Source organism: Nicotiana sylvestris, chromosome 5 (genome assembly GCF_000393655.2).
Source record: "Nicotiana sylvestris chromosome 5, ASM39365v2, whole genome shotgun sequence".
NCBI classification, from domain to species: domain Eukaryota; kingdom Viridiplantae; phylum Streptophyta; class Magnoliopsida; order Solanales; family Solanaceae; genus Nicotiana; species Nicotiana sylvestris.
In genome coordinates this window covers 72,668,582-72,740,670 of record NC_091061.1, presented here as the reverse complement: position 1 = coordinate 72,740,670, position 72,089 = coordinate 72,668,582, and the positions used below count along the sequence as shown (strand labels likewise).

Sequence of the window (72,089 nt, the reverse complement as noted above, 5' to 3'; positions counted from 1 at the left end):
GCTATATTGAGGTGAGGCACACGCTCGATAACGAGTGTGCGGTCGTGCACTATTGAGGATTGTGACTTGGTCCGTCCCAATTGATGATTTTACCGCGTATTTGATTGAAAACTATTTGCTATCATTATTATTTGGGCTGAATGTCATATTTGGGCCTAGTGCCAACTATTTGAACCCTTTGGGGCTTTTTATTGATCTCTCCTCACTGTTTTGACTTTATACTTGAACTCAGTCATGTTATTTTCAATGTTTTCATACTCAACCATGTTTATTCAGTTTTTAAGACTTAAATGATATTTTAAATGATGTTTGGGCTGAGAAACACTGTTTTACTATTACCCGAGGGGCTTGTGAGGATTTTGAATGAGTAAGGACGAGGGCCTATGTGGTGAGGATTTGATACTGATTATGAGGCCAAGGGTCTGAGATATGTATGCCACGAGGTGGCTTGATTGATATGAGGCAAAGGGCCTAGTTTTGATGCCACGAGATGGCTTGTTATTGCGCTTGGGCCGTAAGGGGCCCTCCAGGAGTCTGCACACTCCTAGTGAGCGCGGGTACCCATTGTGATGTGAGATTGAGCTAGAGGGGCGGATCCGTTGATATTGTGCCCAAGGGGTGAACTTCTATTTGTTTACTTTACCTTAACTACCTGTCAATTACTTGTTTACTTGTTGAAAGAGGATTTTACTTTACTTTTCACTGGTTTACTCTTTTTAAATGATTTTACTGCTTCATTATTGAATTCTTTGTGCCTTACATGTTTTCTTACTTTCAATCGTTATTTACATTTGTTACTCATTGAGTTGGAGTACTCACTTTACTCCCTGCACCTTGTGTGCAGATTCAGGTGTAGCTGGTCCAGCTCCCGAGTGTTTGATCCATTCCAGCTTCAGGCGGATCTTCTAGGAGTCTTTAGGTAGTTGTTGGCATTCGCAGCCCGGAGCTCCCCCCTATCTCTTTCCTTTATGTCCTTAGTTCAGTATTTAAACTCTGTAGTTACATTTGAGGACTTAGTGTTGTTAGATGCTCGTGACTTGTGACACCCCGATTAGGGCTGTGTTGGGTTGTACTTACGCACTTTATTAATATTATCCGCTACTTAGTATTGCTAAATCATGTTTTAGACTGCTTTTATGTTGTTTAACTGTTTAAAAAGTGAATTAGGTTTAATTGGCTGGCCTTGTCTTCACGAGAGGCACCATCACGACCGGGTCCGGGTTTAGGGTCGTGACAACCCGCTAATTCGGGTTTGTGCAATATGCTCCGAAGGGGGTATGTCGTTAGAACACAAATATGATGGCACTGAAAATAGGGTTTCAATTTTTGCGATGCACTTATTAATGCGAGAGCCAATTTTTTCAAGGTGTGGATACCTAGTTTCAGCATCCCCTAGGGTCCGTCTTACATAATAAGTAGGGAATTGCGTACCTTGCTCTTCTCGAACTAGCACGATGCTTACCGCTATCTCGGATACGGCCGGGTATAGATATAGTGTTTCATCCACCTTTGGTGTGTGGATCAGAGGTGGGCTAGTCAGATATCGCTTCAGCTCTTCTAAGGCGCGTTGGCACTCTGGAGTCCATTCGAAGTTGTTCTTTTTTTTAAGTAAGGAGAAGAAATGATGGCTCATGTCAGATGACCTGGATATGAATCTGCCCAAAGCCGTTATCCGACCTGTTAGCCATTGCACGGCCTTTACATTATTTACCATTGTGATTTCTTCGATGGCCTTGATTTTAACGGGGTTAATCTCGATCCCCCTGTTTGATACCATGAATCCTAAGAATTTGCCCGAACCTACTCCGAAGGCACATTTCTCGGGGTTGAGCTTCATGTTGTAACTTCTGAGGATGTTTCCTACAAATGAGTTAAATGGTCCTCTACGTGCAGGGACTTAACTAGCATGTCATCAATATAAACTTCCATGGATTTTTTTCCTATTTGACTCTCAAACATTTTATTAACTAGACGATGGTATGTAGCCCCTCTGTTTTTCAGTCCGAAAGGCATTACATTGTAACAGTAAGTACCATACTTTGTGATGAACGAGGTCTTCTCCCTGTCTTCGGGGTTTATCTAAATTTGATTGTACCCCGAATAGACATCGAGAAAGGTGAGGGTCTCGTGGCCGACCATAGCATCGATCAGACGATCGATGTTAGGAAACGGGAACGAATCCGTGGGACACGCCTTATTTAAGTCTTTATAGTCTACGCACATTCTTAACTTATTTCCCTTTTTGGGTACCACTACTACGTTGGCCAGCCACTCGGGGTGCTTTACCTCCCTAATGGGCCCTATTTTAAGGAGTTTCGTTACCTCATCCTTGATGAATGCATGTTTTATCTCGGGCTGGGGTCTTCTTTTTTGCTTCACCGGTTTAAACCTGGGGTCGACACTCAGTCGGTGGGAGGTTATTTCTGGTGGGATACATATAAGTCTAAGTGGGACCATGTGAAATAGTCGATATTATCGATAAGAAATTGAATAAAAATTTTCCTAAGTTCGGGGGTAAATCCCATTCCTAGATATACCTTACGATCGGGGAGGTGCTCGATCAAAATAGCTTGCTCCAGATCTTCGATTATCGATTTCGTTGCATCCGACTCTTCGGGGGAAACGAAAGTTCGAGGAGTGAGGAAATCTTCTTCGCCATCCTCGGGGGTCTGTATGTTCCCAGACACGTCCGAGGTCGGGAGTACGGGGGTCAACTCCTCCTGGTAAACCGCGAAGATCTCTTTCGCTGCATGTTGTTCTCCGTATATGGTTGTTATGTCGTCCTTTGTCGGAAATTTAATCATCTGGTACAGGGTTGACGGTACTGCCCTCATGCTGTGTATCCATGGCCTGCTAAGCAATACATTATACCTTATGTCTCCATTGATGACTTGAAACTTTGTGTTCTGAACTGTGCCTGACGTGTCGACTGGGAGGGTGATCTCTCCTTTTGTTACTTCGCTGGTCATGTTGAAGCCTTGGAGGACCCGGGAGGCAGGTATGATCTGGTTGAGTAACCTAAGATGCTCTACTACCCCTGACATGATCATGTTGGCCGAGCTGCCTGGATCCACGAGCACACATTTAACTCAAACGTTGTTTAAAAGAAATGAGATTACTAGTGTGTCGTTGTGTGGTTCTGTCAAGGTCTCGGTTCTTTGCTAAATGTGAGGGTGTCTTCGGCCACGCAGTCTTGAATTGGCCCTTCTATTGCGGCGGATATTTTTGTTTGCTTGATCATGGGCCCTTGGGGAATGTTGGTCCCTCAATAAATCATATGAACGACATGCTGAGGGATCTCTTTTTTTGCCCAAGCTGGAACAGCCACAACACTTTCTCCCCGGTCTTCCACGTAGTTGTTTTCACCTCTATCTGATGAGTTAGGCATTTCAACCTGAACTTTAAAGATCTTGGACAATAACAGGTGTGAAAGATAACTTGCGTTGTGTGACGAAACCAGCAAGAAAATAATCACAATTATTTTTAGCCCCATGGTGGGCGCTAAACTGTTTACAGTGAAAATGGTAATAACAATTAAATTTGTTGATGGGACTCTAAAAATACGTAATCTATTTTTATCTAGTTTGTTAAGCATTTGATGTTAAGTATATGATATTTAGTGACGAAATAAAGTTAAGAAAAGAGCTATAATCAAACCGATAGGCTAGTTACTCGGGGCCTCAGGCTTGTCGATTCTGGGCCTCGAGATCGATCTCGGAGCTCGATTATGAGCTATCGAAGGCAGTAGCTATGTGACTAACGGTTATAATAAAATCATGGAGGCTCTTTTTGGCCAATGATAAGCAATAAATGAAGAACAAGTATGAAGACAATAAATGGAAGCAATAATATTGAAGTAATAATATTGAGAGAATGTGCTAGAAAGGAAAGAGAATGTTCTTATATATTTCGTGTGGAGTAGCTAAAGCAACAGTGTGCCATAAAACGATTGGGGTCCCTTTTATATAGGAGGGGAATCCCAACATAGTACAAAATACATTAATGATAAAGGAGTAGGGATGGAACAGCTCGACATGATGTCCTGACGCCCTGAGTTGGGTTTAGAATAGTCTGCTAGGCTCTGTCAGTCTTAGTCAAGCGCTTTGGGAACACCCCTCATCTCTAATATAGTCATTGGTCTACAATGCCCCGAGGTTGGGCCCCGACGGCCCTCGATAGCAAACCTCAACCTCGGTCTCGAACTTTGAGAAGCATGTTCCCGGGGCATCATAATGACGGGGAAATTGGACCCCCCTGATTTTACCGTACACATTACTTACCTCCGCAATCTCATGCTCGTATGGTTGCTTTTGAACTGAAATATTGATTATCTCCCTAGTGGCACTCTCTTTTATCTCTGTAACACCTATACGGTACCTTTAACTACCCCAACTCCCATCTGAATATTTCTCAAGGATCACAATGTCATATATGCGAGATTGAATTCCCTCTATTGGGTTCACTATGTTTATCTTGCATGCTCTGTTGATTTATCTATATCCTCTTGTCTAGCCATAACTATGATCTTCATGAATCAACTACCAACTACTCATTGATCCATTCTCATATCTATATTGTGCATAATGTCTCTTGGGATATATCATTTTTCTTAACTTACCTCTCATACTAGATCCTGATATATCAAGTGTCCATTCTCACTTATTTATCAATAACATCCTATCCGGGAACTCTTAATGCCACTCCCCGATGTTGTGCTTGCAAAATGTTCTAGAGTCGCGACATTTTTGTAGGATATGAATAAAATTCAACCTCATCCCTTTTTCCTTTTTACCACATTCTTCCTTTACCATTCCATAGTTACTTGAATCACTTAACTCTGACTTAATACCACATCACACCATCTTCCCCTTTTTAGGGGAGTACTAAGATTTAGTGCTACGACGATCTACCTGTAGATATTTTACCTCATCATCTTTGGTGTCTTTTCACATCATCAATAAACCTTACTCACCTTAGGTAACCCTTTTGTAGCATGGATAACCGAATTCCTTATGCACAAGGGTAACACCTGGTGTAACTGGCACGCTTAGTCCTTTAGGTTTAACTCTGCTCACAGTGTTTGCTTAGGAAAGCGTCTTCTTGAAAGAACTTTAAAAGGTTATTCTTTTGTTGTCCATTCTATTATTGCCGGAACGCTATCTCTAAAATTCTCATAATGCCGACTATTATCAAATCTTCTGATCCCTAATTCATGTTCAGTTTATCTTATTCGCTAGCCGATACTGATGTTTATTACTTCGGGGGTCTAACTTAGACTTCTAGTAATCACGTTTGAGTCACCAACTCATTTCTCGAAATGAGGGTATGACTTTATGGCTTATACAGTTTTATTGTCTTAAGGACTGTCACCTCTTGTCTTTTCCTTCACTTGACTATAGACTTTATCATTCTGTTATATTTTGATTTACTGTTATCACCCATTTATTATATCTTACTCATAATACTTTATTTACTCTTTTCTTGTTCTCTTGCTAATATTTTCGTCTTTTACCTTATTCTAAAAACTTCAACAAAACATTCTTTTGCTTTTAGCTCTCCTTGCTCCATCCACTGGCTCTTCGGGTCGCCTAACATTCTCTCTTTACTAGGGATGTGAGCCATACTAAGGAAAATATTTATCCCTTCTAGGATTCCACTATCTATCTTCTGAAACTTCTAAACATTCTAGTATTCATATATGACTGTACTATTCTAAAGTACACCATCTAGGTGTCTCACAAAGAGATCTATTACCACGTTTGCACTGTCCTTAGAAAATTTTAGCTAATGATAAAAATTCATTCACCATTTTTGGTTACTCTAGCCCCAGATGGATCCTGATATCTCATTCTTCTCTTAAACTATATCTGTTAGCTCCCATAGGGCATAACTGAGATGGGTGTGGCCAATTTTATTTATCTCTATTACTGTTGAAAGTAACTCAGAATGCTTATATTTCTTTGACTGAATTGTAAATACTGATATTCTTCACTAATTGGGTACCTCATACCCTTCTTCACCTTGCTTCTTTTATTGTTGAAACTTGTATCTACCTTCTGATTCTCTCGTTGCTTTTTAAACCTTATGGGTGGATAGATATTCATGCCTTATGGCTCCTTATTAAGAAGCTTACATGTCTTAGCACACACATAATATACTGAAGACCTTACATTTACTCATCATAAGCGTGATACAAAATCGAGTTCCTTTTACTCAACTCTTTCACAGTCACATTCAATCTCTTACCAACTGTCTTTATGGATGTAGATATCGTTGTATTACGAATAAAGTAGAATTTAGGAGTTTGAATTTGTATAACTGAGCTCTACCACATGATTTAGAGTAAGAAGAAAGAGAAACAGTCTTAAATGCCCTGTAGCCTCCTGCTTATAAGTGTGGTGCACAACACACCCATAAACAAGACTATACTAGATACGGCTTGTAGACTCCCTAGGACAGAATTGCTCTGATACCACTTTTGTTACGACCCAAACTGATAGGTCACAACGAGCACCTAGTGCCTTACTCAACTCAGTACCTACATAACATATCTTGCTTATCATACTATCATGGGTAAATGATCTGGAAAGGTCGTCATGAGATAACCAGGATAAAGCCTAAGAGAATAATTGACATAGGACAACCCAACATATAACACAAACTTATACATGTGACATACTGGCCTATAGGATCAAAATGATCACTTGTACACTCAAAATATAGGCCGACAAGGCCATACAATCATCCATATATATAATATATGTCTACAAACCTCTAAGAGTACATAAATGTCATAAAGGTCGGGATAGGGCCCTGCCATACCAATCTATACATGTCCAAAGCATACTGACCAAATAGGCAACTCCAGAGCAAGTGAAGTACACTAACTTATTCCGCTGAGCTGATAGCCTACTAGGAGGACCGTCAACCTATCTACCGGGACCTGTGGACATGAAACGTAGAGTCCCCAAGCAAAAGGGTCCTCAGTACAAATAAAGTACCGAGTCTATAAGGCATGAAAAGCAGTATATAAAAGACATGAAAGAAACATGGAGTAAAGAACTCAACATGTAAGTCTGAATAGCTCTATGAATCATGAAACATTTTGTAATGTCATTCATATGTATATAAATGTCATATCAAGCATAGGTATATGCGTACATAACATCATCAAGCCTCTGAGGCATCCCATCATATCATGTAGGCCTCTATGGACAAAATCATCAACGTATACCAACTAATGAGGTGGTGGTGTATATATAACGTCATAACCTTTCCCCTCATACCCAATGTACATATAATATACACGTATATAACATCATTTGATCATGGGTCAATGTACATGTATAAATGAATGCAATACATAATGAAGTAAGTCAATAACTCTGAATGTCATAAGATCAATATGCCTGCAGTTAATTTCATGAAATAAACTTTATCAACTTACATATTTTCTGAGACCCATGAACATACGATATAATAATAGGACACATGGGGAATCAAGAACATAGGAAACCCTAGTACTTCTAAGAATAGAGTCATTTGTAAAAATTCCGCGTTTGATTGCTTTGTTTGTATCATATAGATCATGCAAAAAGGAAAGAAGGGATAGCCTTAACATACCTTTTCAATCTTCTCTCTAATCACCAACAAAGCTCAAATGATTTTCTTACGTCTACAATGAGTAAACTGACTTCATCGTCACCATATAAGCGTTGTAACTCTCATATTTTAAAACCAATATTCTTACAAGAAAACGGACAGCACCTCCCCTGTTTTTACTACATCTCATAAGTTACTAAAAGTCACCAAATATCCCAAACAACAATAATATATTTCACAATAAAATCTCTTATTACTTCAACAACTATTTTTAGCGGCAAGCTCGATTTACAATTAACAAAATGTAATTTAATCTAATTCCTTTTCCATGAATCTTCCTAAAATATCTATAACATCATACTTATGCTTACTATATCATTTTCAGCCCAAAACATCATAAGAATAATCTTCAAAAATATTCCACACTCCTAGCACTTTAACCTTTATCATTAACTTCTTGTTTTTCATGTTATCTTCTTAATTAGCCTAATTAGCACATAGATTAATCTTAAAAACAGCATCCATAACATAAACAAACTACTTATAACAATTCTAGCAACAACAAACTATATATGTAGCCTCAACACAGCCCATAAAAAGAGAAAATGATTATGTACACGGCTAAAATCGGAGAGTCCGATTTTGTGATCATTATGACATTCCATAGCCCGTCTCTAGAAGACTTGAGGTGCAGCTCGGGGTTCGACCCTGAGGGTTCTCTATGCTCAATCATGGGGCAGAGCAAATTGGTGGCTATTATGGACAAGCGGGAAATTCACAAAGCACGTGATCAAAGCTGACAACGCCTGCAAGAATAGTACAAGTCCATACCGGACCATTAAGTAGTTGTACCATCTATGTTTCTTTGTAATAATTATACATGTACCATGTTGGGATTCCTCCTCTTATATAAAGGGGACCCTTGTTATTTCTTGCACAGATGATATTCAATACAAGAACATTCCCTGCTCTCTAATTTGAATATTCTTCATTGTCTTTCCTTTGATTTATTGCTTACATTTATTGTGTTTCATTGACTTTTCCTCATTTATTATTCATCATTGTTCATAAAAAGCCATTATTGAGGCCCTTGTAACTGTTAGTCCTTCATCGATCATCCCCAGTCAAGCTCATTAGCTCAACTTCGAGACCCGGCTTAGGCTAGTTCGAGACCCCGATTTGCAGCCGTTCGGTTTGAATAACAACACTGCCTCTCACTCTTACTTTACTTTCCTAGCTCACACTTAGCATCTATTGCCTAATAACTAGTATTAAAATAATAACGTATTTTTAGAACCACACAATCAAATTTAATTATAATTACCATTTTTAAGATAAATAGTTTGGTCCCCACCATGGGGCTAAAAATAATAGTAACTGTTTTGGTGCTGGTTTACTGAAAACACAAGTTATTCTTCACACTTTTCTTGTTAAGGAATCTTTGATTTCAGGTCAAAATGTCTAACTCAGTGAATGCACCTGAAAACAATGGTCCTGAGGACCATGGAGAGAATGGTGTAGTTGTTCCAGGCGCCGGTGTACCACTGCGAAACCTTGAGTACGCACCAGAGCAAATCCCCATGGATGTAGGCTCATGCAACGCTCAACACATCGATATAAGCTCTCACACTAACGGGAGTATACGCTAAAAAACCCACAAGAAGCTCGGAAAACTCCAGCCCAGAAGGAAAGGGAGGCAGACAGGAGGAGTGGAACGGGAAAACCTCAGCACATCGTTCATATGATCATCGGGGAGACCGACATTCCTCAAGGACCCGTGATCAAGTGGACAAAAGTTTCCGCTGCAACAGAAGGGCAAATTCGGGGCCGCATGCCCGAGGACATCCTTGCATTCAGTGAAGACGACTTCAAGACCTTGTCTCATCCACATAACGATGCGCTGGTAATTTCATTTCTCTTGAATAACATTCAAATGAAACGTTTACTCGTGGATCCAGGTAGCTCGTCCAACGTAATCAGGTCGAAGGTGGTAGAACAGCTCAGATTGTTCGATCAAATCATACCTACCTCCCGAGTCCTCAACGGCTTCAACATGGTCGGCGAAGCAACGAAGGGGGAGATCACCCTCTCGGTCAACATGTCCGGTACAGTTCGAAATACCAAATTTCATGTCATCGAAGGTGACATGAGGTACAATGCATTGCTTGGAAGGGCATGGATACACAATATGAGGCAGTGCCGTCTACGCTTCATTAGATGATGAAGTTTCCAACAAAAGACGATATAAAAATGTTATATGGAGAATAGCATGCGGCGAAGGAAATGTTCGCGGTTCATAGGGAGACACCAACTTCCACACCCTCCATCGAAGAAACCGGAGGGCAAACAGACCCCCTAGGATGATGAAGAAGACTTCCTCGCTCCCCGAACCTTTGTTTCCCCCGAAGAATCGGATTCAACAAAATCAACAATTAAAGAACTGGAGCAAGTTGTTTTGATCGAGAATCTCCCAGATCGGAAGGTATACTTGGGAACGGGATTAACCTCCAAACTCAGGAAAAAACTCATTCAATTTCTTATTAATAACATCGACTGCTTTGCTTGGTCCCATTTAGATAAGATAGGGATCCCATCGGAAATAACCACCCATCGACTAAGTGTCGACCCCAGGTTCAAACCGGTGAAGCAAAAAAGAAGACCTCAGTCTGAGGTAAAACACGCGTTCATCAAGGATGAGGTAACAAAACTCCTCAAAATAAGGTCTATCGGGGAGGTAAAATATCCCAAATGGTTGTCCAATATGGTGGTAGTTCCCAAAAAGGGGAATAAGTTAAGAATGTGCGTAGATTATAAAGACTTAAATAGAGTGTGCCCCAAAGATTCATTCCCGTTGCCCAACATCGACCGCTTGACTGATGCCACGACCGACCACGAGACCCTCACCTTTCTCGACGCCTAATCAGGGTATAATCAAATTCAGATGAGCCCCGAGGATAGGGAAAAAACTTTGTTTATCACGAAGTACGGTACGTACTGCTACAATGTGATGCTCTTCAGGCTAAAAAACGCAGGAGCCACATACCAATGCCTAGTTAATAAGATGTTTGAACACCAAATAGGAAAATCCATGTAAGTTTACATTGATGATATGCTAGTTAAGTCCCCTCGCACAGAAGACCATTCGACTCATTTGCAGGAGACATTTGGCATCCTCAGAAGCTATAACATGAAACTCAATCTCGAGAAATGAGCCTTCGGAGTTAGTTCGGGCAAATTCTTAAGCTTCATGGTGTCAAACATGGGGATTGAGATCAACGCCGACAAAATCAAGGCCATCGAAGAAATCACGGTGGTAATCAATGTGAAGGCCGTGCAACGGCTTACCGGGCGGATAGCGGCCTTGGGGAAATTCATATCGAGGTCATCAGACAGGAGTCACCATTCTTCTCCTTACTCAAAAATAAAAATAGCTTCGAATGCACTCTGGAATACCAACGTGCCTTAGAGGAGTTGAAGCGATATCTGACAAGCCCACCTTTACTCCACACCCCAAAGGAGGATGAAATGTTGTATTTGTACCTGGCCGTATCCGAGGTAGCAGTAAGCGGTGTGCTGGTTCGAGAAGAACAAGGTACGCAATTCCCTATTTATTATGTTAGTTGGACCCTGGGAGATGCCGAAACCAGGTATCCGCGCCTAGAAAAATTAGCTCTTGCATTGATAAGCGCATCTCAAAAATTGAAGCCTTATTTTCAATGCCACCGTATTTGTGTTTTAATGACATATCCTCTTCGAAGCATATTACATAAGCCCGAATTATCGGGCCGACTAGCCAAATAGGGCATCAAACTCGGGGTATAATATCGAGTATCAACCCGGAACGGCTATCAAGTCCCAAATTCTGGCAGATTTTGTGGCCGACTTTACACCCGCCCTCATGCCCGAGGTGGAGAAAGAACTTCTATTAAAAATTGGCACATCTTCAGGGGTATGGACCTTGATCATCGATGGTGCCTCGAACGTGAGGGTCCAAGCTCGGCATAGTTCTGAAGCCACCTACGGGCGTCATGATTAGGCAATCTATAAAAACTACAAAGTTGACTAACAACAAAGCCGAGTATGAGGCTATGATTGCAGGTCTGGAATTGGCCAAAGGCCTACGAGCGGAAGTCATCGAAGCAAAATATGATTCCCTTATGGTGGTAAATCAGGCAAATGGGAACTTCGAGGTTCGAGAAGACAGGATGCAAAGATACTTAGACAAAATTCAAGTAACAATGCACCGCTTCAAAGAATGGACTCTAGTCCACATACCTTGAGAGAAGAATAGCGAGGCTGATGCCCTCGCAAACCTGGGATCATCTGTCGAGAGAGATGACATATTCCCTGGGGCTGTTGTTCAACTATCCAAATAAGTGATCGAAGAAGGCCATGCTGAGATCAACTCCACTAGCCTAACATGGGATTGGAGAAATAAATGTATCGATTATTTGGAAAGTGGGAAGCTACCCGAGGACCCAAAAGAGTCGAGGTCCCTGCGAACTAAAGCAGCTCGATTCTCACTCGACGAAAATGGAACTCTATATAGAAGAACCTTTGCTGGGCCCCTAGCAGTATGCCTGGGACCGGGGGACACTGATTACGTGCTCCGAGAAATACATGAGGGCACCTGCAAAAATCACTCCGGTGCTGATTCCTTAATCCGAAAGGTGATCAGAGCAGGCTACTATTTGGACATCATGGAGAAGGACACTAAAGAATTTGTCCAAAAATGCGACAAATGCCAGAGATTTGCACCAATGATCCACCAACCCGGTGATTAGCTACATTCAGTCTTGTCACCATGGTCGTTTATGAAGTGGGGGATGGACATCGTCGGACCCCTACCAACGGCACCAGGTAAAGCTAGATTTATTTTATTTATGACTGACTACTTCTCAAAATGGGTGGAAGCGCAGGCCTTCGAGAAGATAAGAGAAAAAGAAGTCATTAACTTCATCTAGGACCATATCATGTGTCAATTTGGGATTCCCTCCGAGATAACATGTGATAACGGGAAGCAGTTCGTCGGAAGCAAAGTAACAAAGTTCCTCGAGGACCATAAAATCAAAAGGATCCTATCGACGTGCAAACGGTCATGCCGAGTCCACAAACAAGAACATCATTCAAAACATGAAAAAGAAGTTAGAAAATGCGAAAGGAAAATGGAGAGAAATGTTGCCCGAGCTATTATGGGCATATCGAACAACTCCAAAATCGAGCATAGGAGAGATGCCTTTCTCTCTAGCATATGGCTCTGAGGCTTTAATACTGGTTGAGATCGGAGAGCCAAGTGCCAGATTTTGACATGCCACCGAGAGCTCAAAAAATGAGGACATGACTGCAGCCCTCAAACAATTAGATGAAAAGCGAGAAGCTTCACTGGTCCGATGGCCGCCCAAAAACAAAGAATCGAAAGGTACTATAACAGGAGAACAAATCTCCGACATTTCGAAATCGGGGACTTAGTCCTAAGGAAGTCACCTAAACACTCAAAACCCTAATGAAGGGCAGCTAGGCCCAAGCTGGGAAGGACCGTACCACGACCTCGGAGTTGTCGGCAAATGGTCATACAAGCTTGGTACCATGGAAGGTGAACAATTTCCAAGCAATTAGAACATATCAATGCTCAAACGCTATTACTGCTAAGGTGTCCGATGGAAGACACCGAAACATCCTCCGACTCAAGGACCTTGGGTTTTAAAGCATGCATTGCACTCTTTTCCTTCGATCAGATTTTAGCCCAAAAAGGGTTTTACCGGTAAGGTTTTTAACGAGGCTACATCTATATGCTACCTAAGGAGGACTCAACAAGTATTCAAGGCTTCTCTCCAACCACCCTCGAATACTGGGGGCATTCCCCGGATATCACCTCATCGGAGAGATCAAAATAAGTCAAAGAGGGTCTCGATAGGAAGATGATGTATCAGGCCAAACGGTCAAATGTACCGTGTCCGCATAGAATAATCAAACCCTTGACAGCGAAAACTATGTATACTTGTACCAAGTAATTAAGGAATATTTTTTCCATCAAAACATTTTGCGCTTCAAAGAAGTTTGCTATTTTCACAAGAAACGGCCCTAGGGCCAGAAATTTCGAGAACATTCGGAAACTAACACCAAAAACTCAAATCCATAAGACCTCTGGGCCGGAAACTTCGAGCTCATAAGCCCTCAATGAGGCAACATCAAGTTTACAAGGAACGACTCTAGAGCCAACAAATTTTTGATATCTCGGGAACTGTCGCCGACTGTCACGCTATCGCGCTATCAAAAGCCCGAGGCCATAAGACCCCAAGCGGGCAACCTCGAGCTCAAAAGCCCTCCATGTGGCAATGCTATAAAATGTAAGACCTCCATGAGGCATTATCAACAGTGTAAGACCTCCATAAGGCAATCTCGAGCTCATAAGACCTCCATAAGGCATTACCAAATCTGTAAGACCTCAAGCAAGGCATGAGTTATGCTTTTGCCAAGTAACCTATCTGTAAGACCTAAAGTAAGGCATGTTCACATTTATAAGACCTTACAAAAGGCATAATCTCGTTCTTAAAGTCAAAGCTAATATTCGAACTTGTAAGACCCCTAAAAAGGCATACCCTCGATATAGACACCGAGGCTACCTCACTCAGGGACTAAACAGCTAAGGCCAAATACAATGACTATGGTCATAAGGCTCTGGCCAAAGTAACACGACTTGGGGATGCCCAACCATCGCCATAAAATCACAGGTCTTCAATTACTTCGAAAATACTTTGAAAAGAACTGGCTAATCAGTCTACCCTCGACATAAGCAAAAGAGCTTTGATCATGTCAGTTCCAACAAATGAAAAGGCTTCGAAACAATTCAGTCATCGAGCAAAACCTCTCGAGGAGATCATTTATCATTACATAACGACTCACAATCGAGGTTCTTATCGAACCCTCGAAGAGTCAAACAAACACAAAAACTTCAAAAAGTCTTTAACAAGGGAAAAATAAAGTCTATGTTAGAGGTCGTACCGACCCTACGCGTAAGAGCCTAAGCGCTAGCCTATGTTAGAGGTCGTACCGACCTAAAGCGTGAGAGACTAAGCCCCAACCTATGTTAGAGGTCGTACCGACCCAACGCGTGAGACCCTAAGCACCAACCTATGTTAGAGGTCGTACCGACCTAACGCATGAGAGCCTAAGAGCCAGCCTATGTTAGAGGTCGTACCGACCCAATGTGTGAGAGCCTAAGTGCTAGCCTATGTTAGAGGTCGTACCGACCCAACGCGTAAGAGCCTAAGCGCCAGCCTATGTTAGAGGTCATACCGACCCAATACGTAAGAGCCTAAGCGCCAACCTATATTAGAGGTCGTACCGACCCAACGCGTGTGAGCCTAAGGGCCAGCTTAAAAGAGCTTCAGGGCTAATTAGAGGTCGCAACGACCCCACGCATAAGAGTCTAAGGGCAGGCTCAAATAGCCTTAGGGCCGATTTTAGACCTAAAGGTCGATGAACTCAAGTAGAAACTTGACTCGGGGACTGAGCCTCAAACAGTCAACTTGTGACCGTTACAAATCGCTCAACAGTAGCAAGAACCTAAGGGTTTAATTTGAGATCCAAAATTTCTGACCAATTGTCAAAAGGCGTCACAGTTTATTCCTAAAAAAGCAAAGGAAAAGCAATGAATGATAAAAAACGAAAGGCTTTTTTTATATATTGAAAGTTCACAAGGGTGAATTTACAAGGCCTATGCCTAAAGCCCTTACAATGGAGAGAGCAAGTAAAACCCTAATCTACCATCGGGGTTGTGCCTTCGACGGCTCCCTCGGAGATTGTGCCTTCAATAGCTCCGGCCACGGCCCCCAGGTTTTCAACGGCCTCTTCCCTTTCGGGGATTTCGCCTTCATCTTCATCATCTTCTGAGCCACTGCTCGACTCACCTTTAGAAGCAAGCAGGGCCGCAGCCTCCTCTTCTAGGGTCTTCACCCTCTCGATCTCGGCAGACAAATCTATGCCCCCTGCATGTATATCCTCGAGAGCCTGCCTTCGAGATTCTAATCGGGCATGTTCCATGGCTCGGGTCAATTACAGCTCGGCCTCATCGGACACTTTCTTGGCCTGAGCATTTGCAGCAATAACATCCTCTTTGTGTGAGGATACGAGCGCCTCAACTTCAACCCTGATCTCGGATAGCGCAGCAACTAACTCAGTATGAAGATCTTTATAATTATTACTCTCCGCCCTTGCATCATGAAGTTGATGCTCGACTGAGACTACCTTCCCCTGGAGGGTATCTCTCTCAGAGGCTATCTCATTCACGTACCGTTTGAGTTCGAGAATTTCAGAGTCTCTGGCTCGGAGCTCTTCCCTCATTAGGACATCTTTCTTCTCAAGCTGCATAAATCAGCCCAAAGGTGTTAAAACACTAAAGTCGGGTAAACATGTAGACAAAAACAAACGGAAACTACATAACCTGCTTAGTGAGATGAGTCCTCTCTCGGGACGCCGCCTCCAAACAATCCTGAAAGCCACGGAGTTCCTCTTCCTTCTTGGTAAAAAGAGCTCTAAGCTCATCAACTTCCAAGGTGAGCTTCCTGCACTCACCCTCGAAGTGAGTCAAATCGGCTTGAAACCTGGCAACGGTCTGATTATAAAAGCACCTTGGCCTAGAACCGTGAAAGAAACAAAGTTAGAAAAACGAAGATCAGGACACCGAGCAAAATTTATAGAAAATTACCTGCTCATAGAGCCTATTGATCTTACTAAAAATAAGTGAGGTGTCGAGCTCAGGGTTTTCCTCGGGTGCAGCAAAAAGCTTTTCAAATGCATATCTATCTTCGACGGGCGCCCCCACATCGGAAGATTCTTTATTTTGGGCATCCTGCACCTCCCTCAGAGGTAAGGTCAGTCTCAAAGAGGAATCGCTCACTTCAATAACCCCAACTGGAGCAATTAGGGCCATCTCTTATTTTTGGAGAGCTTCAGAACTAGGCTCCTCCGGACCGCCTGCCAAATGCACCTCAGCTCAAGAAATATTTTGGTTGTCAATCGGCTCGGGGACATTACCCGATACACCCTCGAAGGCCCCTTCAGCCCGAGGTAGGACAACAACGGCATCAAGTTCCAATTTAAAAGCCACTAGCTTAGTAATGTATGGAATGGTCGGGTTTTCTCCTCCCTCGGGTGCTACCGAGGAATCATCTTTCTCTTCACCTTCAGCTCAGGGACTCCCCGATACTTCTGGAGTTAAAGCTGCTGAATCAGCCTTAGGTTCTTCCACTTTGGCCTTCTTGGATTTCGAAGGCTCAGTTGCGGTTTCCTTCATTTTTTCCTTTCTTTGTCAGGTTTTGGGGTATCCGCTTCCCCAGGCGGTGCTTCTCTCATCAAGGAGTCCTCTCCTAGACCTGCACAAATACAAAATATAAACACAGGGAATGACAGCGCAATCGGTGATGGTTCTTCTAAGAGATTCAATTGCAGCAGAAGTGAGGGCTCACTGTGGTTCTTGGCCTCCCATTGAGCCCTAGACAGGTCGAGCCATACGCGCTCAACATATGGTCAAGTTGAATCTAGCCGGCTAACCCATCCCGGGAGATCCCTAAACGCGCCAGGATACACTGTGTCAGCTACATCAGCGGAGGAAGTTAGTTCATGGGGAAATTGATCCAAAAGGAAAAGAAAATACCTAATCAGCGTATCCACTTATGTTTCATGTTCCACCTCTCGGGGAACGGCATCTTCTCCACTGGAATCAGGTCCAAGGTCCTAACTCGGACAAAATGTCTCATCCACCCTCCGTCCCTAACCTCGTCAATACAAGCAAAAAAGGTTTTCGAAGCCCGATATTGAAGCTTAATTAGGCCCCTGTGTAAGAGTCGGGGACTGTACATTCTAATCAAATGGTCGAGGGTGAAGGGAATCCCCTTAATCATGTTCACAAAATATCTGATCATGTAAACAATACACCAAAACGATGGGTAAATTTGGCCGAGAGTCACTCGATATCATTTGCAAAAGTCGAGGATCACGAGTCTATTGAAGGCGAGGATGGCTCCACTGGCCCAAGAGTAAATGGATAGGTGTACACACTAAGGAAGCCGGCCTTGTACGTCGTTATATCCTCTCCCCAAGAAGGAATCTCCACCAGCACTGCATCCCCCCAGCGACAGTCAGTCTTCACCTTCTCGGCATCTGCTACTAAACTAATATATCGGGACATGGGTTCACATCGTCCCGGCTTCGAAGAAGGCTTGCCGACCTTGAAATCGGAGGTCATTTCGCAGGGTCCTGGGATGCATTCCTCAAGATGAGGAGGTACTGTTGTCTTGCCCTTAGACGAGCATAAAGAGGAGGAGGGAACATCTTCCTTAGGGACAGAGGTGGAATTCTTCGCCATTCTTGTTAAAAGATTTCAGAGGAGAGAAGATATTGTAATCAGAAAAAGAACACAAGAGAGAAGTAAGAAGAACTCTTTTGAAGGATTGATGATACAGTGGAAAATAAGGGGCGGGGGAAGAAGTACTTATAGAGGCCAATCATGCACGTTGAAGCAGGCCAAACGGTGGCCAACCGTTGTAATCAATTCAAAGGCTTTTCAAGGGTTGTAGGGATGAGACCTTTAGACACCCTTTTGTCACATCAATCACTTGATATAGCGCAACTGACGTCATGATGGAAGTATCGAAGAGGCAAGAATTCAAGACCATTTCTTATCATTTTCACTCTAACAAACCCGGGGACTATCTGTACACGACTAAAATTGGAGAGTCTAATTTTATGATCATTATGACATTCCGTAGCACATCTCCAGAAGACTCGAGGTGCAGCTTGGGGTTCGACCCTGAGGGTTCCCTATGATCGATCTCGGGGAAGAGCAAATCAGTGGCTATCATGGACAAGCGGGAAATTCCCAAGGCACGTGATCAAAGCTGACAATGCTTGCAAGAATAGTACAAGACTGTAACGGACCATTAAGTAGTTGTACCAGCTACGTTTCTTTGTAATAATTATACATGTACCATGTTGGGATTCCCCCTCTTATATAAAGGGGTCCCTTGTTATTTCTTGTACAGATGATATTCAATACAAGAACAAGAACATTCCCTGCTCTCTAATTTGAACATTCTTCATTGTCTTTCCTTTGATTTATTGCTTACATTTATTGTACTTCATTGACAGTTCCTCATTTATTATTCGTCATTGATCATAAAAAGCCATTAATGAGGCACTTGGGACTGTTAGTCCTTCATCGATCATCCCCAGTCAAGCTCATTAGCTCAACTTCGAGACCTAGCTTAAGCTAGCCCGAGACCCCGATTTGCAGCCGTTCGGTTTGAATAACAACACTGCCTCTCACTCTTACTTTACTTTCCTAGATCACACTTAGCATCTATTGCCTAACAACTAGCATTAAAATAAATCATGTATTTTTAGAACAACACAAATAAATTTAATTATAACTACCATTTTCAAGGTAAATAGATTCCTTATGCCATGTCAATTACTATCTTGTAGATTTCCTCTCAAACAACTCAACCAACACATAATTAACCTTAAGCACAACTAGGAACACGATTTACTTACCTTAGGATGTAGATATAACTTGAAATGCACAGCTGGTTTAGCTCACAACAACCTTCAATTACACTACAACACTATAGGAGTTGTATTCTCTTTTGAATCAACTTTTGTGCTCAAGTTGGTGTGTAAACACTTGTATTTCTCCTTAAAACGCTAATATATATGAGGGAGGAACTGATTATTATCTTAATAAACAAGAAAAAAATGAAATTTGAGGTTACTTCACTTGAAGAATCCTCCAAAACTTCCACAAGATAAAGGACTACGATCTAGCAAGCACCACGGGATCTCTAGCATTGGATTCATGTTTTTCTCTCTAGTTCACTCTAGAATCATGGAGACTGATTTGAGAGTGTTTTTTGGAGAGTATAGGGTCTGGTCGGGTCGATAAATGACCCCAAATTATACTTGACCCGATCTTTAAAGGTTGGAGAATCACCCACCACCTAAGTGGGTCCCATGGGAGCTGTTTGTGCAGTCTCACGACAATGCAAATATCTCTCTACTTCGATATAGTATCGATGAATGGTTTAATGAGTTAGAAACTAGACTTGTAGACCTTAATTCGGTATGTGTGTCAACCCTTACTTCCAAGTATATTGGGAGAAAAGCTCAGCTATATTTGACCTAATTTTCAGCACTTTATGAATGTAACTTGTGATGACTTTTGCCAAGTTTGTTTCATGACTTGCTTGACTTCAAACTGTAACACACGACTATCTTACAACTAAAATAACTCATAACATAACCTTATTACCACGTTAAGTACCCTAGTCTCACCCCAAAATTATATGTTATAACTTTCTCCGCTTGTCGACTTTCGAAAAAACTTAATTTTTTTCAATTCATTTAGCTTCTAAGCCTTCCAACACTTTTGGCACTTGTTATTCATGATCGTAAATATTTATAACATTCAAGATAACACAATTAACTTACTTTATACTTTCAAAGACAATCTCATTTCTGAGCTTATCACTTGACTTATGACATACTCTCACGTACGAAAATATAGGGTATTAGAAGACTTTGAATCATCTCTTACCATTATATAAAATAAAATAAAAAAAAAATGTTTTCAAGCGGAAAGCCGCATGGACCTCTTATCCATTAAGTTCCAAACCGACGGGTAATTTTACGTACTTCATAGGTTTCATATTTAATTTTCTACAATTATCATATATCTACAATTGTAGTTGGCCGTAATCATGTCAAAAACTTATCTTCTTTATTTCTTTTATTGCTCCTTATTTACGTCATTCTCCTAACATGGTTTGCTTTTGCTTTCTTCTTATTCCTTTATGTATTCTTAATTAATGTTGATTTCCCAAATTTTAATTTGTTTGTTTCTATTTGTAGTCTGATCAGCCTGATGAACTCAAGAAGCTGGTGGTCATGTGTTATCTATTTGAATGGCTCAAGAGTTGTTGCAGTTTTGCATGTGTCTTGAGCAATTGGTAAGTCATATTACTCAATCTTTTAATCTAAACTCTCCTAAAGTGTTAAATTTGGTACCATTAGTTTCATATTAATTCTGACACGGCAATTTACTCTATCAAGTATTACATCACAAGAAAAAGTGGTTGTACATGAAACAGTATTCAAACAAAAATATTTTTCTTCAGATGGATAAATAGGAGACACTCGAACGCATCCATACTATAACAAACTCTGCTTTCTCAAGTATTACGCCTACAAGGTGTAATTTCTGTCAAATATGCTGGAGAATGATGGAAAAGAAAAGTTGGACGAGGTAGTTGTAGCCTTGTAGAGCATATGTGTAATAAAGTGCCTGATAAAAACTGCTAAATAATCGGTTGAGTTTGACTACGATATCTGAAACTATATATGGTTAGCCAATGAACATAACAAGATGATGGTGCAATCCCCATGGTATGCTTTAATCTTTTGCTCTAGAAACATATTTTTCTCTTATTCATTAATGGGAGTCTTTGACAAATGCCCGGGAAAACTATTTACTCGCCCCCCGCCCATGTGGTTAGCCCCCTATCTATTTTTTTTAATAGTTGGTCAAAGCCAACTAAATGAAGTCAGATTAAGCTACTAAACCAAGTCAAACAAAGCAAAGCCAAGTCAAGCCATACCCAGCCAAGCCAAGCCAAATCAAGCTAAGCTAAGCCAATAGATATTTTGCGTAAATTGCTCTATTTTAATTTTATTCAATGAGATAAAATATATGCAAGATTATGTCAAATAGCTTCCGTCTACGTGATAGTCCTCTTATGGAGTTGTGGACATTCTTACATTATAAATTAATTATTCCTTTATCTAAGAATTCAAGTCAAAGTTTAAGATAAAAGCTAAGGAGGCCTAGCTACCACATTTAGGAGTCCTAGTGGTTAAAACCTTCAATTGTTTGTCCATTCTAAACACGAATATATATAAATGAGTATGCAAAAGTCACGAATAGAAAATTTTTTGGCTATATATTAAAGATCAATTGGTTAAAACATCGTCAAGAACTCCAGTTTGTTTTGAGTCTCCTAAGCTGATATAATTCAACTTCTTACGTTTTTCGAAAAATCACTCTACAACCAGAAAAAGAATAGCAAATATTAAATCGAAAAAAACAATATTATAATATTACTCCATAGAAAGTTAAAAGGAAAAATAAATAATGTTAAAAAGGAAAGAAAAATTCTTTCGCTTCTACAAAAGGTGAAGAAACATTAATGCTCAATAATTTGCGTCATACAGTACAACAGCAAAATTTTAAAGACGATCACCTCTTAAACACATTGAATCGGCATAACAAACACTTAGTTTAATTAGAACAATATATCTGATTAAGGAAGTATAATATTCCAAAAGAAGAAAGATGGATAACCCAAACTTAAAGGAATTATTATACAAAGTTCTATAAGGTAGGGTTCTAAATATTAGTACAATTTTTTTCAACGTAGAAATTCTTTTCAAGACTAGTTCTAATATAGGAACATGGATGATGGCAAATTGGCAATTGATATAAATATATGTTTTTTTTTCTTTCAGAAAAAACTACCCTACATACCTACTGCGTCTTTAGATTTAGTGTTAGACTTTACTAATTTGGACTCCAAAAATAGTTCTGAATATTGGACTGTATTTGTGACAACATACATTTTCTAATATAGACAACTATATATTTCACTAAGCCACAATCAGGAGAACCAGTACATTTGTACAAAATTTTGCTCTTTGCCTAGTCAAATTAAAGGTCTTTTGAACACAGATAGATGGCAGATGCCTTCATTTCCAGTCAAGAAGAGGAAACCAAGCATGCTGATCACCTACGAGCCACCTTGAGTTCCCAGCTTTATTGCCGCTGTTTTTTGGGGTCAACAAACTTGTCCATAGCTAGAAAATGTTCTGTCTACAAACCTTGAGCCCTGCTAGTATAGGCTCCAAAATGTATATGAAGGTAAGGTCTAGTCCCTCTTCGGCAACATCTTTTTGCGCACAGTGGCAATAAAATCGTGACTCGTGTTTGAAGTTAAAAAAATAAAACTATATATTTCACTTTTCATAGAAATGTTAATGTAGACAAAAAGAGCTTTGATCATAATGGAGACCATAGAGTCTTAAGAGAACGTACAGTCAAAACATCATCTATAAAGGAGTATCATATTGATTATTTTAATTAATTAAATTTATTGTATTTGCATCAAGTATTATTTTATGTATTATCATCTATTTTCGAAACTTAAATGACAACTGCATGTTCTTACTTCAATTGCTATATAATAATATTTAGTATAAAGAATTGACTAAATATTAACGTGAAGAACACGTACATAGAAACTAGTATATATAAAAGATGTTACAGATAGATTGTTCTACGCTGGAGTAACGAATAGGTAAAGAAATCTTAAGTTCATACGTCGTTCACACCATAATTTCATACGCAGTAACATAATCATCACTACAGAGTACATGCAGATATTGTATTTAATTAACCTCACTATACCATTTACAGATGCCTAATATAGTTTGCAGGGCTATTATTTTCATTCAATTAAAAATGAAAGGAAGAGTTACAATGATTTACATAAATGAATGTTGTCCTATTTAATTGAGTATTGCAAGACCCGTTTCATAGAACAAATTAAATAGGAAAAAAAATTAAGGAACCGTTACAATTTTAAGGGAAGTGATGAGAGTAATAACAGGAGAAATAGAAGGAAAGAGAGAGGTGCAATTAAGAGAAATGAAGAAGTGCCTCACTGGTTTTGTGAATATAGCATATAAACGGATAAATATGAAAAAAGTCAAAATTCTGAGAAATAAGAAAAATGTATATTCTGGTTAATGTCCCTCAATTATATTTATATAGATATATAGATTCATGGTCATATCTTCGTTTGCAATTTAAATTTCTAATAGAAGCACTCATTTATATCTCTGTAATTCGATTTTACATTGAAATTAAACCTAATTATTACTAATTACTATAACTATATAGAAGCGCCTTGGAAGCAGCTGGAGGTCGTCATGCCAGCTTGCCGACCAAGGGCTTCTTTGGTAATTTTAGGTGATTCAATTATTTTGATTGGTTTAGCTTCTGTAGGTACTGTAGTTGTATTGTTAGTTTTACGCTATGAAGATACTTTTGTCATTGTGGGCTCCACAAATTTTCACTACAGATTACCTGGCTCGGTTGATTGGACAAACTGAATGCATCGTCGCTCTTTTATGCATTAGACTGCCACGTGTTCTAGGAAATGATGATATAATACTTGGTAGACAAAAAATGAAAAATATACTACTACGTACTAAGGGAGTGCTGCTTGTCTTATTTCTTCTAAAATATTTAGTTGACTACAACAAAAGTAGACTTATTTATTTGTATATACTTTTACTTTGATTAATCTAACTTGCACATTAAATTGTAAGGTTAACGGGCCACACCAGTGTACCCCTTTCATCATATAAGCTTATTTTGCTAAACCTAAGTTGAAATATGTTAGGTAAAAAAATTGTACAGATTTAAGTAGAATTAAAGAAAACATTCAAGACAAATTTAGCCACTTGATATTACACAAAATGATTGCTCACTAAAATTTTAAAATTACATAATTTTATTTGAAAGAAAAATCGTATTTAAATAGTTTAACTTTAAAATTCATCAAATTGAGTTCCGGTAGATATAGATTGATATAGATTGTAGATTCTTACTGTAAGATACAATTTAACTGGTTATAACATATTATATATGTAGCTTATTCTCGAAGTTATCTACTCATGCTAATAAAATAAGTACTATTTCTTTTCTACTCAAATAAAAAGGGAACAATTTTTTCCGTTTGTGTGCACATCAAGAATATTAAAAAAAATTCGAATATGAACACAATATTACATCAATATAGATATGGTTACTTAAACTATATTATTTTTCGCATAAAAGGTAAATTCGAAAGAAATATTTTATTATTTAGATATTTTGGTTATTGTAAAAGATAAACCACACTTTTAACTTATATTAGCTGAGTGAAAGACTCAATTAGTTTTTCTCCTTGTAGTACTTAAATTTCAACTTATGAACAAGAAGCTGAATGAATAAGTTAGGGACAAAAATATATTTTGTTATAACTTAGATGATGTATTTAACTTTGTTAAAATACTCATAATTAAATGTTATAACAATCGTATACAAAAATTAAATTGTATGATGATTGATTTTTAAAAATTGTTGTTTGCAATAAATTATTTGTGATACAAAAATAAATTGCAATCACAATATAAATATAAGGAAACATAATTTTATTGATAAAATGATGCGGGTACAATTTTGTTTGTTCCCTTGATTCTTCTCTCTAGATCGTTCTCCGTGATTCGAGGGTTTAACCAGCATATTTCTAGAACGTATGAGGATACGAACTTCCTTAGAATGTATTTGATCTCCATGAAAAGGAAGAACATCCGTTGATCACATCGGTGTATTTGAGAAAGACAATATTTGATGTCTTTGATCTATTTGTGAATATTCCATGAATTTTTATGAAATTTCGAGATGTATATTTGATGTCTTTGTGCATATTTCGAGAGTTTATGGAACTGCTGAGATCGTCCTTTTGAAGGACTTATGTAGCCTTATTTATAGGCATGAATTAGGGTTTGGGTGGAGTAGCCACCAAGTAACCCTAATAAACTCCTAATATTTCAAGAGTTGTCTTGAATTTATGAGTTATCTTAATCTGTTAAAATTTTAATGTCTACAAATGCCCCTTACTTCAAGGTATGTCGAGGTGTAGGCTTGCCGAAACTTGAAGACGAGACTTGAAGTACCCGACCATTACAACAGATAATCTTGAAACTTGTAGTTTTCGATTTGCAGGAGGAAGAGATGAAGGGCAGAACTGGTCCCACTGGGCTCTAAGAAACCTCGATGGACTCTACTTGTTGTATCTTAAATTTAGGATCAAACCCAAATTTCATCTAGATTTGATCCGATAAAATTTTGATGTCTACAAATTTGTTTGCAACAAATTATTTGTGATACAAAAATAAATTGCAACCACAATATAAATATGAAGAAACATAATTTTATTGATAAAATGATGCGGGTACAATTCTGTTTGTTCCCTTGATTCTTCTCTCTAGATTGTTCTCCGTGATTCGAGGGCTTAACCAGCATATTTCTCAAACGTAGGATGATGCGAACTTCCTTAGGAAGTATTTGACTCCCTGAAAAGGAAGAACATTCGTTGATCACTTCGGTGAATTTAAGAAAGACAATATTTGAGGTCTTTGTTCTCTTTGTTAATATTCACTGAATTTTTATGGAATTTCGAGATTCTTTCAAAGGAAATATGTGGTCCCCTTTTATAGGTGTAGCTAGGGTTTTGGGTAGAGTACCCTCTAAGCTAGGGTTTCAGGTAGAGTAGCCTCCAAGATAGTGTTTCAGATAGAGTGGCCTCCAAGAAACCTCGATAGACTCTACTTGTAGTATCTTATATTTAGGATCAAACCCAAATTTCATATGGATTTGATCCAATAAAATTTTGATGTCTACAAATGCCCCTTAATTCAAGGTTTGTCGGGGCATAAATTTACAAGATCGTCGTAGACGAAGTTTGAAGTACCAGCAAAGAAGACACAACATTTGTTTTTACCATGAGAGAAGAGATGAAAGGCAGATTTGGTCTTACTAGGCGTGCCAATTTGTTTGCAACAAATTATTTGTGATATTAAAATAAATTGCAACCACAATATAAACATGAAGAAACATAATTTTATTGATAAGATAATGCGGTTATAATTTTGTTTGTTCCCTTGATTCTTCCCTCCGATTTGTTCTACGTGATTCGAGGGCCCTAGCGGTGTATTTCTCGAACGTAGGACTTTGAGCAAGACATATTGACATGTCTTTGATCTCTTAATGAATATTCCAAGAGTTTTATGGAATTTCGGAGATCTCATATTTGATCTCTTTGAGCATATTTCGAGAGTTTATGGAATTGCTGAGATGATCTCCATTTGCGAGATATTCTTTAAGGAAATATGTAACCCTTTTCATAGGAGTGACCTACGGTTGATGTAAAGTAGCCTCCAAGTCAGGGTTTTGGTAGAGTAGCCTCCAAGTCAGGGTTTTGGTAGAGTAGCCTCCAAGCAACCCTAATAGACTCCTAGAATTTCAAGAGCCGTCTTGTAGTATCTTAAATTTAAAATTTAGGTTGATCCGTTAAAATTTCGATGTCTACAATTGTATTAGATGATAATTGATATTTTCGCTTGGAATTTAGTGTATTAAGAGTTATAGATGTTGACTTACATCAAAATCGGGTGAGATATTATTTTTTCAAGCAACCAAATCATTTTATAGAAAAAGAAATATAGCTTCATTTAGTAAACCTTTTACTATGACTACTTTGAAAAGTTTAACGCTAGAAACTCTTTATATAACAGCTATATCAAATGTATAATAAAGCATTTGTAAAGAACTTTGTGAATAGTTTGGTTCAGTGCTTTCTTCAAATGTTAGAAGTTTTACTTAGATAATGTGGCTTGCACATGTTTGTATTTTTAATCTAGCTAAAGTGCGATGACAGACAGTATGGTCTGCATTATACAATGATAAACAATATATGTTCGAGTAAATGTCATCGTAATAAATTAAAAACATATTCTTTTTTCATAACCTTGCTCTAATAAATAATACTATATACAACATTTATAAGGTTTTTCCTTGTTTATTTGTATTTAAAAGACAAATAACGAATAATTTCAGTTAAAAGATATTCTTATAATTTTATATCAAAATCTTAATATTAGCATCTTATGCAGGATATGAGACTATATACTCGGGTTTAACACAAATTGGATTTTGGATTAGAAATAGTGTAACACAAATTATAGTTGATTAATATGCCATGTTCTCATGTCTAAACTATGAGATTTTGAAATCCCTCTGTGTATTATCTGGGATCACAAAATCACTGTTTGTTACAATCTTTTTAAATACTCATTAATTTGTCGTAAGGCAGCGCCTCTGAACATTTTGTAAGGTTTTATGTATTTAAAGTGCGATAACGAATATTAATGGCATGCCAAGGGTAGCTACGAGCAAGTACAATACCACTTGAGTGTAAAAGATATATTTAGAGTTATTTATAATTTAAGACGGATGATATTTTAATTTAGTATGTACATTAACACTCCAAGTCGTGGAAGAATCGTCGTATATCCCGGAAGATAGTTTGTGACGAGCTATACTTGGTGTTCAGGTATCTACTTCAACAGAAACTTATCTAAAAGTACCTATAGGTGGCAGGGGTCGAGTTATTAATGTGAGGTGGACCCAAAAAGGGGTGATTCTATTTATAATCCTAAAATGATTTATGTATATATTTCACCGAAATGTGAAATCAAAGTAGGCGATGAAGTAACTAGAAGACACGGAAATAAAGGTATCATTTCGAAAAATTTGCCTAGACGGGCAGAATGGATGAGCAAAAGGTGTCATGCCATGGAGTGGGGAACAACCCTCATTTCATGTGAGACAACTAAATGCACCTCGAGGTGCTGCCAAGGAAGTGAGGGATCTTTTCGAGCACAAGATAGATAATTGAGATTCCGAATGTCTTTAACGCTAAATAAATATTCAACTACTGCAACTAGAATTGTCACGATTCCTCTAACTATGATGGTTTTTCACTTTTTCGATTTTGATGAGCTTTAGCAAATTACAAATTGGAAACTACGTGAGAGGCTAAAGATTTAAACAAGCGGACACAATACCTAACTTCAAAAAGAATTATATTGTGAATTGTATATTAAATTAAAGCCCCTCAGAAAAACCATGTCAAGATCAGTTCGATTAGAACCAGAATCATGTTGAACCTAAAACACAACCAGATAAAACTGCTTTTTATTAATAGGGGAGTAAATAGTGCTCGAGAAAAACTATACATCACTCGTAGTTCCTTTACGGGCTGAGCTAAAAAGATAAGCGAAACATGCACTTTGTTATAGGTGTATCCGACATGACCTGTCTTGATGATATCAAACAACAATGTTCCAAAACAAGCTAAGATGATAGCACATCAAGTTCAAAAATAGTGAAATACCAGTAATCTAAATTTGAAAAACGACCAAAAGTCTATTCTATGAAAACGATCCAAAAAATAAGGGGCAAAGATCCAAATGGAACTTGCTCACAGATGATACTAATATTACATCATAAACTGGTTAACATGCCACCTACCTAATCAGCTAGATCCTCCTCCTTGATTTTCCTCTCGTCTGAGATCTGGAAGCCCTCAATTTTGCGTGAAACCTCCTCTGCAGAAACCTTCACTTTTCCGTTTGTTGTCATATCAACATCATCATTTGTCAGAGGCCCTGTTTGCCATATTCTGATTGTTCCATCTTCAGATCCTGAAGCATATGATTCTCCACTAGGAGCAAATCGGACACAGTGCACAGGACCATGATGCCCCTTGTTGCATGCTGCAATCAACCAAGGGTCAGTTAGTAACTATTGCTCTCTCCGTCCCATTTTATACTAGGCATGGAGTTTAAAAAGAAAAAGACTTATGAAAAACTTCAAAACTTCTCAAACTTGTGGTCTAAAACGAAACCATAAATATTCCGAATCCAATTCCGGGCATACGCCTATGTCCAACATCACCATCCGGACCTAACGGAACAATCAAAACTACGATCCGAGATAAATACACGCAAATCATAGTACATAATATGAAACTTGGTCAAATCATAGTACATACACGCAAAAGTCAAACTTGGTCAACTCTTCCAACTTAAAGCTTCTAAAATGAGAACCATTCTTCCAAATCAATCACGAATCGCTCGAAAATCGAAAGCGACCATACACGCAAATCATAGTACATAATATGAAACTACTCAAGACCTCAAACCACCGCATGGAACGTTAAAAGTTCAAAGCGACTGGTCGGGTCGTTATATGAGGGCATTGGGATTCTGTGAAATCTTCATAGACATGGTATGAAGATTATTGTCCAATAACTGGTATTCTATATTTATTAATGGACAAGATAAAAGTTTCCTCAAATTATCAAGAGGGGTCAAACAAGGTGATCCATTGTCACCTACTCTTTTCATTATAGCTGCGGAAAATTTATCAAGGGGTTTGAATGCATTACACAATCACAATGAGCATAAAGGTTATGGGATACCAAAATTGAGCACAAAGATTAACCATTTGGCATATATTGATCACACCAATATTTTCACTTCAGCTGATTCACTGCAATTGATTATTAAAGTACTATCTGATTATGAGCAGGCCTCTGGGCAGAAGGTTAGTAAGGAAATTTTTTTACATGAAAAAGTGGCTAGTCTGTGGTCTCAACAGGTTGAGGAAGTAACTGGTTTCTCATTTGGAACCTTCCCTTTTACTTATCTTGGGTGTCCAATTACATGTGGCAGAAGGAAGAAATTAATTGGGAAAGTGAACAACAAATTAAGTTCTTGGAAAGGCAAACCATTATCAGTTGGTGGGAAAGCAATGTTGATCAAACAAGTTTTATAAAGCATGCCCTATCCAATTACTATCAGCAATAGACCCTCCTAAGTACATTTTATCAATGATATTCACAAGATTTTTGCAAAGTTCTTTTGGCGTAACAAGGAAGAAGGTAGACGTAGGCATTAGGATACATGGCAGTCTCTCTGTCTACCTACAAATGAAGTAGGGCTGGGCTTTAGATCATTATTTGATGTGTCAACTGCATCGTTCTCTAAATTATGGTGGAGTTTTGAACCACAAAATTGTGGACAAATTTTATGTGGAACAAGTACTACAAGAAAGATGCTCCTACACTAGTACAGTGGAAGGGAGGTTCACAATGTGTGGAAGAAGATTCTTTCAGCTAGAGATCTTATAGAACAAGAAATATGGTGGGAAGTGAAATGCGGTTTCTCAAAAATGTGGTTTCTCAACCTATTGGTGTGATAACTGGACACAATTGGGAGCACTATATCATGTGGTCCTTGCTGAGTATATTATTGAAGAAGAGCAGATTTGACAGAAAATGGGGACTGGACAGGAAATTAAACATCTGGTATCTGAGGAGATTGCTGAGCATATCTTGAATGATGTTAAGCTGATTTATGAACAAGATCATTTTGACAAAGCAAGGTGGAAGCTAACAGCAAATAGACAGTTTACTGTGAAGAGTGCTTGGCAGTATATTAGACACAGGGAAGAGGTACAATTTATTATGAAACAATGTGGTTGAAAGGACTTTACTTTTTAAATTTCATTCTTTATGTGGATATTGTGAAAGGCCAAATTACCAACAGATGATATTCTAATGAGGATGCAGTTTGCTAACCCTTCAAGATGCAGCTGCTGTATTTCACCTCAACAAGAAACTTTAGCACATCCTTCTTAACAAGTGCAGTTGCTATTAGAATTTGGAATTATTCTGTGGACTGCTGGTTTGTCTTTTCCTCCCATCCAGTTAAAAGCTGCTATCATGGGGTGGTGGAATGCAAAGGCAGTTGTTAAATTGAAGCCATTGTACCAGGCAGTTCCATCAATCATGTTAAGGCAATTGTGGACAAGGAGAAATACTTCAAGGCATGGGGAAAGGGTCACTTTTACTAGAATGGTTTAAGCAAAATCAATAACTTACTATATCAGTTGGCAAAGTACAGGTATCCTTGACTCCAATCTATCCCCAGATCATGGCCTGATATGAATGCTTTCTTTGAAGCTTACAAACCAGCGCTAAGCACTAAGGGGTTGTTTGGTTGGTGGGATAAGGGATAATAATCTCGGGATTAGGTACGGGATTATTTTATTCCACATTTGGTTGAATTTTCGAATCCGCAGCAATCCCGGATTAATTTATACCACAATTGCAGTATTATTCTATCCCACATTGAGGGTGGAGTAATAATCCCGAGATTACTTAATCCCGGGATAAAACAATATAATGATAAAGATGACCCTTTCCAAGGCTCTTCCCCCCAAAATCCTTTAAAGAGTCCAAGGCTAAAATTGGAAATAAAAATTTATCCCAACTTATCTAGTATACACCAAACACATGTTTTATATTATACCCCGTATATCCCATCTTTAGTCCAATGAACCAAATATCTACCAATAAAAATATATCCACTAAATAATCTCGTCACTATTTAATCCCCCTACTATCCCGTTAGTTCCACAACCAAACAACCCCTAAGATTGTCTACTGGTCACCTCCTCCTCCTGAGAGCTATAAATGTAATTCAGATGGTACCAGTAGAGGCAATCCTGGTAGGAGTGCTATAGGATTCTGTGTCAGAAACTCCCATGGTGATTTAATATTTGCCAAGGCTGTGGATTTCCAAGAAACGATGTTAGCAGAAGCTTTAGCAGTCAAGGAAGGTTTACAATTCTGTGTGGTGCATCGGTTTGACACCTCTCATTATAGAGACTGACTCTCTGGTACTTAAGAAGGTTCTGGATGGTATATGAGAGGTTCCATGGAGTATAACTACAATTGTATCAGCTATCCAGAAGCTCAAAAGGGGCCAACATGTGCAGATACATCATACAATTAGAGAAGGCAACACACATCTGATTTTATCACTGACCTTGCCTTCGATCATGTAGGTGATATAGTGTTCCAGAATTTTGGTGAATTACCAGTACAAGGGAAGAAAATCCTTAATCTGGATAAGTCACTTTGTCCAAACCTGAGATCAGAACAATGAAACGAAATATGCTTATGGTCGGACATGATGATTGGAAGCAAACGAGTTTATTCAAACATGCTGAATCTGCCTAATGGATTCTATGTCGGATATGTGAAGAACAATATGCAAGAAGGGAGGAGTCCAGTAAATGGTCAAAATGTACATCATCTGGCAGTCACAGGATTAGGTGGATGGGGATACTTCCTAGAAGAAAGCAGCTGGCTAGAGTAGGCGTACTGCTGCTGCCACTATACAGGTTTTTGCAGGGTATATTTATGCAATTTTCACATGATGCATGATACGTACAGACTACCCTACCTGCATTAGGTAGGGGTAAGGTCTCCGTACAGACTACCCTCTCCAGACCCCGCATGTTGGGATCAAACTGGGTTTGTTGTTGTTGTTGTTGTTGTTGTTGTTGTTTGTCACATGATGCATGATACAACCATTTCGTGCTTTAGGGAATCAGTTCGAGGAGGATACAATGACCACAGGATGATAAGGAGATATGGCAGCATGATGGAGTACATTGAGCCAGTTTCTAGCTATGAAAATTTTCAATTTTTAGCATGCTTTACTAGCTCATTGCATAAAACCAAGTTAAGAGTTTCATATTGACTCTATTGGTTATAGCTTTTCTTATTGTTGCTAGTTCTAATTTTGAACATTATGTACTGAATGTTTTTTAATTTGGGTTATGAATAAAAACAACCATTAGGCACGCTGCCTAGTCGTATATTAGCCCCCCCAAAAAAAAACAAGTTTAACTGAACTTGACTGACCCAAAGTTTAATAAAATCCTTAACATCATATTAACATAACTATTTTTTCTTCTTTTTTTTTTTTTTTTTTTTTTTGTAGATGCAGAGAGTTTGGAACACATACCAAGCTCTTCACCAGTGTGGAAATCAAAAACACGAATCCACATGTCTTCTCCTCCAGCAACAAATTTGAGCCCATATTTTGGTTCCAAGGAAGCTGATTCTACAGTGCATGGCATGTTGTAGCTCTTCACCAATCCAAAGCTTCAAAAAGATAATGATAAGCAACATTACTAAAGGCAATAGACCTATTAAATCCCTTTTCATAGGAAAATTTTGGTAGTGAACTTACTGATTTGCATCCCAAAACTTGACACTGAATCCGTCACAAGTTGTAATGTAACGACCATCTTGACTCACTTCAGCACTAGTCACAGGGGACTTTGTCTCAAGCGTACGAACTATATCCCCAGTTCTCACATCCCACAGTCTGCATATACAAGAATTTTAATTGGCGTAACACAATGGATGCCTAGAGACCCTGTTATGATCTCTCAATATCAAATGATTAAATATACAAGAGCAAGAGTAAAGGTGGCTATACTGACTTTTTGTGGAAGCAATTAGGATTTCTCACTGTACAAAGGGGTAAACTCTTCAAAGGGGAAAAGGAACTCAATAAACAATACTCATACATCAATGCGAGAATACCCACAAGCTGCTTCAGACTGACATCAATAGATGAGCATTATACACACACCAGCATGAAATACTCTGTCAACAATTATTTTAAATTGCAGAACATATTCCCAATACTCAGCAACTAGATGACCGTTGTTGTAAAGGTTTCACTTTCTCCTTTCACCTATTTTTTATTCTTTTTGTGACTATGCAAGGGTGGTGTATCCACCTAGATCAAGCAAGGCAGCATATTTGCAGCCAAAAAACCTATCATTTGAGAACTTACAATAAAGGAACACACGATCACATAAAAAAAAGGTTTCTGTGCTAATAAAGGTTTCTATCAAAACCCTTCCACAAGAATATGCTACTCTCAAGCAAGAGCACGGCAATGTGTAAAATTCTGAAACGCCTTCCCTCAACCAAAAAAGAAGAAGGAGAAGAAAGAGCAAGGAAGGTAGGAGGTATCTCTGGGAAAAGCTTCTTAGTAAAGAATGCAAACCTAATTCAAATACTGGGTATTTTTCAATAAAGAATGCCAGCCTAAACGCAAAGGTAGTCATCCTATAGAAACTTCGAAGAGATCATAAGACTAGAATTTTGGCATATTTCTGTTGAACTGAAAAACCATACCTAACACCTCCACTGTCAGTACAGGAACTTAAAATTGTTTGATCACTGTGAAGCCATGTAACAGCTCTGACTGATCCAGGAGTCTTAGCCACTTCTCGAGGAGCTGCATCAGGGCGATTCATATCATATACGCGCAAAACTTTCTCCACTCCACCAGTAAGTAGAAAATTAGTATCCTGTTCCAGAAAAATAAAAGCAATAGAAGTGGAAAGTTGAGAAATATTAAAGAAATGATGCTTTATAGCACAAACGTAGCATGGAGCTTGGTCTATATACCTCGGAAAAAGCACAGGCTCGAACAATGTGCTTATGCGCAAAAGAATGCAGTTCATCCCCAGTTAACGCATCCCAAATTTTTCTGTGGTAAAATTACATTACAAAAGTCATATTTTTCAACAGAGGCACTACTAAACTTGTTAATTCCTCCATCTTTTCCTTATGAAAGGAGCAATAGGGTGAAAAACAGTACAGAAAACCTATTACGAAGCCTAAAGCTGTACATGGAAGTGCAGGGCATAGGACTCATCTTATCAGAATCAGTCCTAGACTTATTAGATTAATTTTCTCAGACCAAACATTGGGTTAACAAGTCATACTGGGCTAAAACACCAACAGTAAGTGCATAAATACAAAAAGCAAGATCATTTCAACCTTTTCTTTTTCTTTTCTTTTTGCCGTAAGTTGAGATGGTTGCAACTATTTTTTTTTTTATGAAGTAATAATAGATTTCATTGCTGGCATCACGAAGATGCATAATAATACAAAAGTTATGGAAGCAAAAAAGACACTGTTAGCTCAATTACAAAAAGACTATTCTAGTACCAGGGAGCTAACGAAGTTCAAAAAGTTGTCAGGAGAATCTAAGGGGGAAAGGTAATGCCAACTATAAAGATACAAAAGACAACTACCCTTGAGGGAATGATTTGGAGTTGATAAACCTTCAAAACATCTGTTGTTCCTTTCTGACCATATACACCAAAAAATATTCTCAGGATTTCACACATTTATGAATACTGAAATGCTATCCATATAGAAAATATAGGCTTAAATATATACAAAAATGACATCAGAACAACTTCTAAAGAAAAGAGATGCAGAAAATTCAAGTCATGACTTCCATAACAACCATCAACAACAGAAGGATTATCAGCTGCTTAGTTCAACCCCCCCCCCCCCCCAATGATAGTTACAAAAACATCTTGGGAGGGCAATACACGGGTTCATGATAATTAAAGTGAGATAGAAAGTGCCACAGAGATTTACATACGCAGAGAAGTCAGCAGAGCCAGATGCAGCACGCAATGCATTTGTGTCCAAGCAGCAACTCCATACTGCTCCTTTATGTCCTTCAAATGTTCCAATCCAATCTCCAGTCTCACCATTTCTAAGCATTGGGCTGGAATCTGACGTACATAAATGAAATACTCTACTGTAACATTCAAAGCTATGGAAATATAGCTAACCTTAAGCTAGTGTCCAAAATCATTGTCAAACTTTGTCAGTTATAACATTACATGAGGTTCCATATTAACTTGTTTTTTTATTATGATAAGGTAAGGTGTTTTAACAATAGAAAATGTACCAACAAGGTACCAAGAAGTTTACAAAGGGGACTTGATGATACACAAAGACAGTCTATCAAGTCCACAAAATCAAAAATAATGATCACTTTGTTTCTCTGTTGTGTCTGTCGCTGTGTCTTTCTGTTCAACAACAACAACAAAAAACCTAGTGTAGTTTTGTGTCTTTCTTTTCACCGTTGAGCTGTCCTACATCGGTGGGATTTGAGGTCCTTGGTCTCCTTATATGGTCTTGGACAATCCTCACCTAATAAGCTAGCTTTTGGGGTTGAGTTAGGCCTAAGGTCCATTTATCATAGTATTAGAGTCAGGCTCATCCCAATAATTAACGACGTTGGGCCCCCATTTATGTTGTCCACTCTCCAGTTTGTAGGCCTGGGCGTGAGGGGGGTATTGAGTTGTCTCACATCGGTGGGATTTAAGGTCCTTGATCTCCTTATATGGTCTTGAGCAATCCTCACTTCATAAGCAAGCTTTTGGGGTTGAGTTAGGCCTGAGGTCCATTTATCATTCACTTTGTTAATTTACTAATTGAAACTTAAATTATTTCTTTTTCTTTTTGTTTCAATTCTTAGTTTTATTGAATTTATTTATTTATTTATTTATCTTCTTCTCCTGTTTCTCTTCATGTACTCTAACTGTTATTTTAATAGATGCTCTGCTGTTTTTTTTTCACTTTGTTTAAGTTAAAATTGAATTTTTATATTATTCTATTTTTTCTTTTTTTTCAGTTTGTTAATTTAACTAAATTCTATTTGTCTTCTTCTCTCTTTTTTTTTTCATGTGCTCTAAGATTTATTTTGGTATTTCTAAAATTTCACTTTGCTTCACGCTTTAACCGAATCAAGCCCTTGTCACTTTTCTACGCTTCACGCTCTCAAAAACATTGTCCATGAGGATATTTAATTTGGACACAAAACACCTTCTCTACCATACTTAACTTGTATAACATTTTTCCAGATAGCTTCTCTATTATCATTCCATCTCCACAACTATTTGCATGAGAGACTCTTATTATGCACTTTTAGATCTCTAACCCCTAATCCCTTCCTTCCCCTTCTTATTTACATCTTGTAATTTTTTCCCAATTTACCAAATGAATCTTCCTGTTCTCAGCATTTCCTTCACAAATAAAATCCCTCCTCAATTTGTTAATCTTTTTTTCCACTTCTGATGGAATAGGAACCAAAGACATTAAATAAGTTGGAATCCCATCCAATGCACTGTAAACCAAAATTAAACTTCCTCCAATTGATAGGTATAGCTTCTTCTGTGCTGATAATTTCCGTTCACGCTTATTAACAACTCCTAGCCACATACTAACATCACATCTTTTGGCTCCCAAAGGCCATCCCAGATAAGTAGCAAGGAACTTTCCAATACTACAACCCAATATATCAGCAACCTCTTCTATACACTCATCAGCACTAACAAAGAACACACTACTCTTAGATGTATCTTTAAACCAGAAATTTCCCCAAAAGCAAGCAAAATTATGCTCACATATATGAATTGCCATTTATCAGCTTCATAGAGCACCAGAGTGTCATCCGCATATTATATATGACCGACCTCCAAAACGTTTCTTCCATTATCTTCAATCCCAAAACCCTTTATACATCCACTATTAGAAGCTTTCTTTAGCATTTTGCTTAAGACTTCCATTACTAGAACAAAACAAACAAACAAAAAGAGACAATGAATCTCCCTGTCTAAGTCCCCTTTGGGACTTAAAAAACCTTCTGGACTCCCATTTATTAAGACTGAAATCTTACGGTAGAAATGCAAGTTCTAATCCATTAGATGCATTTTTCACCAAACTTCATTTGCCTCATAATGTCAAGAAGAAAAGACCAATTAACATGGTCACAAGAATCTCTAGCTCCAACTTATATATCACCCGTTTCTTCTTCATTTCTAACTAATATAATCAAGGCATTCATTTGCCACCCGTTAAGCATCTCCAATTTGTCTTCCTATTATGAAGGCATTTCGATTGCCTGACGCCAATTTATTCATAACCCCTTTTTAATATTTCAGTTAAAGTTTTAGCTATGATCTTATATACATTCCCCAATTCACCAATAGACTGATGGGCCTATAATCTTTTATGTTCAGAGCTCCTCTCTTTTTGGGGATGAGAGCTATAAATGTAGCATTGAAGCTCCTCTTAATTGATGACCCTTTTCAATGAAAATAATCTACTTGTTGTCAGAATATCATTTTTCACAATCATCCAACATTTCTAAAAAGTCATATTGAATCCCACATGTTGAAGCCACATATATTAAAATTTGAAATACCCTTTCCCTTAAAGAACCAATTCTTCTTTGGCAACTCTAACACAGTGTTGTGAAGAGCGTGAAGCGAGGAAAAGCGACAACCCCCTTTACGCTTAAAGAGAGAAGCGAGAAGCGAAGCGCTCGCATTTTTGAAGTGAAGCGGAATTTAAACAAAAATATTAAAATAAATATTGCATAGACAACACATGTAACTGTAAGCAAATGTTCAATACTTCAATGTAAAAAGTAAAGAGTAGCATCAATTAAAGCACAAAATGAGCATCCTATTCTTCTACTAGATTGTCAAATTCTTGTATTCTACTATTATTATTATATTGCTCGTCATCTTCTTCAACTTCTTCTTCATCAACTAGGGACAAGGTAGCTGCTTCTTTTCCTTTCCTCTGTGAGCTTGAAGTTGAGGTACTCCCCCTCAAACCAAAAATCCTCTCCCCAATTTCACGCGTCTCCGCAACATCACCCCAAGTGAAATCAAAAGTTTCCTCAAATACATCTTCATCTACATGATCTTCCGAGACTCCAGTTAGCCTTTCATTAGCATCATCGATGTTGTCCAAACTAATTGGATCAATTACATTGTGAGCGTTGTAACGACGCCTCAATGTTCTATTGTACTTATGAAAACTAGATCATTGAGACACTTCAAGGTTAGTTTGTTCCTCTTTTTGGTATGAATCTGCAAATAATAAATAATTAGTAAGATTAGGACAATTGAGATATAATTTAATAATCTCAATATACTACTAAATCTTTCTTCTTAGTTCTTACATGTTCAAACACGCTCCAATTCCTTTCACACCCGGCTGAGCTACACGTTAGACTTAAAACCTTGATGGCAAACTTTTGTAATTCTGGAGTGGAATGGCCATATTGCTTCCACCAAAACAATTATTCAAAACATAATATTTATAAAGAAATAACTTATTAACTATAAAGCAACATATAAGCACTCGCTCACCTGGTGACTTCATCTTTCTTTGTCTAATAGCCATGTTTTTTCTAAAAAGTTGCTCAACATTCCTATGAGTACTAAATTGCTCTGTTATTTTATCTTGCATGGACTCTTCAGGTATCAACTTCTCAATACATTTAATGTATCCATTCCACAATTCTTCATCTCCTATAATCCATTCTTCATTGCCATAAAACAGTTCCGGGTTCAAAACAAGTCCAGCTGCATGCAAAGGGTGATGAATCTGACTGCTCCACCTTTTATCTATGATCTCAAAGACTCTTTTATATTTTCTTGGATCAATAAAAGAGTCTCGAATAGCCTTCTTTGCCCTATCCATTGCTTCGTAAAAGTAGCCCATTGGCGGTCTTTGCTCCCCATCTACCAAACAAAGCACTTTAACTAAAAGACCACCAATCTTCAATGCATGAACCACATTATTCCAGAATGAAGTAGAAAGCATAATATCTGCAGATTCTCTCCCTCGAGCTTCCCTTCCATAGGCACTGTTAGTATACTTATCTGAAACAAACAACTTCTTCAAATTGTTTTTTTGCTCATACATCCTATGCAAAGTCAAGAAAGCAGTAGCAAATCTTGTCTTTGCAGATTTCACCAAGCTTCTTTGTTTAGTGAATCTCTTTATCATATTCAATAAAAAAGGCCTTTGAACAATATAGTAATGCACTCTAATTGCCTGATTAAAGACTGAACTGAAGGGTTTTTCCCTAAAAATGTCACCGAAGATCAAACTAATGCAATGTGTTGCACACGGAGTCCAATAAATATGCGGGTACTCTACAGACATCAAATCACCAGCTTTAACATTTTCACCACCGGTGTCCGTGATAACTTGAACAACATTTTCTGCTCCAATAGAGTTTATTGTACTCTTGAACAAAGAGTACATTTTGGTTGAATCAGTAGAAGAGTGGCTTGCATCAATGGACTCAAGAAACAAGCTTCCCTTAGGAGAATTCACCAAGATATTGATGATTATTTTTCCATTTCTTACCGTCCACTTATCCATCATAATGGAACAACCAAACTTGTTCCATTCTACTTTGTGCTCCTCCACGATTTTGTTAGTCTTTTCCACTTCTTTTTTTAGATATGGACCTCTAACTTCGATAAGTTAGAGGCTTCATTCCTGGACCATATTGGCCTACGGCCTCAATAAAAGCAAAAAAAGTGTCAGTATAATTAACATAATTAAAAAGAAAACCTGCATCATACATCCACCGCGCAAACATTGCAACTGCACTATCCCTCAAAATCGCTTTGGCATCAATTTGAGGATTACCACTTTTCCCTCCCATATCTCCTGATTTTTGCGAAAAATAACAATCTATAGGACTTGTGAGAATGCACGGGAGAAAATATGATATATTGATATATTGTGTGTGATGCAATACAAGAGGTGCTATTTATAGCTACTCTATACAAAGGGGATATTACTCTTATTCCAATGTGGGACAATTACATAGCTATCTCTAACACTCCCCCTCAAGCCGGAGCATATAAATCATATGTATCGAGCTTGTTACATATATAATCAATGCGAGGACTAGTGAGGGACTTGGTGAAAATATCTGCAAATTGATCATTCGATCTCACAAACTTCGTAGTAATATCTCCTGAGAGTATCTTTTCTCTGACGAAGTGACAATCAATCTCAATGTGTTTAGTTCTCTCATGAAACACCGGATTTGATGCAATATGAAGTGCAGCTTGATTATCGCACACAAGTTCCATCCGACTGATTTCACCAAATTTCAACTCCTTGAGCAATTGTTTGGTCCAGACTAGTTCACATGTTGCCATAGCCATTGCTCGGTATTCTGCTTCTGCACTAGACCGAGCAACTACATTCTGTTTCTTACTTTTCCAGGACACCAAATTTCCTCCTACTAAAACACAATATCCAGACGTAGAACGTCTATCAGAAGGTGATCCTGCCCAATCAGCATCCGAGTACCCAACGATCTGCTCATGACCTCGATCCTCAAACAGTAATCCTTTACCTGGAGCCGATTTTATATACCGGATAATGCGGGCAACTGCATCCCAATGACTATCACAGGGAAAATTCATAAACTGACTTACAACACTCACAGGATAAGAAATGTCGGGTCTAGTCACTGTGAGATAATTTAATTTACCAACCAGCCGCCTATAGCTTGCAGGATCGCTAAGCGGCTCCCCTGTCCAGGCAGAAGTTTAGAATTCGGATCCATCGGCGTGTCAACAGGTCTGCAACCTGTCATTCCTGTTTCCTCAAGAATGTCTAACACATATTTCCTTTGAGAAATAACAATACCTGAGCTAGATTGAGCAACCTCAATACCTAGAAAGTACTTCAATCTGCCTAGATCCTTAGTTTGAAAGTGCTGGAAGAGATGCTGCTTCAGATTAGTAATACCATCCTGATCATTGCCCGTAATAACAATATCATCAACATAGACTACCAGATAAATACATAGACTTGAAGCAGAGTGGCAATAAAACACAGAGTGATCAGCTTCACTACGAGTCATGCCAAACTCCTGGATAACCGTGCTGAACTTACCAAACCAGGCTCGAGGAGACTGCTTTAGACCATAAAGTGACCGACGCAAGCGACATACAAGGCCACGAGACTCCCCCTGAGCAATAAAACCAGGTGGTTGCTCCATATAAACCTCATCCTCAAGATCACCATGAAGAAAGGCATTCTTAATGTCCAACTGATAGAGGGGCCAATGACGAACTGCAGCCATGGATAGAAAAAGGCGAACTGATGCCACTTTAGCCACTGGAGAGAAGGTATCACTGTAATCTAGCCCAAATATTTGAGTGTATCCTTTGGCAACAAGACGTGCCTTAAGTCGATCAATCTGGCCATCGGGACCAACTTTGACTGCATAAACCCAACGACAACCAACGGTAGATTTACCTGAAGGAAGAGGAACAAGCTCCCATGTACCACTTGTATGTAAAGCAGACATCTCGTCACTCATAGCCTGTCGCCATCCTGGATGAGACAATGCTTCACCTGTAGACTTAGGGATGGAAACCGAGGACAATGAAGATATAAAAGCATAATGGGGAGATGACAGACGATGATAACTCAAACCAACATAATGAGGATTAGGGTTTAGTGTGGTCCGTATACCTTTTCGAAGTGCAATCGGTGTACTAGGAGCAGGATCCGCAGTAGGAGCCGTGTCAGGTGCAGGACGAGAACCAGATGGGCCTGATGTAGGGCGCGAACGACGATGATAAGTCAAGAGTGGTGTTCCTGTGGCTGGGGAACTAGGAGGGATAACACTGGACTCCTCAAAAGTTGGTATGGGTGAAACCTCTGTGGTTGAAGGTGGAGGAGGATTACTAAACTCCTCAAAAGTCGGTATAGGTAAGACCTCAGATATGTCATGGTGGTCAGCAGAAGTGACATCAGTTGTGAAGAAAGGTTTAGACTCGAAAAATGTGACGTCAGCTGACATAAGGTACCTATGAAGATCAGGTGAATAACAACGATATCCCTTCTGAACACGAGAATAACCAAGGAAGACACACTTGAGAGCACGAGGAGCTAACTTATCTTTCCCCGGGGCTAAGTTATGAACAAAACATGTGCTCCCAAAAACCCGAGGTGGAAGAGGGTATAAGGCTGACTGGGGAAACAATATTGAATGTGGAATCTGACCCTTGATGGGAGATGAAGGCATCCTATTAATCAAATAACAAGCTGTGAGAACTGCATCGCCCCAAAAACGCAGCGGAACACGAGACTCAATTAGAAGTGTGCGAGCAGTCTCAATAAGGTGCCTATTCTTTCTTTCTGCAACCCCATTTTGCTGAGGGGTATAAGGACAAGATGTCTGATGAATAATTCCATGAGAAGACATAAACTGCTGAAACTGAGAAGATACATATTCTAAGGCATTATCACTGCGAAAAATGCGGATAGAGACACCAAATTGGTTTTTGATTTCAGCACAAAAACTCTGGAATATAGAGAATAACTCAGAACGATCTTTCATTAAGAAAAGCCAAGTACATCTTGAGTAATCATCAATAAAGCTAACAAAATAACGAAATCCCAAGGTTGAACTGACTCTACTAGGACCCCATATATCAGAATGAACCAAGGAGAAAACAGACTCTGCATGACTCTCAACACTACGCGTAAAGGAAGCTCGGGTATGTTTCCCAAGCTGACACGACTCACAATCTAATCTAGACAAACTGGATAAACTAGGCACCATCTTTTGAAGTTTGGATAAACTCGGATGTCCTAAACGTCTGTGGATTAGATCTGGAGGATCTGTAACTAGACATGTTGTGGAAGGACTGAGCGAGTTAAGGTAGTAAAGACCTTCTGATTCACGACCTGTACCAATTGTCCGTCCCGTACTGCGGTCCTGCATAATAAAAGAATCATCAATAAAATATATACCACAATTGAGGGCACGAGTCAAACGACTAACAGATGCAAGACTAAAAGGACAACCAGGAACATAAAGAACGGAATCTAGGGTGATAGAAGACAATGGGTTGGCTTGTCCAACTCCTTGTGCCTTAGTTTGACATCCATTGGCTAAAGTAACAGTAGGAAGAGACTGTGAATATACAATATTCGACAAAAGTGATTTATTACCAGAGATATGATCAGAAGCGCCTGAGTCCATGACCCATGGTCCAAGAGTACTAGACTGGGAAACACAAGCAAAAGAATTACCAGCAATAGGAGTGTCAGTCTGGGCAACTGAGGCTACTTGTGGAGATGTTTGCTTACTTGCTCGATACTGAAGGAGCTCATTATATTCTTCTTTAGATACAGAAAAGCCCTGGTTACCTGTAGTCTCGCTCTGAGCAACGTAGGCATTTTTGGGTGGACGGCCATTTAAGGAATAACACATTTCGCGAGTGTGTCCAAGTTTGTGACAATAAGAACACTTGGGTCTAGATCTCCCAAAACGACCGCCTCCTCGTCTATTCTCCATAGCTTGAGATGCCCGAACATCCACTGTCTGGGATGCAAGAACAGAGGAATCAAGTATCTGGGATGAAATCACTGGGTGACTTGGTGCTGCAGCAAGGCGAAGTAATCGAGAGAATAATTCATCAACTGTAGGGACAGTCGGACTCGCCAAAATCTGGTCTCGTACTGAATCAAGATCATGAGGAAGTCCAGCGAGTGTAAGAACTAGAAACATTTTCTGTCGCTGCTCTTGTTGTTTTGACACACTAGCAGAAACTGGCATCAATGTCTCAAATTCCTCCATGACTGCCTGTACCTGACCCAAGTAAGTAGACATATCTAATTCTTGCTTCTTTAAGTTTGTCATCCGTGATATCACATCATAGAAGCGAGATATATCATTAGTGTATAACGTACGAGCCTTTGCCCAAACCAAATAACATGTCTGGAATGGCCGAAACAAAGGCATCAACTTAGAATCAATAGAACGCCACAAGATGCTACATAATTGAGCATCAATTTTTGCCCAAAGCGCTATCGCCTTTTCATCTCCTTCGCTAGACTGTTTAATCAGATGATCTTGCACACCTTGACCTTTACACCACAACTCGACAGATGAAGCCCAAGCTAAGTAGTTTGAACCTCCCATTAAAGGTTCCGAGGTAATCATAACATTAGAGTTTCCAGAACTCATGCTTTTAGACCCAAAAACATCAATTCCCAAAGACATCTTGTAAATTATTACCAAATAAGAGAAATAATCAACTGTAATCCACTGAAAATAGAGTAAGGAACACTGAACCAGAATAGTAAACTACTGTAGCAGTTGGAAAGTTACTGTTGCAGCCGGAAAATATTCAAAGTGGTCGGAATGAAATAAAAACAGTAGGGGTAGGATCGGAATTACCAGAAGACCCAACTGTTCTGAAGGAACTTTTTTCAAAAAATGGCCGGAAGTCAACCTTTTGAAATCATTATTCACGCCGGAAAAATAAAAAAAGTGGTCGGAATTTGGTGTAACCTGGATGGGTAGGCTCGGAATTGCAAGGGAAACAATCTGTCCAGAAGAGTCGTCGCCAAAAAATGGCCGGAAGGTGGCCCACGCAACGTTGGAACTTCGCCGGAAAATTTTATTTGGACAACTACAGTACCGCCGGAGATTTTCACTGGGATTTGATCGCCGGACAGTGACTACTCTTGTGGTAGTGTTGGATTTTGTGCACAACACTGACCGAGACAAAGCAGACGCAAAACAACTTTGAAAGTCGCCGGAAAAAAAGGGTTCCGGTGACTGATTTTACTTCCCGGAATTGCTGGAATTTATGCACAGCGATAAATCTCTCACGATAGCTCTGATATCATGTGAGAAGGCACGGGAGAAAATATGATATATTGATATATTGTGTGTGATGCAATACAAGAGGTGCTATTTATAGCTACTCTATACAAAGGGGATACTACTCCTATTCCAATGTGGGACAATTACATAGCTATCTCTAACAAGTCTTACCAGTAGATCCACAACTTGAAGACATTGTTTGTATCCTTCCCCGCTTTTGTGATTTTAATGGATGCGACAAACCATCATCACCTTCTTCTATTTCATCATCGCCATCATCAAGATTATGTAGTTCTTGTTCATGATGCATTTGAGTCTTTAACTCTCTTTTTTTTGAAGGTATGCTTTCAATTCTTCCTTCACATGCGGCGGAACTTTAGGACAAGATGCGACATTTGGATTACCACCGATTAGATGCGCTTTTTGACGATAGATTTTCCAATTTGAAATCTTGTCACAAAAAAGACATCCAATTGCCATCTTGTTGGTCTCGCTAACTCTTGCAAAGTAAACTCAAGCCGGGTCTTTCATATCTTCTTTTGGTGCCATTAAAGAACAACTACATAACACGTAAGAAAGGCAAAAAGAACTAAGAATAAAGGATATGAAAAAAAATGCAATAAGTATACGAAGAAGGGCAGTATAACTGAAACGAAAAAATGGGCAGCATTTCAATCTTTTTATCACTGAAACAGTGCAACAAAATGAAGAAGCAGAAGAAGAATGAGAAAGAAGAACTGAAGGGGAAAAAAATTTCACTAAGAAGTAGGAGGAGGAGGAAATCACATACCTGGGACCAAACTTGATGATCTTGAAGTTGAAAAGTGTAAAGGTCGCCTTTTTCTTTCTTTGTTGCTGCTGCTTAATGGTGTTTTAAAAAAAGATAGTTTCTTAATTAAATACGTTGGTAGCCCAGTTATAAAGAGAAGCGCTCGCTTCTTACGCTTCGCATCGCTTCTCGCTTTTTCAGAGGAAGCGAGCGCTTTTGTAAATCTGCTACGCTTCAGCTAACAGAAGCGCCAGATACCTCGCCTCGCTTCACTTATCGCTGTAAGCGAGGAAGTGCTCGCTTTTTACAACCCTGCTCAAACAGCAAGTACGACAACCAAATCTTTCCTATGCTAGAGACAATTGGATCACTGAATCAGGACTCCAAATTCTTAAAGTTAAGAGGAAAAGAAATGATATTTTGCACTTCGATAACAGCTCCATGTGGGATAAGTCAACAACATGCATTCTCCTGCCTTTAACTTTAGTCTGAAGGTGCAATTTCCACCAATTATGATTGGATAAAAAGACTAAGTAGCTATGTTCCTAAAGCATATTACTCTTCACAGACTAATGATATCAAAAGTTTAGGCCCCGCTTGTTTCTATTCAGATTAAGATGTCAGAATTTGAATACATCTGAATAATAAGATGTGTATTAAGATTAAGACATTTGAACCTGAATACGCATCCAAATATTAAAGACGTTGTATTAAGTTTTGAGTACTAAATAATTAAGACTATTTATTTTCTCAACATCTGAACATATAGAACTTGTCTTTGTTTAAAATTTAACAACAAAAACAACAACAGCAGTCCAGTGTAATCCCACAAGCTTTATCTAAAAATTACTAACTAAAAATTCAATTAAAAAACTAATTAATCTAATACTATATTGACAAAATATTTTTTAAAACAACTATATGGTGGTCGGTGGTAGTGATGACTAATAGTGGTGGTTGTCGGCAGTAGCTAGTGGTGATGGTGGCTGAAAGTAAAAGTTAACGATAGTGTTGGTGGTGATTATTGTAAATGGTGGCTAGTGGTGGTGACAATTGAATCTGATGATTGGTAGTGGTGGTCGTTGTGGTTGAGGATAGTTGTGGGTGGTGGTAGTAGTTTAGTGGGCGTCGGTCATGAAGTTGATAATGGTGCGTGGCGGCAATGGTAATGGTGTTTGCAGTGAAAGTGGATGGAGTTGCAGTGAACTGCCATCTTTATAGAAATCCTTGAATCAAGAACATCTCAATGATATTAGAACTTTGTTATAGGTCTTATTAGATCTATTTAAACCCATTGAGTAGTTGTTAACAAAACAAATGCACTTAATAATTGAGATCTGCATGATAAAAATTCAGACCTAAAAAACAAACACACTTAATCACTGAAATCCGAATGATTAAGATTTGATCATTCATTAGCAAACAAATGAGGACGTAACTTCAAGAAGAATCAAGCTTGCTCTAGCTCATGCAATTCCAGCAAAGACGACATGAAAGCTCTTGTACATTGTGGTAATTTTAGCACATAAAGCACATATCTCAATGTAAGTTATATTTTCCAGAGCTAAAAGTGATTGAGGAATTCTATTTGGTGCTTGCAACATTTGTTAAGTGTTTTATATCTTCAGGCAGCATAAATATCATTAAATTTTAAATTTAAGTATCATCAGCAGTTTTTTTCCAAAACTCCTTAGTGTCCCTTTAACCAAAAGCAATACAGGCATTTGCACAGGGCATAAATATCTCTCAACATACCATAAGTAGCAACTTATATATGTGCTCCTAATCAAATAATGTCTCATCCCAACTATGTTGCTCGGATTCTCCGAAAATGTCAGTGGGTGCGTGTCGGATCCTTCAAAAATAATGCATTTTTTGAGGATCCGACACGGGTGCAGCGCCATTTCGGAGGGTCCGCGCAACATAGCATCCCAAAGCTGGTTATGGTGGTTATGTTTGGTTATAGACACGCACTTTTTCAGACTGTTGATTGGTACTCTTTTTCTTTAAGGTCAAAAGGATTTGAGCAAATAAAGTATACTCAATCCATCCTTCCACAAGATTGAACAGAATCTAGTTTTTAACTAAAAGTTGAACTAAGTTGAACCTTTCAAATCCAAAATTCTTCTATGCTAAAACTAAAAGAGATCGATAAGACTTTTTATAGCAACTTCTAATGAAGCCATTTGCCAACCACTACCTTCGGTAACTTGGAGTTCAACTTTATCTTGAAAATGAGATCACAAATTTGGAAAATTAGTTCTTCTGTATTCCACAGGAGAATTGAGACCTACATGCTTAACCATGGTAGATTGGTGGAGTATGCGAGTTAGAATGTCTGCCACGACATTAGATGATATCAGCACTTCACCTAGATATGTACCTAACTCAATTTGCTCTCGAATTCTCTTTTTTTAGTAGATAATATGTTCCCAATTTTTTTTTAATAGATAATCTTCTATTCTGCTCCCAAATTTTGAAACATAAAAGTAAGTTTAAAACCAACCTCCTCTATTACCCTGTCATTTGTATTAAGTCTACTAAAGTTGGCTTTTAATTTGATTTCTATTAGTAAAATCACCGTAGATATTAATTGTTTTATCTCGTTCTATCCCGATCATTGTCTATTTCATGATCTTAAAACGAAGCATATTATTGCTAAAGGACATTTATCTGGTGATCTCTACATGCTTGATGAATGGGAGCATCGGTCTATTGCATGCACCAGTGTCGTGTCTTCATTTGAAGCACATTGTCGATTGGGACATCCTTCTATGCCTACGTTGAAGAAGATTTGTCCTCAGTTTCAAAATATCTCCCCATTGGATTGTGAGTCATATCGACTTGCAAAACGCTATCGCTTCTCGTTAGCTCCAAGGGGTTAATAAGCGAGCAGAGTCAGCTTTTGAACTAGTGCATTATGATGTTTGGGGACCATATCCTATTGTTTCGAAAACTGGGCGCAAGTATTTTGTCACTTTTGTAGATAATTTTTCTCGCATGACTAGTTTTACTTTATGAAGAGCTGCTCTGAAGCGTTTACTCACTTTTCTACCTTTTGTGCTAAAGTCAAAACTCAATTTAATACTTTCATACGTATGCTAAGAAGTGATAACGCTAAAGAATACATGTCAGAGTTATTTCGATTGTACATGAGATAACATGGTATCATAGCCACATCTGTGGCTTCGCCGGAGTTGAGCTCTATCTCGTTGGATCTCTATCATATCGTGAATTGGTCATCACCCGCTGGTGTGGGACAACTACCACTCTCCGATCTGCAATAACCCAGAACCTAGTGGTCGGATAAAAAGCACGTGAATTACACGCACCGAAGAAGTCATTCGGACCAGATTTCACGGGTGAGCGCGTGACGTTGCCTGTAGCCTATGTTTGAGGTTTGATTTATAGAAGGAGAAGCGCATGTCTCATCACTTCCGCAGCATGTCATAATTATCTCGGGAAGAGGCGGGAAAACATTCTTGCCAATGCCATAAATAAACTCTCCACTTCCCGAATATTCAGTTGAGAATATTCAGAAAGTGGAGGACTATCTGTATTAGTGGAAAATAAACTTGGCGCGTGAATTTATATCATGACAACAGGTGCCATGGAAGTTATTACGACAAAAAAGAATAACGTGTTCAGATGGTATAAACAACATCACGGGGTTGTTTGCGTATGCACCGTGCCTGTTAGCTTCAAGGTTAACATAAAAAATAGCTACCGCACTGATGATTAAAGTCATTAACAGCTACAAATATGGAAAGGAACAGTCAATCGTTGATTACACGCAATTTACTAATATTATCTCAACCGTTACAAATCAATCATGTAACGGGCAATTAATGCAATAAATAACAGAAACACGCAAGAGCTAAACAATGCAAATGGTCACGAGTGATAGTACTATTTAAATCCCCCTTCCATATCTTGTATCCCCGTCAAAAATTCTACTAAGTCATATTGTCAATTATAGAATTCTCTTACTATTCTCTATTAATGGAAGACTATTTCTTGCCTACTGGAGAAAGGATGCAATCATCAATAATATTTCTATTTCCTTTATTCTCTCAATTTATTTCTTTATTATTATTACTCTTATTTTGCATCAATTATATTTGGAAAAGTGAAGTAAATCGGTTGATGAAAACCCAAATTATTTAATTTAATTGCTTTGACCTCAAAAACTAATTTTTGAACTAAACAAACTGGAAATAAGGAAAGAGCAAAAAGACATACCTTTGCTGGCGCTAATGAGGAAGAACCCATCAGAGGTAACTGGGCTATAGAACAAATCAACCACTGGACGTGAATGACCATGGCAAACCAATGGCACTGCCACTTTCTTTTTATCCATTTTCACGAAACCCCAACCTAAAACCTTAACTATGTTTCTGTATTTTAGCCCACCGTCTTCAAGTTGGGCAAATCAGATATAAGCAAAAGCCTTTCTTATAAACTTTTTGTGGAGCCAAATCAATGAAAATACAAACTCTTTGTAAAGGAGTAGAAGTCTTGGGTTTAAAGTTAGAAAGCCAAAAATTAAGACTTTTATACGTATTTTTTGGGTATGTAAAAGTCGAGCGCAAATGGCAATTGAAGTCCAGTTCTTTACAGAAAATTTTGGATAGGTGTTACCACTGGTATCGTATCGTATTGTTACTTTAAATACAATGTTTATTTTGATTGTTACTTAAATTTTATTGTACCGTATCGTTAAATTCGTCGTTACGTAACGATGAAATAAGTCACTTTATGTAACGACCGATTTGGTATGGTCGCGTCGTTTCCTCGTGTTTTTCTCTCAATCTCACCCTTCATTATTATTAAATAATTTTATTTTATCATTTACCCTACCTTTCTATATATCATCTCATAATTTTTCTTTATAATAATGCAAGTTTATTCATCATATTATTGGTGCATGATACCATGAAACGACGGCAAAATGACACAATCCATCCAAACATTGTATTCATCAAACGATACAGTACAATACAATACGATACGATACATAACGATATGTAACAACCAACCAAACAAGCTGTTAGAAACAAAAATAAGGGTGCATTTGATACGAAGGAAAATGTTTTTATGAGTGATTTTATTACTTATTTATTCTTGTTTGGTTGGTGAATTAAAAAAAAATTCCGAAAATAATTTTTTAGTGTTTGGTTAGAGAGTAGAAAATATTTTTTAGGAAAATAATTTTTTATACTATTTTACTCACTCCCTTCCAAGTCCCTATATTTCCTGTGCTCCCCCTTCCCCCCCCCCCCCCAAATACTTAACGTTTTTAGGATTCTATTTCTTCAAGAATTTAATTATTCTTCTAAAAATTCACACAAACCCAAAGGATATGTGTTGCTTTACTTATTTTCGCAATTAAAATTTGTGCTCCATACCTAAAAAGAAAATACTCTTTTTTTGGTTGAAAAGGAAAGTGTTATTTCTACAACATAAAAATAAAATATTCATTTTGCTGAAATGAAAGAACTACTTTTTTATATAATGAAAAGAAAATACTCATTTTGTTAAAATGAAAAAATAATACTTTTACTACATCATTTTATTGAAATAAAAGAAAATGTTTTTTTACATCATAAAAAGAAAGTAATTTTTTTGTTAAAATGAAAAAAAATTATATCATGAAAAGAAAATACTCATTTATTGAAATGAAAAAAAAGTACTCTATCTATAACATGAAAAGAAAGTTTATTAATTATAATATTTCAATTTAGGGTGGGGTGGGGTGGGGTGGGGTGGGTGGGTGAGTCGGTGAGTGGGTGGGGGTTGGTGGGGATGGGAATAAGGTGGGACGGTTGAAAAAGAGTTTTGAAAAATATTTTCCCTTCTCTTGATAGGGAAAACATTTTCTCCAATTGGAGGAAAATGAATTCATGAGAAAAATATTTTTCAAAACATTTAAACCAACCAAATATGAGAAATTGAAAAATATTTTCCGAAAAATATTTTTCTTCTCACCAAACACACCCTAAGAGTCGGAAGTACTAGGCAAGAAGAATGGAGGGAGTAGTCCGCTAAATAGTCTGTAGGCTTAAGGTCATCTCTAAGCTCTATTTCTTATTACTGTAGTGTGTATGTACATTTGGATCTAATACTCTAGATATAACTCTCATTACTATTTAATAATTTAACTCATAACCAGAATATATTTCAAGATTACCATAAAAGGTAGCAAAAACGATGAATAGAAAGATGTAGTGTGTATGTACATTTGAATCTAATACTCCAGATATAACTCTCATTACTATTTTATAATTTAACTCATAACCAGAATATATTTTAAGATTACCATGAAAGGTAGCAAAAACGATGAATAGAAAGATAAATCTCAAATCTATATAAATATATAAAGCTGGGAATTAGAAATGTGATGTGGCACCTCTTATATGTAAAGAAATCTATTTATCTTTTTTCTTAGTTTTTTGCTATTTTATTCTTATTTTTCATCTAAAATTTTGCAGAAATTTAAGGTTACCATATTTATTTACTTTGGTTATTAATTTTATTAATTACTCCATTACTTTCTTGAAATCTCTCTGTTTTCCTTGTGTTGCTCCGGTTTTCTTCCTCCTTAATTGCATTATTATAACAGTTATGAGTATTAATGTGTGGGTCTTTTTCTTGCTTACAAAACAAACCATGCTTCTTCCCTTTGAACAATCATAGTTCCTCTTTTCGTCTCTTTGTACTGCTTCCATTGAAATTTGGTTCTCATCTCCATATTGACTAGACCTGAGTTCCAGCATCTCCTTCACCACGCACAAAAAGAATTTCACTTTGATCATTACAAAAAATGAAGTAGAAAGATGAGTGAGGGCATTGAAGGAAGACTATCTTGTGCACAGTGGCGTACGCTGTTGCGCCCCATTTTTCTCGCAAAATCGGGTTTATGACATTTTTGGTTGGGACAACTCTTTTCTTTGGAAAGGGGGTTTGCATTTTTGAAGAGTCGCCACCTAACGATTTAAGGTGTGTTAGGGTACCTATAGGATTCATTTATAATTACGTTTGGTAACCAGAGACAGGGTAAGAGCTTGAAATTATCCTAAGGAGAAGGTGTTAGGCACCCCTCAGGATCCACTAGTGTGGTTTCCGACCAAACAGTATTTGTGAATTTGTACAAGTAGCAAATAAACAAGTATGGCTCAAATATTTGGGAAAGTAAAGGAGGTATCCTAGGTTTGTTTATAATATGGATCACATCAATGCAATACCCGGTATGACAATCCTCAAAGAGGGCTACAAGTGGTATTAATGCACTGGTCATCATATCCATACTACCCTTTTCCGCCCCGTGAAGATAATTAAAGCGAGGGTTGGTCTCGACCCCTATTGCATGTTATTACGCGTCCCTTCCTATCAGTCCCGGAGGAATTTAGGACTTTTATCCTATAAAAGGGGGTTCTAGGCAAACCCTCAAGTTTAAAGGTAAAATACTAAGGCGACATATAATAAACAAGTAGGACTTTAATTAAGGGGAGCATGGAAGACCAGTGAAAGGCTCAGATATACCTCCATATACAGTACACATAAACAGCATGACTCATACACAATTAAGGTCTAAATTTAGATCCTAAACATGGTATCTAAGTGATAATAGCAGAGTCAGATTTATGACATAACTCAAATAGGAAGTCCTAATCAGGCTTGCCTACTGATTTTAACTTACTGACAGTCAAACAATAATCACAAAGACGGTTCTGATTTTATTTTAAGTTGATTACCTAAGACTTGTCTAGGCGTAAAATAATGTGCAGCAGTTACCAGAATTATTAAAATAGTTTGGAAGTTATTTTACCTAAAGCATATTGTTCTAAATGTTGCAAAGATATGTGGGGATTGTGACCAGTTTTACTTAAACGGGATAATCAAACATGAGACTGTTTTATGTCATTTTTTCATGCATCAGTAGTTTAACTAGGTGTGACTGAGCGAGTGTGAACAAGATCCTAAAACAGGTTATCTAACGTGCATATATGAAAAAATACAGAATGATTGCAGAATTCCTAAAACATGATTTCTAAATGCCAAAAGAGTTACAACACAACTTCAAGACATCCAGAAGCAACAGTTTTATGTTAATGATGTTATTTAGCCTAAAGCAGGATTTCTAAGTGGTAAAGTGATGCCAAATGAGATGCTGAAATAGTAAACCTAAGAACATGGTATCTAATGCATGACATGCTTAGAATGGGTTGATCTTACACATGGATTCTAATGCACATATAGGAAATGTAAACCTAAGACATAGTTTCTACCCATTGATATTGATAGCATATATAACTACCCTCCCATTTTCACTAGCCAGCCCCAATACTTGTTTACAACAGATTATTACAGAACTGAAATGAATTAACATAAGTAGAAAAGAAAAATAAAAAGTAAAAAGTTACACTATGGAGAGCCTGAAGACATGCCCAGATTCTCAACACCTGATTAGGACTTCCTCTTTGAGTTATGGAATAAATCACCTCAAATGTCAAGATTGTTCTATAGCCTTTCTCATATTTGGGCGTGTCAGAGTTCCCTAAGGACCTCAAGGGATCCCGGGCAGTGCTCACACCTAGATTTCCTAGACAAGATAGAGTAAGTGCAGTGTGAAAAGATCAGCTTTTGTGTGTCAAAGTTGAGAGGGGGCTCAAGGGTCCCAAGGCAATGCTCACACAAAAGGGGGCAGAACTTAGTGGTCTAAGAGTAGAGTGAGAGTGCTCGACATAGTTTAAGTAAGAAAACAATTTTGAAAAAGGGTAAGCAAGAAACAGTTTTGAAAAAGAGAGACTTAATTGGAATAGTTTTATGCCAAAGTTTAACTGATGAAAACCATTTGAAGGAGCATGCATACCAATCTCAGAACCAAAACAAAGTCAGCATCACACCAAGGACCAAGAATAGTCCAGCAAACACAAGCAAGGGAATGGGGTTGGAGGGACAAGTATAGAGCATGTGAGGGCAAACATGTAGCAGGCAGGAACATATACGAGCACATAATCAGAAAATCCTACAGGTTTAGTGTATCAGGGGGGACAGTAGGGTATTAGATCAGATTAACATATCAACACCAAACAACTAAGACCATGATCGTACCGATCATGGGGATTCACATAAGAAACATGCACTAAGTATATAGAAACATGTTGATTATTGACAAGTAAAGTATAACTTAACATGTAGAGGGAACTCAAGATCCTAATTACATGTTGAACCATAAAAATAGTGAATAAAAGCATATCAGAAGTACAAGGAATTGTAACAGTAATAGAAACATGTTGGTTTGAGGACTGAAATCTGAATTAGAACATGCCAGTGAAGTGAAGAAAGCAAAAACACAAAGCAGAAATATGAGAGGCACAGTAGTTAGCCTTGGCTTGCAGCCGACTAGCTTAGAATAGTAGCAAGTAGCACAGAAGAGAGAATTTAGAGTTTTTAGTTGTGTGAGAGAGAATTTTTGAACTACTGTGTTCGTGTGTCTAATGAAAAGAGAAGAGAATATATATAATAGTTTGAAAGCTAGGTGAAATAAGGGCAAGAATCAATTGTTCAACAGTTATAGAACTACAGAATCAATTAAGAACGAAAATCAGCCAAGTTTCCCTTAATTAAGGGAGTAACTTACAAACGGTAGAAAGTAGGTAACAAATAAGGAAAGAATTCAAACAACATAGGTGTGAGCACGTGATTTTTGCCCTATATGAATTATTCCAACAAATTCAAAGCAAAATAATTTCTTTTAGTGTTTGCAATTTTGTTGGATTTTGTGGCATTTTCTGTTAATTATTTGCATTTGTCTGTGCACGTTTATTTTATTTAATTCACAAAAATACAAAAATATCACGCACTGCATTTAGGATTTAATTTTATATTTTTTTAGATTAATTAGTAAAATAGTTTGTTTTATAAAATATGAAAATCACAAAAATAGTTTAATTTGCACTCTTTAATTTTAACTTTGATTTTGAGTAGTCTTCTTTTAATTTATTTTTAATTAATTGTGATAATTTTTATTTTAGGTTTAATTAGTGTTTTTCAGGTTAATTAAGTTCTAGGATTTAATTTAGATTTTAATTTAATTTTGAAAAAAAAAAGAAGAAAAAGAATTATTTTGAAAAAAGGGAATTGAAAAGTTAGAAAGTTGGGCTGTCTTGTTTTAATTTGTCCAAGCCCAATGTGAATTCCCTCGCCCCAGCCCAAATACCCGCCCGGTACCCGACCCAAACCCGCCCTTAACCTGGTCTCTTTCCCCACTAAAACCAAACGACCCCGTTTTGAAGGCTCGACAGATCTGGGCCGTCAATGTTGTTCAATCCAACGAACAGGAACTGAGGGTGTGCTTAATATTTAAGTGTCGGAACCCTCAGACACACCCCCCTCGTCGTCTCCAACACTCCCAAAGACCCCAACTCAACCCCACCGTGCACCGCCGCCGGAAATCGCCCTACGGCGGCGGTAGGTCTCCGATGGCCACCAAAATTACACCCCAAGACCTCCTTCATCTCCTCTTCCAAAATCCCTAACCTGTGTCCTTCGAATCCTACTGGTTCATCTTGAATTTTAAATCAAAGACTAGACCAAAAACTTGACTTTTCCCAAATGGCCCCAAATTAACACCACATAGCCACTACGACCCCCTCATGCCGTATCCTCACTCCGTTTCCCTCGAATCTTGCCGGAGCTTCTCGAATCTTAGATCTGGGTTTGAGCCTTGAAAGTTCAAAAGCCCTTTTCTATTGGACTTGGTGCATGCATGGTCAGAAGGGTTGTTCTTTGAGTTTCGAAGTCTGGATTTAAACAATCAACGTTAATTTTGTTAGGCCCTATGTCTCCGATAGATTTCGAGTCTGAATCGGTAGGTTCCCTTCTCCTCTTTTGTCTGGTCTTTCTTTCACTATTTTATTTTCCTCTCCTTCCCTTTTCTTTGGTTTAATTTTCTTCTACTAGTCTGGTTGAAACTCGACCAATCCTCCAGGTGTAGGCTATCTTCTGTTAGTTGTCTTCCTTTTTCGTCTTTCTGTGTGAAGGTTGTCTCTGTTTCCTTAGTCATGTTATCAGCTCGTTTAAAGGTCTGACTTCATATCCCGTTTAGTCATCAAGTTAATTTGATTAGGATTATTTTGATGACTTGGTTAATTTTTTGTTTATTTGTGTAATAATCAGTTGATTAGTGTAGGTTTAATTCTCGAAATCATTCAAATGTTTGCCCTTTGTTTTTTTGACTGATTTAATTTAGTTCGTCTTGATTGGGCTTTGAAGCCATTGCAGACCTCACCCCAAGGGGGGTTGATTTAGGTCATTGGGTCGGAATTGAGCCCAAATGTTGGTTTAAGTACCGGGTCAATCTGACCCATATGGGTTCTTAGAGTAAATAATCAGGGTTCGAAGGGTAGTCTAGGGAATTGACCTAAGGAATCTTGTTCTAACTAACTAGGAAGCTTCTAGGAAGCTGGGGAGGGGGACTATTTTGAAATTCTGAGGTTTAACTAAGGGTATCTAAGCTAAAACCAAACATTCTAAAGGGGGCAAAATGCAAAGACTAATATCTCAAAGCTGCCCTAATAACTTGCCTATAAAGGCACGATAACTTGGCTTTCAAGTCAGAAAAAAGGGAAGGTGGAGACGAAAATCCAGAAAAATCAAAAACTGTTGCTGCCTTGAAGAAATTCTGAAATAACTTATAATTTTGGGATTTTCTGAGAAACTACTGAAAATTTTGCTTGGGTTTTGGTTGTTCTAATCTTAATAGTCAGTTAAAATCACTGAACCTTTGATAGTTTTGCATTTCGGGCTAAAAATGGGTTGAATTCTGGATATTTTAAAGCTAGTTTGGGTTTACTATTTGGAAGACATTGTTCCATTGCTGAACTTTTGAGCAAATCTTGTTGTTCATTTCTTCACTGCTGAATTATACTTGTTGTTGCTTATTCTTGATCTCCAGTTGATTTTCTGGTTTTATTTTGCTATATCCAGATATTTTCTGAATCGTTGTCCACAAGTGATGTATCTTGAGTTGAAGCCTGAATGAATACAAGTCGCATTTGAATTTCATCGCATTTGTCTTCCCTTGACTTTTCAGTGTTCTGTAATAAGTATTGAATTACACATGTTATTTGGGTCGTTTCATTTCTTTAGTACTCCGCCTATGTGAATTTGAGCTCTTTAAGAATTTGGGTTTTGATTTTTTTTTTATTCAAGTAAACTGCGTTAGTTCCTTAGATTTGTTACTGTTTGGTATTGAAAAAGATTTAGTTGGTTTGAAGTTTCATGTTGCGTTAGTAAGTTAACGTAGGGCTCGATGCGATACTGAGTCCTGATCCCCTGTTCTGACCTTGGCAAAGGTTGGGCTTCTCGAGCCTGGGCTTCGAGGTCATTTGCAAGGGAAATGGTGTGCCTTCGCTGCTTGGGCTCACTTCTCGAGCCCAATGGCTCATCCGTTCTGTTGCTGTGTCTTCCTTTCATAGCAGATTCGACCCAGAAAAATGCATGCCAAAAATGAAAGTAGAAATTTAGTTAGTCAATTTGTGTTGATTAATTAAGATTAAAAAAAAATACACAATGCGGGTTCATTTTCATATCTTCTTATCGTTTAATTGATCCGTATTTAATTGATTGTGCACAAATGTTGATTCTAAGATTTGGGCCTAATACCGGCCATTTGATGAAAGACCAAGGCCAAACTAGGTTGCATGTGATACGTCTTTAAACGTTCACTTTCCACCAAGGACTTGGGCTCATATTGGGCCCAAGCTTGAAGGCATTTTCAAATGGGGCTGTGCAGTTGTTGTTGTCAAAATGGTTTTCCTTTAGGCAGTTGGTCTTTTAATACGACGATGTCCAGTTAATTAGTGGGGTCAAACTTTTAGTTAAAGTAATTAGAATTCCCGTAAATAGTCCTTAATGAATTAATTAGACTCTTAAGGTAGATTCGAGGCGTGCCATTTAGTTGAATTTTCCATGGCCCTCGCGAAGTTAAAAATGCGTAGTTGCTTTAGGCGCATTATTTTAATAATATTACCTTCCTAAACTCGAGTGCGCATTTCATGTGACCCAAATCCAAATCTTAACAGCGTCAAATAGAATATGTCTCAGACTGCGGGCGCATTTCATGTGGCGCGGTCAAAAGATGTGTTTTGGCTGACTTTAAAATCTTCCTTAAAATGAAAAAAAATAGTTATAAAGTTAAAATTTGCACATAGGTTCATAATTGTTTAAAATCAGATAATTAAGCTGAATATAACAGTTAAGCGACCGTGCTAGAACCATGGAACTCGGAAATGCCTAATACCTTCTCCCGGGGTAACAGAATTCCTTAATCAGATTTCTGGTTCGCGGACTGTTAAACAGAGTCATATTTTCCTCGATTCGGGATTCAACCGGTGACTTGGAACACCATAAATTATTCCAAGTGGTGACTCTGATCTTTAATAAATAAATCCCGTTTCGATTGCCCTTTAATTGAAAAAACTCCCTTATATTTATGCCCTTTACGGGGTGTAGTAAAAAAAAGAGGTGTGACAGCTCTGGCGACTCTACTGGGGATCGAATCCAGAATCTCTAGTTCAGGGTTCAGAATTCGAGCTTAGATAATTGTTATAGTTGGCTTTATTTATTATCTGATTTTGTTACATGATTTGGGCCTAATGTGCTAATTGTTTGCTTTTTTCGCTTTGATATTCCGTGAAATGTATATAAACTGTTGCGAAATCCCTCTTCTCTCTGAGTCGTCTAAATCATGAAGAAGTGTGCACTTCGTGTGACTTCTTTTCTGTTAGAGTCATATCCCAAATTTAGAACGAGGTTTGGACAAGTTGCAAAGCCGGCGAAGCTTCTGTATTCCCGGTACGCTGCCCCTCGGCTCGAGCTGTCCACTCGGGTAAGCCAGGTCTAGAACAATAAACCCAGGTTTTGAACCTAGAATAACAATACCTCATGCCGGATCCCTAGTAGGAACGTTTTTTTGCATCATGTGCATTTTGACTTTGGAGATTCAACACAAGGGTTGGGTCTGTCTAGGACAGGTGCACCCGAAACTAAAAGACCATCCTAATACATCCTACTTGCTATTTGTGCATTTATTTGCTTCGGACTTGCATGCTGACCGGCTCATGAATATTGGGAAAAGTTGAGGAAAGAGAAATAGCAGTATGAGAGTCAATCGCCTGTTCTGAAAAAAAAAACAATGTCCAAATAGTGTCGAAACTCTGCCGAATTTTTGAAAGAAAAAGAAAAAAAAAAGAAAAAAAAGTTTTTGTTTTCAAAAAATAGTTTTATTTGCCAATAAAGTAATTAAAAAAAAGAGTCTTGTTTTCAAAAATAGTTTGCTTTATTCGCCCGAACTACGCCAGTTTGATTCTCACAGGGTGTGAGATACGTAGGCAACCCCCGTCGGGTCCAATTTCCTTTTTTGCGAAAAATTTTACTTTAATTTGAAAACAATTAAGGTGATGCCATTCTTGTCAGAAATAGCCGAATGTCCCTAAAAGGGCGCCGGAAGGCTATTTTTGCAAGAACAACCACCTTTTGTCACTTTTAAAGGTTTTGGCTGGTTAGCTGACACAACCTTAAAATCTTCGTTTTCGAAGTGCTGAAAGGCCGTGTTGGCAAGGCCGGATGTTTTGTGGAAATTTTGAAAAACGGTCATTTCTCTTAAGTCAAAACGAGTCATGGTTTTCTTTTAATTAAAATCACCTTAATAAATGTGCAGGATGAGCACAAATCAAAATGAACCTTTCTCAGTCCATGAAGAGATCCCTTTGGAGCTACATATGTGGTGACATGATTTGGGCGGCGACAGCAGGAAAGTTGTGACAAAAGCATTGGGCGGTCTTATTGGGCTCTTGAAGGTCAAGCCCAGAAAAGATGTGATTGAGGCCTTGATACCGTTTTGGGACCCAACACATAATGTGTTCCACTTTGCGGATTTCGAGTTAACTCCTACACTAGAAGAGATAGCAGGCTATGTCGGTTTCGAAGGGAATCTCAGAAGTCAATACCCGGTAGCACCAAGAACAGCGACCCCTCACAAATTTTTGGACTTGTTAAGCATCAGTCAGGACATCCGAGATGGAAATCTGGCCAAAGGATTTTGTACCTTCTACTTTCTGTATCAACGTTACGGGAATCCCCGTGGCTTCGAAACATCAGATACCGGTCTTACTCACACTGGAAATCAAGACAAGTGGTAAGCTCGGAGAGGATTAGCTTTCATAGTGGCGTTTCTGGGTATCTTGGTTTGCCCGAGAAAAGACGGGAACATAGAGATGGGGCTAGTAGGGATAGCTGACTTTATGATGAAAAAGGCAAATGGGACTATAGTGCCACTGATCTTGGCAGAAATTTACCGAGCTCTCACTCTCTGTCGAGAAGGAGCGAAGTTCTTTGAAGGGTGCAATATGCTGTTACAAATATGGATGGAGGAACACCTTTGCCACCGTCCCGGATACTTGAATTGCGGTATGACTGGCCTTGAGTGCATTGAAAAACATGAAAAGCGAGTATAGGGTTATGAGTTTCCGGATGGTACGGAAGCATGTCATGCTCATTTGAGATCTTTGACCGCAAATAAGATCGAATGGACATTCGGGTGGCTCTCGGTTAACAAAGTAATCTATATGTCGGCTGAGGTGTGTTTTTGGCTGTTGATGGGTCTTCGGAGTATCCAGCCTTATGCTCCGCACAGAGTCCTACGTTAGTTAGGCCGATACCAGACCATCCCACACAATGAAGACTTGAGTCAGCAAGTCATTGAGTTGGAGCCAAAAGCTGCCTTCCCAGAAGAGAAAGTGCACCGGATTTGGCATCAGTGCAGATTCTTAGGGCCTAATACTCAAGTACGAGACCTATCCAGAGGCGAGATGGAGCCTAGTTATACTGCTTGGAATGGTAAAATATCCCGAGTTCAACATGAACTTGACAGGCCCGCAAAGAGACCCCATGTCCAACAATTCATCAATGGAGCACAAGTGCAATGGGACTGGCTGACCAAAGAAAACGAGTACAGGGCTACCATAAATTGGAAAAGTAAGTCAGAGAACTTCAATTCGAGAATAGCTTGCAAGTCACGGCGGATGAAGGAGAAAAGAAAAATCTAGCCAAAGAAAATGAGGCCCTTCGAGCTCAAATTCAGAAAATAAAAGTAGCGGTAGAAAATACAGCCCGAAGCGACAGAGATGAAAAACTCATAGCTAACCTGAGGCAGAAAGTAAATGACTATAGTTTTGATTTGAATAAAGTAGAAAGTGAACTAGCCAAGGCTCGAAAGCAATTGGCTAAAAACGCAGAGGAACGAGTATGCTTGGTTAAGCAGTTGAGAGAAAGGTACGACGATGAGGTCACAGGGTTAAAGAAAAGGGTCATCGCCATGGAAAACAAAATGATCAAACAGGCAAAAGACTTCAAAGTTGAAAGGGAACATTGTTATACAACATTGGCGCAATTAGAAATAGATTTGCAACAACTTCAGGAGCAAAATCATGCGGCTGAGCAAACTTTGGAAGCCAGGGCCCAGCAGATTGGGCATTTGTTACAAGAAAAAGGCGTCATAAGAGAGAGAATTAGAAACATCGCTAACTACATCGTTATGAAGTGCCAGATCTGTGAGGATATGACTTGCACTACCTTCTTTACAGCGGTAATGACATTTGTTAAACATATAATGAACTACTTGGATCGACTTCAAAGGGAGCTTGCATATAGGCTCGCGGCGAGACCGAATGATGTCCCGCGGGCACCAGGAGCATTGATGTATTCATGATTTTTCCATTTGAGTCTGCATTTCCCTTTTGTTAGCGTCTGTCAGTCATGTTGAGTTTGTATTTTCTTTCTGCTAGAGTCCGTCAAATTGTTTTCGAGTCTGTATTTTCTTCTGTTGGAGTATGATGTCTATTTTTGGAGTCTGTATTTCATCTTTGCATCGAAATCTGTTAGTCTTTTGGAATTTGTTAGTTTTGAGTTTTGTAATGGAAATATTTGTTTTTTTATGAAAACTGAAAATCCCAAAAAAATGTTTTATTTCGCACTTATCTCCAAGAACTATGCTTGGTCTGATTCATGCGGGGTCATGATACGTAGGCAATCTCCATAGGATTCGACCGTAACCAAATAAAAAGAGAGAGAGAGAAAATAAGAGGAAAAACAAGAGAGTAAAGAAAAGGAGGAAGTTTGCAATTAAAAGTAAGAAAAGGCCAGGATGACGCATGCAACCGATCAAATAGATAACAAAGACGGTTAACTGTTTAGGTGCATTCATGCCCAATGTGCGGTTACCACTCTGTTAAATCCTAATCGCTAACAAAGTTATTGTCTGATGTATTAAGTCCGGACAGGTGGTTAGTTGATTGGCATTCTGGAAACCCACTCATACAACACCCGATCAAAAGACAGGCTGAATATGGCCAACCAAGAACCAGAGACAAGTATTGTTGACCAGTCAAAAGAGGTGGAAGAACTAGATGTTAATGCAATGAGGGAAGAGATGTATAAGTTAAAGCAGCAGATGGCTGGAATGTACCAAGCCTGAGCCAAAGGGCATCCACCACCGGTTTATCCCGCCAACCCTACTTATATCCCACCATCAGCCCAACCTCCGGAGCCTCCCACTATGAACTCATCTCCAGCCTTTCCCCTCTACCAACAATGCCATGGCGCCACTTCCCATACTTCTCAAGCTCCACCACCCAAACAAGTCCCATACCCTCCCCCACCAATTACACCTGTTTTTGTGGCACCTCCACCTGCTACATTACACTGATCTTCTAGTGAACCTCTGTTCCAAACTCACGACAACCAGTACTATCCCCTTGAACCCACCTTCAAAGTTCCAGAACCATATCCTTACACCCCTCATCTTGATCTCCCGGCAGAGACCGAGAAACCACCCAAAAATCCCGAGCATGAAGAGATGATCAGTAAGGTCAAAAGCTTAGAACAGTCGTTTCGAGATATGATGGGGTTGAGAGGTCAAGTAAGTGTGGCCTATAAGAATTTATGTCTGTTCCCAGATGTTCACAGCGGGGTTCAAAATGCCCAAGTTTGATCTGTACGATGGGCATGGTGACCCAATAACACACTTAAGAGGATTTTGTAGCAAAATGAGAGGAGTAGGTGGAAGAGATGAATTGTTGATGACATATTTCAGCCAAAGTTTAAGTGGATCGGCCTTAGAATGGTATACCAGACAAGATCACAACAGGTGGTACACATGGGACAATTTGGCCCAAGCCTTTGCCTGCCATTTTCAGTACAACCTCGAAATTATCCCAGACTGCTTGTCATTGACAAAGCTTGAGAAGAAGCCCGGTGAGAGCTTCAGAGAATATGGATTCCATTGGAGAGAGCAAGCAGCGAGGGTTGACCCTCCGATGAAAGAAAGCGAGATGGTTGATTATTTCTTGCAAGCTTTGGAGCCCACTTATTTTGGTCACTTGGTGTCAGCAGTGGGCAAGTCCTTTAATGAAGTTGTAAAAATGGGAGGCATGGTTGAAGAGGGACTCAAGTCCAACAAGATCATGAGTTATTCAGCAATCAAAGCGACCACTCAGGCCATTCAAAACAGTACTGGGTGCGTGCTCGGGAAGAAGAAGAAGGAGGATGTTGCGACAATTGAGTCAGGAGCTTGGGTTAGATCCAGAAAACTTCCCCGTTACTACAACCAGCCACGACCCTAGCCCCAAATACCCCCACACTCCATATAACCTACCACAACACTATTACCCACCGCCAGATCCCCATTTTTCTGTCCATCATGCAAAAACCTATACCCAACCTCCCGCTCACTCACAATGGCGTGCGCTAGCTCCACAAAGTCCGTACCAAGCTCCACAAAATAACTATCCACCCCCAAAAGCCTACAGAAATCCTCCTGGAACGGGTTTTCGACCCAACCAAGCCTTTAAGAATGAGAGGTTGCAAAAGCAAAAGACTTTCACTCCATTAGGAGAATCATATGCTAGTCTATTCCACAGACTGAGACAGTTAGGTATGTTGAATCCGATCAAGGCTAAATTACTGAATCCTCCTCCAAAAAATCTTGACCGCTCGGTGAGTTGTGAGTATTGTTCAGGGGCCCCGGGACATGACACAGAGAAATGTTGGAAATTGAAAACAGCCATTCAAGAACTCATTGACACCAATCGGATTGAGGTCCAAGCTCCGGAGGCGCCCAATATCAATCAGAATCCCTTGCCAGCCCATCATGAAACAAATATGATTGAGATAGTGCATAAGGGAGGGGAGCCTAAGAATCCTTTGCAAACCGTCATGATGATTCGGGCTAGTGAAGCCAGGCCATTTGAAAAGTCAACAAATAAGAAGTCTGTGATCAAGTTGAGTAGGGAAAATACTAAACCATCTGTGGAGGTCAAGAAGGGGTCCTCAAGTGACATTACAGGAAAACATGAAAGAGCAAAAGTGGTTGTGCCAGGAGTGACGAACAAGCCTGTGGTAATTGTGAAGGGCGCCCCCACAGATCCTGTCATTATCAAATCGGTAACTCAATTATCGATAGTCAACAGCAAGGCAGTCCCATGGAATTACGAACGAGTGATAGTGACTTACAAGGGGAAAGAGGTTAAAGAAGAAGTGTGTGAGACTCATGGTTTGACTCGATCGGGGAGATACTTTGCCCTCGAAGAGTTGAGAAAAGTCCGGCCCACACATAATGGCATGCGCCAGTCTCACAAAATACATACCCAGCTCTACAAAATGCCTATCCACCCCCAAAGTATACCGAAACCCTCCAGGATCAGGTTTCCGGCCCAACCAAGCATTTAAGAACGAGAGGTTGCAGAAGAAGAAAATCTTCACTCCATTGGGAGAATCCTATACCAGTTTGTTCCACAGGTTGAGACAATTGGGTATGCTGAGTCCAATCGAGCCTAAACTGCCAAATCCTCCCTCGAGGAATCTTGATCACTCTGTGAGTTGCAAATATTGTTCTGGTGCTCCAGGGCACGACACAGAGAAATGCTGGCAATTGAAAACAGCTATTCAAGAGCTCATTGATACTAGTCGGATTGAGGTCCAAGCTCCGGAGGCACCTAATATTAACCAGAACCCATTGCCGGCCCATCATGAGACAAATATGATTGAGATAGTGCATAAGGAAGGGTAGTCTAAGAAAACTGTCATGATGATTCGGTCCAGTGAACCCAGGCCGTTTGAAAAGTCAAAAAGTGAGAAGTCTGTGATCAAGTTGAATGGGGCAAATGGCGAACCATCTGTGGTGGTCAAGAAGGGGTCCTCAATTGACGTTGCAGGGAAACATTAAAGAGCGAAAGTAGTTATGCCAGGAGTGGCGAACAAGCCTGTTGTAATTGTGGAAGGTGCCCGCATAGACCCTGTCATTATCAAGCCGGTAACTTAATTACCAATAGTCAATAGTAGGGCGGTCCCGTGGAATTATGAACGAGTGACAATGACTTACAAGGGGAAAGAAGTTAAAGAAGAAGTTCGTGAGACCCATGGTTTGACTCGATCGGGGAGATGCTTTGCCCCCGAAGAATTGAGGAAGGCTAAAAGCTCCAAAGACAACCCAGTGCTAGTGAAGAAAGCTGTGACCGAAGAAGAAGCAGAGGAATTCTTGAGAAAGATGAAAATGCAGGACTATTCCATTGTGGAGTAGTTGAAGAAGACACCGGCTCAGATCTCACTATTGTCATTATTGATCCATTCAGATGAGCACCGTCGGGCTTTGATGAAGATCCTGAATGAGGCCCACGTTCCTGATAAAATCTCAGTAAACCACTTGGAAAAGATAGCTAACAAGATATTTGAGGTAAACGGAGTCACTTTTTCTGATGATGAGTTGCCCATGGAGGGCACTGAACATAATAGAGCCCTCTATCTCACGGTGAAATGCGAAGATTTTGTGGTTACCCGAGTACTGGTCGACAATGGTTCCAATGCGAATATTTGCCCTCTCTCCACTTTGAACAAATTGAAGGTGGTTGATGAAAGAATTCACAAGAACAGTATCTGCGTTCGGGGATTCGACGGTGGAGGGAAAGATTCAGTCGGGGACATAGTGCTTGAGCTGACAATAGGGCCAGTTGAATTTACTATGGAATTCCAGGTGCTCGATGTGGCCGTTTTCTATAATCTGCTATTGGGACGACCTTGGATTCAAGCTGCCAAAGTGGTCCCGTCTACTTTGCATCAAATCGTCAAGTTTGAATGGGATCGACAGGAAATTGTCGTACACGGCGAGGATAATTTATGTGTGCCCAATGATGACATTGTTCCGCTCATAGAGGTTGAAGACGACAAGGGGCCATGGGTTTATTAGGTTTTTGACACGGTAGCGGTAGAGAAAGTTCCTGAAGGGAAGTGCGTACCAACTCCAGGGATAGCTGCTGCATCAGTCATGGTAGCCGTTGAAATATTGAAAAATGGTTTTGTACCGGGCAAAGGTTTAGGCGCATCTCTGCAAGGTATCGTACAACTGGTTTCTCTTCCTAAAAACTTGGATACATTTGGTTTGGGGTTCAAGCCCATAGTCTCAAACATGAGAAGAACTAGAAAAATGAAACAGAAAGCATGGGCATTGCCAAAGCCAATCCCACGTCTGTCTAGATCATTCGTCAAGCCGGCTATCAGAAAGCAACTGTTGTCAAAGGTTCCTGGATCACTGATTGGTGCCGATGGAGACTTGGAGAAGGGGTTCGAAAGGTTATTTGCCGAGGTTAACATGGTTGAGGCTGGGGAAGGGTCTAGCAAGGCAGATGTGCAATTCGTGGGACCACGTGCAAAAGTCAACAACTGGGAAGCTATTCCTCTTCCTACCCGGAGGGAGTCTTGGTAGTGGGTTTTGATTTTCTTTTAGTTGTCTGGATTATTCCAGGGTCTGTAATTAAGATATTATGTTCCATCCAGTTGGATGTGTTAAAACCCTGTTATCTTTAAATTCAATGAAATGCAATTGTTCCTTTCCCTTCATTTCTTCTAATTTTATTTTTGTTTTCTTCTTTTGTACAGTTCTTCTTATGCTGATATCAATGACATGACATGCATGAGGAATCTTCGGCCCAGTTTTAAAAGCCAATCTAACTCTGAAATAATAATACAAGAAATTAAGTGTGATGACGAGTTGGAATTTGATGATGATGAGGCCTATGAAGAAATTAGTAAGGAATTAAGTCATTTTGAGGAAAAGCCCAAACCTAATTTGAACGATACAAAAGCAGTTAATATAGGGGACCAAGATAATGTCCGTGAAACTAAAATAAGTGTCCATCTGGAACGTCAACTCAGGGAGGAGATAATTAAAGCACTGTTCGAATAAAAGATGTTTTTGCATGGTCCTATGACGACATGCTAGGTCTAAGCACTGATTTAGTGGTTCACAAGTTTCCCACTGACCCGACATTCCCTCCTGTCAAACAGAAGCTGAGAAAATTCAAAACGGATATGAGTGTAAAGATCAAAGAAGAGGTCACCAAGCAGTTCGATGCCAAAGTCATTCGGGTCACCCGGTATCCCACCTGGTTAGCCAATGTTGTGCCTATGCCGAAGAAGGATGGCAAGACCAGGGTGTGTGTTGATTATCGGGATCTCAACAAGGCGAGTCCAAAAGACAATTTCCCGTTGCCGAACATCCATATCTTGATTGATAATTGCACCAAACATGAGATTGGTTCTTTTGTGGATTGTTACGCGGGTTATCATCAGATCTTATTGGACGAGGAAGATGTAGAAAAGACGGCATTCATCATGCCGTGGGGAACGTACTGCTATCGGGTCATTCCATTTGGCTTGAAAAATGCTTGGGCAACCTACATGAGGGCAGTGACAACAATATTCCATGATATGATACACCAGGAAATCGAGGTGTATGCGAATGATGTGATCGTGAAGTCTAGAAAGCAGTCTGACCATGTCAGGGATCTAAGGAAGTTCTTCCAAAGGCTTTGCTGGTACAATCTCAAGCTTAATCCTGCAAAGTGTGCTTTTGGGGTGCAGTCTGGAAAGTTGTTGGGGTTCGTAGTCAGCCGCCGGGGCATTGAACTAGATCCATCGAAAGTCAAGGCCATCCAGGAATTGCCACCTCCGAGGAACAAGACCGAGGTGATGAGTTTGTTAGGGAGATTGAATTATATCAGCAGGTTCATCGCTCAGCTCACGACAACTTGCGAGCCTATCTTCAAACTGTTAAATAAAGATGTTGCGGTCAAGTGGACAGACGAATGTCAAGAGGCATTTGACAAGATAAAGGGGTATTTATCAAATCCACCCGTGTTGGTCCTGCCAGAACCAGGGCGACCTTTGATTCTATATTTGACAGTGTTGGACAATTCATTCGGCTGTGTATTGGGTCAACATGATATCACTGGCCGGAAGGAGCAGGCTATCTATTACCTCAACAAGAAATTCACGTCGTACGAGGTTAAGTACACTCATCTTGAGAGGACATGTTGCACCCTAACTTGGGTGGCACAGAAGCTGAAACATTATTTGTCATCTTATACTACCTACCTCATATCTCGCTTGGATCCATTGAAGTATATCTTTTATAAGCCTATACCCACAAGGAGGCTTGCAAAGTGGCAGATCCTGCTCATAGAGTTTGACATTGTCTACGTGACTCAAATTGCAATGAAAGCACAGGCCTTGGCGGACCATTTGGCCGAGAACCCGGTTGATGAAGATTATGAACCTTTGAAAACTTATTTCCCCGATGAAGAGGTGATGCACATTGATGAGTTGGAACAAGTCAAGAAGCCAGGATGGAAACTTTTCTTTGATGGGGCTGCAAACATGAAGGGCGTGGGGATAGGAGCGGTACTTATTTCTGAAACAGGACAACACTACCTTGTTACTGCTCAGATTCGTTTTTACTATACTAACAACATGGCTGAGTACGAGGCATGCATTCTAGGTTTGGGGTTAGCTGTGGATATGGGTGTCCAGGAAGTCTTGGTCTTGGGTGACTCGGACCTTCTGGTGCACCAGATTCAGGTAGAATGGGAAACACGGGATTTGAAACTCATACCGTACAGACAATGTTTGCATGACCTTTGTTAACGGTTTCAGTCAATAGAGTTCAGGCATATCCCAAGAATGCATAATGAAGTCGTCGATGCTTTGGCTACTCTGGCGTCAATGTTACATCATCTAGATAAGGCTTATGTGGACTCTTTGCAGATTCAGGTCCGTGATCAGCATGCTTACTATAATATGGTGGAAGATTAACTTGATGGGGAGCAATGGTTCCATGATATCAAAGAATACATCAGGATGGGGGTATATCCGGTACAGGCCACAGGTGATCAGAAAAGAACAATTCGACGATTGGCAAGTGGATTTTTCTTTAGTGGAGGAGTGTTATACAAAAGAACTCCAGATCTTGGATTGCTAAGATGCATAGATGCTAGACAGGCCACAGTTATCATGACTGAGGTACACTCCGAAGTTTGCGGACCACATATGAGTGGGTACGTTCTGGCAAAGAAGATTCTCCGAGTAGGTTATTATTGGCTCACTATGGAGTGGGATTGCATCAGTTTTGTGCACAAGTGTCATCAGTTCCAGGTGCACGGAGATTTGATTCATTCCCCACCATCTGAATTGCACACAATGTCGGCACTGTGGCCCTTTGTTGCTTGGGGCATGGATGTCATTGGGCCAATCGATCCAGCAGCATCAAACAGACACAGATTTATTCTGGTAGCCATTGATTATTTTACCAACTGGGTTGAAGCGAAAACTTTTAAATCTGTGACCAAGAAAGTAGTGGTCGATTTTATGCATTCAAATATCATCTGTCGGTTTGGGATTCCGAAGGTAATCATCACAAACAATGGTGCTAATCTCAACAGTCACCTGATGACGGAGACATGTTAGCAGTTTAAGATTATACATCGCAATTCTACCCCATACCGCCCTAAGGCGAATGGAGCAGTCGAGGCAGCCAACAAGAATATAAAGAAGATACTTTGAAAAATGGTGGAAGGTTCTAGACAGTGGCATGCAAAGCTGTCGTTTGCATTACTGGGTTATCGTACTACTGTCTGTACTTCAGTAGGGGCCACTCCTTATTTTTTGGTGTATGGAACGGAGGCAGTAATACCCGCAGAAATTGAAATCCCATCCCTTCGGATTGTCGCTGAGGCAAAAATTGATGACGTTGAATGGATCAAAACCCGCTTGGAGCAATTAAGTCTGATTGATAAAAAGAGATTGGCAGCAGTGTGTCACGGCCAATTGTACCAATAGAGAATGGCGAGAGCATATAACAAGAAGGTACGTCTGCGGAAGTTCGAAGTGGGCTAGTTAGTGTTGAGACGTATCTTGCCTCATCAGGATGAAGCAAAAGGAAAGTTCGCCCCAAACCGGCAGGGGCCGTTTGTCGTAACTAGAGTGTTGTCCATTGACGCATTATATTTGACAGATGTAGAAGGGAAATGTGTAGAAACGGCTATCAATTCCGATGCAGTCAAGAGATACTATGTATGATTTCTTTGTTTGATTGTACTTGTTTGTATTTGGCAGATTTTGAAGATTGAAATGACGAATGCGTTTTTGTTCTGCTATCTAAACACTTTATCCCTCGTCACCCCTTTTGAGCCTTATTTATTTTCTTTCATACCCCTCTTTCGGAATCAGTAGCGAATATCAGAAACGCAAGAGTGAAAGATAAGAAAAGGAAGAAAAGAAAAAGAGAAAGAAAAGAATGAAAAAAAAGAAGAAATGAGAAAAGAAGAAGAAAAACAATAAAAGAAAAAGAGAGAAAAGCAAAAGGAAAAAAAGAAGAAAGAGAAAAGGAAAAATC

General features: G+C 39.1%; 1 protein-coding gene across 6 annotated transcripts; it reads right to left on the bottom strand.

Moving 5' to 3' along the window:
* Nucleotides 1-28,594: 28,594 nt before the first annotated feature.
* LOC104221402 (uncharacterized) lies at nt 28,595-50,871 on the bottom strand. Of its 6 annotated transcripts, none has more exons than XM_070174459.1 (8): nt 46,325-50,536; nt 45,706-46,093; nt 35,662-35,797; nt 34,671-34,752; nt 34,395-34,570; nt 33,433-33,570; nt 33,205-33,344; nt 28,595-29,097 (listed from the first exon to the last, which is right to left on the bottom strand). In XM_070174459.1, the coding sequence occupies exons 2-8, from the start codon at nt 45,842-45,844 to the stop codon at nt 28,853-28,855; spliced, it is 1,056 nt and encodes a 351-aa protein (XP_070030560.1). In that variant the 5' UTR covers nt 45,845-46,093; nt 46,325-50,536; the 3' UTR covers nt 28,595-28,852. The 6 variants fall into 6 exon arrangements, 4 of the variants coding, with proteins under 4 accessions (XP_070030560.1, XP_070030561.1, XP_070030559.1 ...); XR_011407597.1 differs by lacking the exons at nt 45,706-46,093; nt 46,325-50,536 and adding exons at nt 32,218-32,319; nt 50,546-50,871 and having other exon boundaries at nt 28,953-29,097; XR_011407596.1 differs by adding an exon at nt 32,218-32,319 and having other exon boundaries at nt 29,009-29,097; nt 45,706-50,538.
* Between the last annotated feature and the right edge of the window lie 21,218 nt (nt 50,872-72,089).

Excerpts from the sequence above, each read along its gene's own strand:
- LOC104221402 (XM_070174458.1), bottom strand. The coding sequence starts at position 45,844 with ATGCATCATGAACAAGAACTACATAATCTTGATGATGGCGATGATGAA. Across the intron at positions 35,798-45,705 it reads TTCAAGTTGTGGATCTACTG|ATTCCAGCCCAATGCTTAGA; the intron begins GTAAGACTTGTT and ends TATGTACGTCAG. Across the intron at positions 34,753-35,661 it reads GGCTCTGCTGACTTCTCTGC|AAAAATTTGGGATGCGTTAA; the intron begins GTATGTAAATCT and ends ATTTTACCACAG.